The sequence below is a fragment of the Salvelinus alpinus genome, chromosome 3, assembly GCF_045679555.1.
Source record: "Salvelinus alpinus chromosome 3, SLU_Salpinus.1, whole genome shotgun sequence".
Taxonomy (NCBI): domain Eukaryota; kingdom Metazoa; phylum Chordata; class Actinopteri; order Salmoniformes; family Salmonidae; genus Salvelinus; species Salvelinus alpinus.
This window is the reverse complement of record NC_092088.1, coordinates 27,241,335-27,313,423: the sequence shown is the minus strand read 5'-3', so window position 1 is coordinate 27,313,423 and position 72,089 is coordinate 27,241,335. Positions and strand designations below refer to the sequence as shown.

Sequence of the window (72,089 nt, the reverse complement as noted above, 5' to 3'; positions counted from 1 at the left end):
CGCCTCACGGTCCCTGCTCTCTCCTTCCTTTCCTCCGGGGAGACTGACCAGAGAAAGGGGACACCGTCTTCCACCTGATGGCGAAACTCGAGTCGCACCGCATCTGCCTCGTGCACAACTTAATGTTGTTCCAATGACCAGAGAAAGTTAAATATTCCTTCATATTAAAATCGACACGACGAGCTGCTAATAACAATAAAAAGCAGGGCTATCGATACTTGGCTACTCGTTCATTGCAGCTGCAGCCCGAGCGGAAGTACGGAGAAGCGCGTTTTGTAATAGTGTTGAATAGTGACCGTGCTGAATATAACCTTAACCATGAACTCACTCATAAAAACAGCAGCTCTTTGCCGTATTCGTTGACAGTCTCTCTGTGGTCATGGTTTTAAAAGTGATTAAATCTTACGTAGGCTAGTGGCCTATTCAACTTGGGAAGCAAAATAGGTGCACTCGATTTCAGTCACAGATTGGCCAGTCCGCCGAGTAGGCGAAGTTTCTCTCATGGGAACACTTTGCTCACCCGGTGCGCAGGAATTTTGAATCAAGTGCACCCACCGGCAACAGCTCAACACGATTTGAGGAGCACAAGCCTTTATCGTTCGTTGGCTTTTCGCGATCGACCGGTTGGCGACCACTGTTCTACATCGTAACTGGCACAATAAACCTCCTCCATAGAGTCCAGACCACATTCACTCAGCCACTCTATCCTGGTTTATATCATGCCTATAAAGGATCTGTGAAGATACTGACAGCTTTTCATTGATAAGCTATGAGTCTGCTGGTATCCATGTATTGTAAGCTTTACTGGTTTACTGTTGATTTAGGACAAAGATTGATTTGAGATTGCTGATGTCATTGAGTACTGTGTGATATATTTGCTTCATTTGCATGTACAGAGTTGTAAATCAAACCAAGTGTAACAGAACTGTTTGAATGGCTATTTTTACCCGGTAGCCATCTGCAACTTACCACAGGTTAGATAAGTTACACAGTTAACAATAATCACTTTCTGCCATCCCAATAAATTTTTCTTGGTCCTGTGAAGTAGTCAATCTAGCAAATACAAGTGTGAACGCCAAACGTTCTTTAAATTTCAATTTATTTTAGAAGAAATAGTGAATCATGCAAAGGTGCCAATATATTTGACCGCAACTACCATCTAAACACATTGGTCATAGGGACACATTGTAAAGTAATACCATTAATGTTATTATAGACCAATAAAACTGAGCCAATGATTTGTTGTGTTATATTATTAAGATTTCTATTGCACAGGATCTAATAGTAGGATTTAAATAGTATTTGTCTTTACTGTATGAGTCCTTGCCCTGTCAGGTGCTCCTGTTGACTAAAGCGTTTGCCACAGTTCTTCTCCAGTGTGAATTAGCTGATGACAGCTAAGTTTAGTCGATGTCATGAAGCACTTTCCACACAAAAGGCACAAGTGTGGTTCACACCAAGTGCATTTATGTGATTTTTCCTGTGTGCACCCTCACATGATTTCTAAGTGCTGACTTTACATTAAAACATGGGCCACACATTGTACACGTGTGATTTCTACCCTGTGTGAATTGTCAAATGGTCTGTGAGCCTTGCCTTCCTACCAAAGTACAGTGCATTCAGAAAGTATTCAGACCTCTTGACTTTTTCCACATTTTGTTACGTTACTGCTTATTCTAAAATAGATTTAATTTAAAAAAATCCTCAACATTCTACACATAAAACTCCATAATGACAAAGTGAAAAACAAGTTTATAAATGTTTGCACATTTATAAAAACAGAAATACCTTATTTACATAAGTATTCAGACCCTTTGCTATGAGACCCGAAATTAAGCTCAGGTGCATCCTGTTTCCATTGATCATCCTTGAGATGTTTCTACATCTTGATTGGAGTCCATCTGTGGTAAATTCAATTGATTGGACATTATTTGGAAAGTGACACACCTGTCTATAGAAGGTCCCACAGTTGACAGTGCATGTCAGAGCAAAAACCAAGCCATGAGGTCGAAGGGAATGTCCGTAGAGCTCCGAGACAGGATTGTTTCGAGATCTGGGGAAAGGTACCAAAAAATGTCTGCAGCATTGAAGGGCCTCCATCATTCTTAAATGGAAGAAGTTTGGAACCACCAAGACTCGTCCTAGAGCTGGCCACCCGGCCAAAGTGAGCAATTGGGGAAAAGGGCCTTGGTCAGGGAGGTGACCAAGAACCCGATGGTCAATCTGACAGATTTTCTGGTCTGATGAAACCAAGATTGAAAGCTTTGGCCTGAATGCCAAGCATCACATCTGGAGGAAACCTGGCACCATCCCTACGGTGAAGCATGGTGGAGGCAGCATCATGCTGTGGGGATGTTTTTCAGTGGCAGGGACTGGTCAGGATCGAGGGAAGATGAACCGAGAAAAGTAGAGAGAGATCCTTGATGAAAATCTACTCCAGAGCATTCAGGACCTCAGATTGGGGAAAAGATTCACCTTCCAACAGGACAACGACCCTAAACACACAGCCAAGATAATGCAGGAGTGGCTTCATGACAAGTCTCTGAATGTCCTTGAGTGGCCCAGCCAGAGCCAGGACTTGAACCCGATCGAACATCTCTTGAGAGACCTGAAAATAGCTGTGCAGCTACACTCCCCATCCAGCGTGACAGAGCTTGCGAGGATCTGCAGAGAAGAATGGGAGAAAGTCCCCAAATACAGGTGTGCCAAGCTTGACATGTCATACCAAAGAAGACTCGAGGCTGTAATCGCTGCCAAAGGTGCTTCAACAATGTACTGAGTAAAGGGCCTGAATACTTATGTAAATGTTATAGTTTATTTTTATAAATGTGCAAAAAAAAAAAAAAGACGGTTATTGCTTTGTCATTATGGGTTATTGTGTGTAGATTGATGAAGAAAAAAACGATACATTTTTAGAATAAGGCTGTAATGTAACAAAATGTGGAAAGAGTCAAAGGGTCTGAATACTTTTTGAATGCACTTTATTTGCCACATTCTGCGCAATAACATAATTTGTCCCCTGTGTGTATCCTTAAATGCATGTTCAGGGCGCTTTTGCAGCAGTAGTGCTTGCCGCAATCATTGCACCGAAATGTCTTCCCTCAACGTTTGAGTGCGCTGGTGTTTTTTTAAAGATAATTTGCCGATGGGTAACACTTCCACACAAAAGGCACTGAAATTATTTCTCCCTTGTGTGAATTCTCTGATGTATTTTTAAACCCGAATGCTGTGCTTATGCCTTTTCTGCATACAGGACAGGTATATTTTCTCTCTGATTTGTATCTCACCTCCCCAGTGTGAATCTTAACATGTTTCTTCAGTTTTCCCTTACTGCTGAAACATTTCCCACAGTCTTCGCATTGAAACGATTTCTCCTCTGTGTGAATAATTCCATTTGCTGTATGCTGTCCAAAAGTCTTTTTGGCAAACATAACACGTATGGTCTCTCCCGTGTGTTAGATCCTAATGGCACTTTCAGCTCACTGGTTTTCCTGCCATTGGTATACATTTAGAAGCTTTGATTCAAGTGGCTATAGTTTGGAGATAAGTCCTCCACTTGCCACCCCATCAACACAATCCCCGTTTTCACTCTTTACTGCAGAACAGTTTGGGTGTCCTGCAGAGGGGCTGAGAGTCACTGGTTGGTTCCTATACTCCGTAGTCCTCTCCATCAACTTCTGTTTTGATCTCTGCACTTGTGTTGTTGGGTAGACAGTCACTCTCTCGGTTTTCTTCACTTTGGGTTTGGTAAAGATGTGAAGCCTAAGATGGGTCCTGATCATTATCAGATTCACTTTTCACGCTGGGAGGCGTGAACAAGAACACTGAGGTTTCAGAGACCTGTTCCTCTTTAAACGGTGTGGGCTCTGGGTCCTCCTGCTTCATATTAGCGCTCCCCTTCTGCTCACAGTGCAGCTGATGGGGGGCTAGAGAGAAGGATGGAAAAGTTAATATCAATGAAGAAACAAAAACTGTGACACATCTAGGACAGAATAATGAGTAACCTGCGTGCTTGGTGCAACAGTTCATTCACAATACTCATATTGTGCTGGCAATAGCATGCATGCACTACTGGCAGGAACATGGACCACCCCAAGTCCATGTTCATAAGCAAGTTGCGATGTGAATATTAATGTTCCTTTACATTCCATGTCTTGCCATAATAAACAGAGAAACAATACTGTTTTATTGACCATAATCACATTATGAAATAGCCTACCTTTTGAGCGGTGTAGGTTCCATTTACACTGTGTTCCACGGTTCTTCAGCGTTGTTGATGGTGGTGATGAACTTGCAACCAACTCATCCTCGACTGCTGACGCTGATACAGGCACAACCAACTCATCCACAACTGCTGACGCTGATACAGGCACAACCATCTCATCCTCGACTGCTGACGCTGATACAGGCACAACCAACTCATCCTCGACTGCTGACGCTGATACAGGCACAACCAACTCATCCACAACTGCTGACGCTGATACAGGCACAACCATCTCATCCTCGACTGCTGACGCTGATACAGGCACAACCAACTCATCCTCGACTGCTGACGCTGATACAGGCACAACCAACTCATCCTCGACTGCTGACGCTGATACAGGCACAACCAACTCATCCTCAACTGCTGACACAGGCACAGCCAACTCATCCTCAACTGCTGACGCTGATACAGGCACAACCAACTCATCCACAACTGGTACAGGCACATCTATTTCAGCTCGTTGGTAATCTCTCAGGGTCTAAATAAAATGAGTTAGATATGTCAGATACCAGATCCTTCGCTACCGCCTGCTGAGGACCTGCCCTTGCCATAACATTAACAGAACTGCGGGAAAACAGTGCTCGGCAAGGGGGGTGAAGGACACTCTACCAGTGTCCTAACTAGCTTGCTACCGGTGTCGTAGGGTTGGGCGGTATACCGTATTTTACGATATACCGGTATTGATACACAGGCCGGTTTGGGTTTTTAACTTTACCTTCTATAACGGTATTTGAATGTTTGGTTTGTTAAATGTGATACGCCGTGTAGAATGTCTATTTTTATAGTTTACTTCGCTACTTGAGTCATCTCTCTCCGCACTCTCTCTCCATGCTGCTTTCCACACAGACCTAGCCCCGCCCCCGTCACTTGCGTTGAGTGTCTGCATGGTCAATGTTGACGACAACGATGCTGTTTTCACTTTGCTTCTTAATTAATATAAATCCAATAGCGTTCTATAATTTCATGATTAGTTTGTGTCTTACATCTTCAAATAGTTAGTCTTTTTTTTGTGTAAGTTGGGCCTACATATTTTTAGCTTCTAATCGTTATCTAGCTAATAAATGTACTGAGTCTGAGCAAACGTAACTAGCTATACAGCCTGATAATACCAGTGATGGTGTAAACCTACATCTGCATGTTATTTGTGCTACAGTATCTTCTAAATCAAAGAGGAATACACAAAGCAAGAATGTTAGCTACATGAAGTAGCTAAAAGAAAACATTGAACGTAGCATAAGATTACAGGGTCCCCTAGGAAACACATGTCAACACTTTGGTTCCAACAAGAACTCCTCCCTGACGTTTTCATTTATTGTCATGTCAAACACGATTCAAAGTGCCCCCTATTATATACTATAGAATTAGAATAATCATTCTATTTCCAGCAGTTCACCCAAGTGTTTTGCTCTAAATCACATCAAATCGCAACAATAAGATTAGGCCTAGATTGTTTGCCCATATTGTGCAGCCCTACGTGACAGTGTGGAAATTACCTCAAATGAGCACAGGACATTTTTGTTGTTGTTGTTGAATAAAACAGTATTTTTCTCTCCACACATAGTGGTGTGTGTTCCTTCCAAACAACTCAACTGTAGTTTCATCTGTCCACAAAATATTTTGCCAGTAGCGCTGTGGAACATCCAGGTGCACTTTTGTAAACTTCAGACGTGCAGCAATGCTTTTTTGGACAGAGGTGGCTTCATCCATGGTTATTGTTTAGTGTTTTATGTATCGTAGACTCGTCATCAGAGATGTTAGCATGTTCCAGAGATTTCTGTAAGTCTTTAGCTGACACTCTAGGATTCTTCTAAACATCATTAAGCATTCTGCATAGTGCTCTGGCAGTCATCTTTGCAGGATGGCCACTCATAGGGAGAGTAGCAACAGTGCTGAACTTTCTCCATTTATAGACAATTTGTCTTACCATGGACGGATGATCATCAAGGCTTTTAGAGATACTTTTGTAACCTTTTCCAGCTTTATGCAAGTCAACAATTCTTAATCTTAGGTCTTCTATGATCTCTTTTGTTCGAGGCATGGTTCACATCAGGCAATGCTTCTTGTGAAAAGCAAACTCAAATTTTATGAGTGTTTTTTTATAGGGCAAGGCAGCTCTAACCAACATCTCCAATCTCATCTTATTGATTGGACTCCAGGTTAGCTGACTCCTGACTCCAATTAGCTTTTGGAGAAGTCATTAGCCTAGGGGTTCACATACTTTTTTCAACCTACACTGTGAATGGTTAAATTATGTATTCAATATAGACAAGAAAAATACAATTTGTGTGTTATTAGTTCAAGCACACTATGTTTGTCTATTGTTGTGACTCAAATTTGCTGACAAATTTATACAGAAATCCAGGTAATTCCAAAGGGTTCACATACTTTTTCTTGCCACTGTATGTGTTGCCACCCTTGGGTCACGCACTACTCAAAGTAAGTTTAGAACTTTTATTATTCAAAAACATGAGAAAATATAAGGAACTCGCACACTGCTCTTTACTAAGCTTTTACATATCGGCCTCAAGGCCTTCGTCAGAGCTTTTGAGGCCGATACGTAAAAGCTTAATATAGCTCTTTACTAAGCTTTTACATATCGGCCTCAAGGCCTTCGTCAGAGCTTTTGAGGCCGATACGTAAAAGCTTAATAAAGAGCAGTGTGCAGGTTTCTTATTCTTTCTCATCTTACTCAACTGTTACCATGCACCTGCAACAAAGATAGCTCAGATGTGCGATATTTGGCCATATTTCCCAGGCCTACGGCGTCGCCCTCGCCTAGCTAGATAGTTCAAATGAAGCTTTATTTATACAGCACATTTCAGTCACATTTCAGAATGCAACGCAATGTCCTTCACAGAAAAAATTCATAACAACTTAAATATTTACTACACAAAAAACACGTGGATAAAAAAAAAAAGAATAACTAAATGAATAAAATAAACCCTAAGGAAAAGCAAAGCTAAAAAAATGTGTGTTTTAAGATCTCTTTTAAGTATGTCTACAGTTTCATCCCCCCTCAGGATCTCTGGCAGGCTATTCCAGAGGCTGTGGGCATAATAACTAAAGGCTGCCTCTACATGCCTCTTGCTTCTAGGGTTTGGGATAGTTAAAAGGCCTGTGCCAGAGCACCTGAGGGATCTACTTGGTACATAACTTAAAAGCACATCTGACATGTATTGGGGTGCACAATCGTGGATTGAAAAAAAAAAAAAAAAAGAAGAATCTTGAAATGTATTCTAAAACTCACAGGCAGCCAGTGCAGAGACCTTAAAACCGGTGTGATGTGTGCTCTCTGCATGGTCTTGGTCAGTACCCGTGCTGCTGTATATGTATGTTTTGCAGTTGACAAATGGATGTCTTTGGTAGACCAGATAGGAGAGCATTACAGTAGTCAAGCCTGCTTGGATGAGTCTCTCTGTATCAGCCTAAGAGAGAAACGGACACACCGTGGCAACGTTCCTCAGGTGCTAAAAAGCTATTTTGGTCACACTCCTAACGTGTACTTCGAAATTGAGTTCAGAATCTAAAATAACACCTCGATTTTTTTAACCTAGTGTTATCTTTATTGCCCGTGAAAATCAATGCTGGGCTTTCTGATAACGCTGCCAAGGGGTAACATACAGTGCTGTGAAAAAGTATTTGCCCCCTTTTTGATGTTCTCTATTTTAGCAGAATTAATGGTTCCTTCTATTAAGGCAAGACGTCTAGGTCCTGAGGCAGTAAAGCATCCCCAAACCACCACACTACCACCACCATGCTTGACCGTTGGTATGAGGTTCTTACTGTGGAAAGCAGTGTTGGGTTTTCGTCAGACATAAATTGGACCCATCTCATCGTCACCGATAGAACAATGAGACGGATATTTCACCGGATGTATCAATGTGAAGCATCCGCTTGGCGTTTCCAGTAAACTGCCAAACATGTTAGTGAGAGGAAACCCACTGGCCGGCAGTGGGAGAAGATGGAACGAAAGTATTTTGACCAACATTCTGCAAATGTTCTCATCAATGAAACATTTGATCTCAATACAGTTATTTTCCCAAAACTAGAATGTGTTATGAACAGAATGGACTAAGTTTTGTAGACTTTACCCATTGCAAAAGTTTTTTTTAAATCGCGTTGTTTAGGAGTGCAAAGGCGAGTTGAGTTACTGCACACGCACACTTTACAGAAGAGGAGTTCCAACAGAAATATGCAGATGCACGCTAGAACGCTCCAATAGGATCTCGCTAGCTCGTGCTTGGCTCTACCCTCCTTGTTTGTTCTGCCCACTGACTAATTTGTTCTCATTGGAAACGACAGGCTGTGGTCTGTCTAGTAGCTAGCTAATCCAATATTCATATTGTAATCCAGAAGTGAATATATATTTTAAGAAAACAAACAAACATTGTAAATTTATCTTTTTACAGCTGCGAGCAGTTGAGCACAGACACAAGTGAAGTAACAAACCTGCAAAGCTTTTCTCAGGCTGAACAACGGAATTCCAGTGGTTAAACCAGTCTCTGAATGGGATGTCTTCTATGCCATTAAGATAAACTGTTTAGTTTTTGTACTTACATACTCACCTGTCACACAGATGAAAGCAGAAACCTGATAATAACCCTTGGCCATCATTCAAGTCGGTTCCTCTTCTGGTCTCCGAAGTAGGCTAAACCAGAGAGGATGAGGCGAAAGAAATCTGTCTTCTCCAGCAGGTGCAGGAGTTTTTGTATGGAGGTCAACAACATGCTGACCACACCGCTCGCGTCGCGTGCGCTGCAAAATGTACACATACATGTTATTCAATCATTGCCTGCGCCAACGAGCGTCTGCGTTGCCAAGCGCTACAATAGAAGTCGGTTCTATTTGTGACGCTGAGATCGCTGCAAGTCCTGCCTCTCCCATCTCCTCATTGGTTATACACACGTGGGTGATTGAAAGATGAACTGAGGTCGGTCAGTCGTGGTAATACTATGAAAGTTAGATGCCAATCGCCATATAAAGACCAAAGAAGAAAAGGAGGAGAGATGACTAGAAACGATTCGGTTGACCGTTTTATGTGTGGATTAATTGTCGGAGTAGAGGACCTTGTGCATTTCAGGTAAAATAACTCCTCAACATTTATGTCCCAGGACAAATGAGCTACTGTAGCAACAGCAAGCTAGCTAAATAGGACAAATTAGCTGGCAACTGCAAGCTAGCTTGCTAAATTGCCATAAATGTTTAATGCTTTTCGACCTGTCCCCAAATTAATATAATTGGTTCAGAGTTTGTTTTGATATTTCAACCTGCCTGTCATGATCGCATTTGGTGTGGGAGGACAAAATGAATTTGCGCACGTGCGTGTCCGGTCTGTGCATGGTGATAGGTTGTTACGAGTGTACTGTAATAAGTAGGACACGTGACATCCCTGCAACTTTGAGAAAAAAACACTATTGGAGTTGTGCGGGATGTTCACACGCGTATCTGCCATCTCATTGGCTAGAATGGTCCCACCTGATCGTGCCTCCTCCCAACTGTTTTCCATGTTTGAAGACGTTTCTTTTCATTGTTAGAGCGGCCAATTGGATAATATGTGAGTAAACAAACGATTGCATTCTCTGTTTCCCGCATTACTGCTGTCTGATTGGTGTCATCATTCCGTTGGACATTGCAATTGGAACAAAAAAATGCTCATAAATGTATGTAGGGTAGGCTATGTGCAACTGTCACACAGAATCATTGGTAGGCTTACTTAGCTTAATGACTGTATATGAAAAAAATCTATTTCGTTATATAAGGGTCTGATTACTGTCTTACATTACCATAACCGAAAACTAAGATCCTTGCTAATACCAATGATAGGAGCAATAATTAGGTAACTGGGATACCGAGATTTCCTGACAAAGCTCCTTCCCGTTTCCCGAGAAGAAAAGTGATGGGAACCTGAACCAATGACAGACCATTTCTATGCCGTACATGCAAATACACAAAATATGCACGTGCAAATAGCTGCTGGAAACAGTCATAACATTCATACATTTGACCAGCCATCACAACAATGGTAGCCTTCCATATTTAGGCCCACTCAACATAAAGTCCCCAATAGAAAACATCAGGACTTGCATGACTTCTAGGCCTATCAATTGCATTGATAACTATCATGTGTATGGCTACACGGGACCTCTCCATGCAGTTAGGTAATCTCCATCTCACAAATCTTTTAACTTTAGCTATGTGGCACTGGCAGAGGCTTCAAAATAACCTAGAAACTGCGGCACTAACTGAAACCTAAACTATATCGAAACAGATTTCACATATAATAGATATATAGCCTAAAGACAATGACATATTACATTGACAATAGTCTGATGGGTGACTATCAATTGTCAAATTGTGATTGAATACCAGCCTTATGAACAGCGCAGAATTTGTAGGCTAATTGTCACAGAGCAGTCTGGATCAGAGCCATAGGAAACATACTTCACGAATGTCTGAGCTCCTCAAAAACGTACGCTACCCGATGGTCTAGTTACTTGAGTAAGAAGGTTAGTCGGGGAAGGTGCGTGATCCGCGACAGTCGCAATCCAAAGGTTGCATGTTCAAGTCGTGTCGGGACAACGGTTTCATTGAAGATAACCTTTATTCCAAACTTTAAAAAGTTTAGGTGAATTGGGTTAAGTTTGGAATAAAGGTTATCTTCAATGAAACCGTTGTCCCGACACGACATGAACCTTTGGATTGCTACTGTCTCAGATTACGCGCACCCATGCACCCTCCCCGACGAACCTTCTTACTCAAGTAACTAGACCATCGGGTATCGTACCTTTTGGAGGAGCTCTATGGCTCTGATCCAGACTGCACTGTGTCAGTGTATGACATGCGAGGGTTAGGTTAGTAAACATGCTGGAGCTAGAACCTCGTTGTTGTGCGTCCTTATTTTAGATAATACTACATGGTGTCAGAAGTGTTTTTAAAATTCACATAAGCGTGAAGGACGTACCAAGTAAATCATACATTCAGGCTGTTTCAAAGCAGGGAGGGCACAGTGTTGGAGATAAAACAGCGCATATCATTATTTTGCTAGCTAACTAGCAAGGACTAAATTACTGCTAAGCAACATGTTGCAAGAGGAAGAAACTGGCGGAATGTCAGTGTTCGCGACTCCAAGTTCAATGGGCTCTGGCGCAAACACGGACAGGACAGTGGCTAGTGCTGACGGATTTCGCATGAGTCCCCCGGAGAATTGTGATTGTATGGACATTCAAAACTGGCCGAAATGGATCAGGCTTAAACGTGAATAATGAGGCATTTCAAGTTAATACACTGATCTACTCTATGGGTGATGAAGCCGAGGATATATTAAATGCTTTATTATTGACTGAGGAAGAGAAACTTAACTACAGTGCCGTTAAATACTGTTTTGAAACGCATTTTGTAGGGAGACAACATTTGAGAGAGCTAGGTTTAATATGCGCAAACAGGTGCAGGGTGAAACCACCGACAGTTTTATCACAGCTGTTCACAAACTAGCAGAACATTGTCAGTTTGGCGCGCTCAGCGAAGAGCTGACCCGAGATCGGATTGTAGTGGGAATAAGAACTATCACTTTCTGAAAAGTTACAGTTGGATTCCCAGCTTACCTTGTTCAATTGTGTTAGTCACTCATTCAGATATCATAAAAAAGCACATTTCTCTACACCCCATGGCAAAATGTGTAGAATAACTTAAAATGTTCTTTGCTGTCAAGAGGGGGGTCCCCAAAAAAATCATTATCGCATGGTGAGGCCCCCCGAGGACTGGCATTGCCCATCCCTGATCTAAGCCAACCCTGTATCTGTTCGTTGCCAAATAACCAACCGGTCTATAGAGATGGCTTGAATGGTGCTGCCTGTGCTCTGACGCCCTAATAGGACAGATACAAAAGGAGAAGTCGTCTAAGTGTATGGTTCCCATGGTCTAACTTCTAGCGAGATCGTGTCAGGAGGACCCTTGCTGAGTTTCGAAACTATTGTATTCTTTCTAGTGCAGTGAGTCCAAAGAGTACTGCATTACAGTCCAGGAGTGATAGAACAAATCAAGCAGTGAGAGGGTCTGATCAGGAAATGTTTGAGGTGGAAAAATTGGTTTATTACTCATCTGTTGATTAACATCATATAGTTCTGGAGAAATCCAAATGTTACATTGTCATTTTCAAGCGACTTCCCCCTCATATCAAAATAAAAGGTTTGGCACGTGTGTGAGCATTGTCTTCATCTCTTCACCTCACAAAAGGATCTCATTAAAGGACTTTGCCCACACAGCAATGTAAACGGATTACAAATGTTATGGACAAAAGGCAATTTTTCTTTTCAAAACGCAGAGGCATGAATGTATCACCACAATTTGTGATTGATCATCATTCCTTTCAAAAACGACAAGACAAAGCTGCATTGTTAATCATTCATTTATTTAAAAACAAAAAAAATGCGCTGACAACTGTGCTTGAATATTGTTTTTGTTCTATGGAAGCAGGAACATAAAGAGTGACATTTGATTTTTAGTAGCTGGTGACTATGGTAAACTTGTGTTCTTGTAAGAAAATAATGACTTTCTTTTTTAAAAACGAGTTACTACTCTTACAGAGAGTTCTTTTAGTGGCCATGCTACATGGGCCTCAGCTAACATGCACAACATACACCAACAACAACAAAAAACACAAAGAAAACTCTACAGTGTATTAAAAGGCATCATGCTCAAAGAATACAATTAAGGTTTAGTGTCTACAACAGGTTAACGTCATTTTGTATGCATCCTTTTGGCATCAACATGTTGTCCACATTAGTGACATGATTCAACCACCATCCAGATGTGCCAAAACTAAACATGTTTGTGCGCTGATTGAGCGAGAGTCTTACAATTAACACATCAACTATTTGGGGGGGGGGGGGGGGGGGTAAGATACAGAAGTAACAAGCCCAACTTGGTTTCCTACTCAAACTACTATCATTCTCTTCAAATAAAGTATTCACACACACACACACTAGTCTACATTTCTCAGGTTAAGTATAGAGTTCACATTTAGGTACCTATGAAATTGATGGCGACCAGCGGATACATGCACAAAGCCTCGTCTCGACTTGGGCGTGCCACAGGGGTGTGTTTGAGTAACTTACAGAATCTGGGTTTATTATTGCTTTAAATACTGGGCTCTCGGAGCGACAGTCTGTACCAAGAGAGTAGATCGTTAGCTGTGATTGTGTTCTTATAGTGTGCACTTGCACACCGGTGTCCCCATTCAATACACATACCATATTTGTTCAACATACCATAGGTACCGTGTGGCACCTAGCAAACAAGTTGCTACAAAAGTGTATTTCCCCATGTGTGGTTCCCAGAAGAAACATCCAGGCCCTGGCAACACCAAGTTTCAAAATGAGGATCTGATACTCTGTGTTCATTTAAGTCCCCTTGCGAGCTGTTCAATGGTGTCAACTCTATCCTAATGAATACTAAAGACGTGCAATTCAAATGGAAAAATGACAGTCCATATCATAATGCAGAGTTGCATTCAGATTCAGCTCCAACATTTTTAAACAACCGACACCAACGCAGAGTTCCAGTGTTTAATCTAAACAGTTTAACACAACTACACTATAAATACAGGGAAATTTAATCTTCTACATTTGACATTGACTCAAGCTAAGCTTAATGCATTGAAACTCATTTTGATGCGTTACATATCAATGTGCCTTTGCAGACCATGATTGCCAAATGAATAAACAATACCACAATAGGGATTATACACAAACCCATATTTCTCCACCTTAACACCCTACAACACCAAATTAGTATATTTCTTCAAATCAAAATTGGTAGCAATAGTGTAAACTAGACTGGTCTTGAGACGTTCTGTTTTGTCATCTCTGTAGTTCATCTTTTTCAACATTTGTGTCGTCACAGCCATCCCTTGCACTTTCATTGGCTTTCCCTCTGCTCCCATTACCTCAAACCTTCATTTTCAAACTAGCTTGTGCTGCACATCGGCATGAACGACCCCAACGCCTCAGAGACCCAATATTACCAGACAGGGAGTTGGGCCCTGTTCATATACATCTAGAACTTGAATCATTCCTTCTTTCCTTCCTTGGCAAGGATGGATCAGACAGAGTAATATAGTACAGTAGAAACCTTGCTTTCACAGATCAGAGATGTTAAAGACAGGAGGGATGCATTTCTAAAAGTCTTAAAACAGGGCCCTATTACCCAGCCAGAGGGGCTAGTCCACAACGAGAAGGGTCAACACACACTTGTAAAAGGACAAGCCGTGCAGCTGATGGATTTTTAGGGTCACACTCCATACCAGAGACAACCAGGAGAAATGGAGTTGGTGCATCAATAGTCCCTCTATCCTAACTAGCTAAAGCTTTGCGGCTTTACATGAGGCTAAAAAGCAAAAAAGGGAGACAGATCTTTTCCTCGAAGTGACTAAAAATAACCTATTCCAGCGTGCAAAGCTAGCTATAGGGCACACACACATCTAAGCCAATACCTCCCATCTAACTTGCTAGCTTCAGGAGGACCAGTTAGCTTGTTTGATGAACCGAATTACACATTCAGCAGGTATTTACTGTTCATAACCAAAAGGTCCTCCTGTGACTATGCTAACGACAGAACCGTGTCTGGAAGTTGTGTGTGGAGGCAACCATGTCGCCCTAAGTAAAGTTAATATACAGTACGGTCTTTACGAGTAAGAACAAGTAAAATTGACAGAGTAGTTTCCCATCCCACCCACTACAAGGAAGATAGAACGGGAGACCATAGATAAGTTCATGGAAAATAAAAGGCTTGCTATGCTGATCTTATGCAACTCGTATGACAGGTTTGAGGAAGTTTATGTGCTCTGATGCGTAACATTCATGTAAATGTTGGGGTAAACGCACAAATCGGATCCCCCACCCCCGTACCCAAAAATGATTCACGACAAAGTCAAAGTATACATTGCAAGAGCCTTGTATGCTATTTAAGGCTTCCAAGTACAGTTAGTAATATACAACGCGTGTTGTTTTAGCAACACTAAAATCAGTTATTACATTTGAATCATTTTGTAAAAAGGGTGCCAGCATTGCAATGACCTACTTGGCTGTACTGTAACCTTTGCAGGACAACAGTTTTAATACCTAAACTATACTACATACTCTCGTGCATGAAGAGGAAGTGCTGGATTTTGCAAGGTATCGTAATGCTTTATGACTCTCGGGAAGAGTATTTATTTTTATTAAATATTGTGCAGCAATTAATATTTGTTCATATCAGCTCTCTGCTTTAGTTACACATTGAGAAATTCTAATTCCATTTCGGCAGATGTAAAACACTAACAAAATGTTTTACATGGTCGCTACATTGCTGTTCCAAATGGCTATGGAAATCATACTAGGTTTTAACACCAGGAATTCATGTTGAACAGCGGCAAGTGCCTTGGAATCTGAGCCACGTTTGCCAATTCAGTCAGAAAAGGCGGCGCGACGAGTCTGCCGATCGTCAGACATCAAAGCGAGTGGCCCACGTTCAAGGTAACACAAAGGGCAAGTTTCATGTGGTGGTTGCACCAGAATGCCCTTTCATTCATACAACATAGAAAAATAACAACACATGAGGTTAATGTCTTTAGAGGTCTACAGAACCATGGGCTGCCTGCTCACTGTAGATATGCCCATGGACTAAACTTGAGATGAGTAACACTTGTATATAGTGAGATCTTCGACTTGCATGCTTTTTTTTTTCTTTCTAATATATAGTCTTCATTATGTTCATTTCTAATATGTGGTTTCAGTTTCTAACGTATGGATAGGGGCCTAGCAATTAGCAAATTTTCTACATGCATTCTGGTGCAAAAAAATGCCCTCAACCTCTTTATTATTTTTTTTACACCAAAGGCATTGTTTTTTGTGTTTGTAAAGATGACATTCATTTACTGGACTGAGAGAAAAACAATATGATTAGTCCAACGAAGATGAATAAGTATTCCTACAGTTAAAGAATCCGTATTCCTATAGTTAAAAGACCAATCCAATTAAAAACTGACTTTCACTGAAGGACGATTATAGAGTCAGATGAGGGACAGTTTTGTTTAGTTTTTTTTCCTTTCAATCTAGCTGCACAGTTCTACAGGTGGAAGGGTCTCAACTGAAGGAGGAAGACTGACTTCAAGTCTCTTCTGGCTAATAGTGGTTTCACGAAAGGCACTTCCTGGTAAAGCTTTCCATAGAGTAGCACCTCTGATTGGTTAGAACTAGCCAGTAAAAGCCCTTGTGGAGGGGAGACAGGGTGGGTGGAGCTCGGTGGGAAGGTTGTAGGTCACAGGAGGGTGAAGCCCAGGATGTAATGCAGGAGCTTGTTCCGATTCGCCTGAGGTAGGAAGGTGCTGCTCAGCTCCACCAATGACACACGGTTCTCCCGCCTCTCCTTCAGGACCTGCAGCCATTTAAATTAGAGAACACCAGAGATGGACATTAAAAAATATATATAATTTGAAAAGCTTTTTGGAATTTAGATTAGAATATCAGCAGAGTTTGTTCTGCAGTGAGCCACCACTGAGTTGTGCATAGATCTTTTCAGAAGTTGACTAACAAGACAGTCTTCAGAACTACCAAAACAGAGAGGGAGGATGGATGCTACATGCTAGAACTTAGCGGTCTCTCACCCCAAGTTCCTTAAACGTTCTCACGGTGTTCTTCACGAGGTAGTGTGTCGCACTTTCACCTAAGAGAAGAGAACAGAAGACAAAGGGTAGAAAGACGAGAGAGGATCTTACGTCGGGTTGTTTGTCCTGACGAAGATGATCAACCTCTGGGGCTGTATGTAGTAGTCTCAGAATAGTGCCGATTTGGGATCAGTTTAGCCTTTTAGATGACAATGAATTAGAGTACATGGACGTTGGGAGCTGACCCTAGATCAGCACTCCTACTCTGAGAAGCTTCATACTTATGGCCCCAGATTAGAATAACAAAGGTGATATTAGGCAGCGTTACAGTGTACGATTTTCAGAGCTCCGAGGTCTTTATCTGGTAAAAGCCGCAGTACAGAAAATAAAATGTCTAACAACGGTTCGTACCGTAGGCGGCCACTCCCTTCTCGGTGCGTGTGAGCAGGTATCGGAAGAGCTGCTGCGTGTACTCTGATTCGGCCATGGGCTGGCTCAGGCTGTGGACAAAGATGGCCGCCCCGCTGTAGGCCTCCAGTACGGGGCTGAGGAGACGCTGCAGGAAGACAAAGAACTCCTGGTGCTCGGGGGACAGGCTCACCTGTGGACACACACAGCAAATGGTCAGAGATGTCTTTTTTAAAGTTTGACACAGCTCAGGAATGCTGTGGAAAAAACAGCAGCACAAACACTGGACCTGGTACATAAAGGTGTAGGCAATATCAGTGTGTGTAAAGGTGTATGTAGTATGAGTTTGTAATGTAAGGGTGTATGAGTCAGGGTATAATTGCAGAACAAAAGGGCTGCATCCTATTCGATATGGATATAAAGTAATAGCACAATAAATTGACATATTTTGCTTGATAACGATACAGCAGTTACTTCCTATTATCGCCAGGGCTGTAGACTAACTTCTTCCAGTGCCATTTAGTAGTAAGACAAAAAAGAAGTTAGCTATTTGAGCTAACATGATCAGGGAAAGCATGATTGATGTGTAACATGTCAAAATAGGATCCAGAAGGATCCGATTTCTTTTTGGATCTTTAGAGATTAATTTGCCTGCATCTTTTTTTGTGCACATTGGCCTAGGCTATTTACCTCCTGAAGAAGTGGGATCTAAAAACACATTAGAAAAATAGAGTGAGTGAGAGCCGACAGCTCAGTGGCGACACGTCCTTCAGGGCAAGTGGGTCTCAGCCGCACCACCATTCAGCAGATACATCGGTTTTGCATGTAATTCTGGCATACATTCAGGCCACAACATATTATATCAGTTAGCAAACATGTTTTTGTATTTTTAATTGTTTGAGTTAATAAATCATACGCTTCCCAGTTGTACTGACGTTTTGGTACTTTTTCTTTGAGTAAGGCAGCTCCCGTATTCAGCTATTTCAGCCTCTTTTGGTGCTGTTACAGAGGGGCTAGCCCTCAATTTTCTCCAGTTGTGTGTGATAGGATGAGCGTAATTGGAGCATGCGCAAGGGCTTCAGGTGGGTGAGTGAAGGACAGTGTGCAACTGCAGCACATACTGGGAGGTCCTGGCAGCTTTAGCCCCCTTGGGTGCTGCCATAGAGTCACATAAGTACTGCCCCACCCAAGAAGCCTCAAGGTCATTGGCCACAGATAAAATGCACATCTTCTCTCCGGTAGCTTTGATTGAACTGAACTTCAGATTTGTTTATCACCTCTTATTCAGCTACCTGAAAAGTCATCATACATTTTTATATTTGAATGTAAAAATATATTAAAAAATATAACAATAATAAATAAATAAAATATTAGCCACTGCGCAGATACTTTTTGTCGGCAGCAGATTAATGCACAATTGTCCACGTGTATGGTGTCATGTGGGCGAGCGGTTTGCCTATGTCAGTGTTGTGAACAGAGTGCCCCATGGTGGCAGTTTTGATTATGGTATGGGCAGGTATAAGCTACGGACAACAAACACAATTGCATTTTATCTATATCAATTTGAACACGCAAAAATACCGTGACGAGATCCTGAGGGCCATTTTTCTTTAAGGTATCTGTGACCAACAGATGCATATCCATTTCCAGTCATGTGAAATCCATATATTAAGGCCTAGTGATCCTGTGTAGCTCAGTTGGTAGCGCGTGGCGCTTGCAGCGGCAGGGTTGTGGGCTCAATTCCCACGGGAGACCAGTACGAAAAAAGTATTGTGTATGTACTCACTACTGTTAGCCGCTCTGGATAAGTGTGTCTGCTAAATGACTAAAATGTAAAGAGTTTATTTCATAGACTAATTTCCTCATATGAACTGTAACTCAGAATCAAATTAAATTTGCTATATCTATCAAAAATGCAGCACATGGACATAAGTATGTGGACACCTGCTCATCGAACATCTTATTCCAAAATCATTAATATGGAGTTGGTCCGCCTTTGCTGCTATAACAGCCTCTGTTCTGGGAAGGCTTTCCACTAGATGTAACATTGCTGCAGAGACTTGCATCCATTTAGTCACAAGAGCATTAGTGAGCTTGGGCACTGATGTTGGGCGATTAGGCCCGGCTCGCAGCCGGTCTTCCTAATCATCCCAGAGGTGTTCGATGGAGTTGAGGTCAGGGCTCTGTGCAGGCCAGTCAAGTTCTTCCACACTGATCTCGACAATTCATTTCTGTATGGACCTCGCTTTGTGCACCGGGGTGCACCATTGTCATGCTGAAACAGGAAAGGGCCTTCTCCAAACTGTTGAAGCACAGAATCGTCTAGAATGTCATTGTATGCTGTAGCATTAAGATTTCCCTTCACTGGAACTAAGGGGCCCAGCCCGAACCATGAAAAACAGCCCCAGACCATTATTCCTCCTCCACCAAACTTTACAGTTGGTACTATGCATTGGGGCATGTAGTGTTCTCCTGGTATCCGCCGAACACATATTTGTCTGTCGGACTGCCAGATGAAGCATGATTCGTCACACCAGAGAATGCGTTTCTACTGCTCCAGAGTCCAATGGCGGCGAGCTTTACACCACTCCAGCCGACGCTTGGCATTGCGCATGGTGATCTTAGGCTTGTGTGCGGCTGCTCAGCCATGGAAACCCATTTCATGAAGCTCCCGACGAATAGTTCTTGTTCGAGTGTTGCTCCCTTAGGCAATTTGGAACTCTGTAGCGAGTGTTGTAAACAAGGACAGATTATTTTTATGCAATACGTGCTTCAGCACGCGGTCCCGTTCTGTGAGCTTGTGTGGCAAAATCACTTCGCGGCTGAGCCATTGTTGCTCCTAGACATTTCCACTTCACAATAACAGTTGACCGGGGGTGCTCTAGCAGGGCAGAAATTTGACAAACTGACTTGTTGGCATTTTCTGACGGTGCTAGGTTGAAAGTCACTGAGCTCTTCAGTAAGGCCATTCTGCCAATATTTGTCTATGGAGACTGCATGGTTGTGTGCTTGATTTTATACATCTGTCAGCAACGGGTGTGGCTGAAATAGCCGATTACATTCATTTGAATGGGTGTCCAGGTTAAGTGGCAACACTTGAATAAATGAGGTATATAAAGTATATTGAAATCAGGTGCTTTCACACAGGTTTGATTATGAGTTAATTAAGCAATTAGCAACCCATCATGCTTAGTGGTCATGTATAGAAAAAGCCCAGTTGCCCATTATTTTGGATACCATGGCTAGAAGATCTCAGTGGGTTTGAAATATGCTCTCATAGGAGCATATTGTGTGTGTGTGTGTGTGTGTCTCAGTCACCAGATCTCAACCCAATTGAAGACGTGAGATCCTGCAGCGGTGCCTGAGACAACGTTTTCCACCACCATCAATAATGTGTGCCATTTTGGACACCCAAGCTAACTGACAGTGGTGATCGTTTTCCAAGGTCAGTGCGGCTGGCTTACCTTGAGGTAGCGGTCCCTCTGCTCCTCTGCAAAGTCGCTGTCCTCGTCCTCCTCATCACTCCTCCACGACAGGGGCTCAGGGAACTTCTTAGGCCATGGCTCCTCGGTGGGGCTGGGGGTCAGCTCCTCCTGGTCCTCCTGGATGAATACACGGACACACACAATTACACAAAACGTGCGTGCGCACACACACGGTTCAGAACATTTGCTAGAAAATTCTGTTAAATATAAGCATTTTCGATCAAGATTTCATTTGAGCCTGAAGACCTTGTTTTGGCATTTTGCAGCCGGACAGCATTCCTCGTCATGTAAAACTCACCTCCGCCACATACAGAACTCCATACTGGATCAAACGGCTGACAGCATCGTGGAACACCTGATAGATAGTCTGACAGGGCTGGAGATGGAGAGGAGACAAAAGGTCACTATCGAGAGAGACGCACAATACAGATAGTGTTAAATAAAGTGTAGCCCCCACATTGATACAGCTTTCACCCTGGGTGAACATGTGATATATTGTGGACCATTAAGCAACATTTTCTCTTTCCGCTCTAGTGACTAGGGTGTATCCAGATTTTCATATCGTCCTCATTCCGGGAATTACGGTATTACCGTCTTAGTACACAAGGGGAGCTAAAAATTGAGGGGAAAAAAGCCCATTGAACACATTTTACTCACGAATTTCTAGACTGCTAGCTAAATATGCTAATGAGCACAAACTAAGATAATGGCAAAGACAGGCAATCCAGCTCAAAGTCATACAAGAACGTATTCATACCCCTCAACTTATTCCAGTGTTTTATAGCCCGTTTTCAAAATTGATTAATGACATTCTTATTCCCCTCACCAAACTACACACAAAACCCTATAATGACCAAGTGAAAACATGTTTTTAGAATTTTTTTGCAAATGTATTGAACATAAAATACAGAAATCTCATTTACATAAGTAATCACACCCCTGAGTCAACACTTTGTAGAAGCACCTTTGGCAGCAATTACAGCTGTGAGTCTTTTGACTAAATCTTTAAGCGCTTTCCACACCTGGATTGTGCCACATTTGCCAATCATTATTTTAAAATAACAACCAATTTGACAAGCGCTGTCAAATTGGTTGTTGATCATTGTTAGTCAACCATTTAGGTCTTGCCATCAATTTAAGTAGATTGAAGTCAAAAGTGTAACTCAGCAACATTCACTGTCTTCTTGGTAACACTCATGTCAAAAACTATATTCTAAGTGCCCACTATTATATTTTAACTACAGAATTAAAATAGTCATTCTATTTCCATGACTCCAACAGCTCACCCAAGTGTTGCGATCTAAATTGCAAGTGCAATATTTTGTTAAAAATAAGGCTAAGATGTTTTGCCCATATGTGCAGCCCTATGTGGCCCTCAAATGAGTGCTGTAAATTCAGAAATCTATGAAAATTATTTTTGTTTGAAGTTTGATTGAACAATATAAAACAAAATCAGAGAGAACAGTATGACGTGTGGCTGGAGTCTGACTTTTTTTTTTCATCCTTCCTCTGACACCGTCTGGTATAGAGGTCCTGGAAGGCACGGAGCACAGCCCCAGTGATATACTGAGCTGTATGCACTAGCCTCTGTAGCGACTTGTGGCCGGCTGCCAAACAGTTGCCATACCAAGCGGTGATGCAGTCAGTCAAGATGCTCTCAATGATGGCCCCATGCAGAATATTTTCAGCCTCCTGAGGGGGAGCCTTTCAAAGCATTTCATGGTTACAGATGTGAGTGCTAACCGAGCAATAGTCATATAGACAGGTTACCTTGGCGTTCTTGGGCACAGGGACACATTTTTGTTGAGTTTGGACATTTACAAGTGAACGTGAACGAGAGACATTGTGCAAATTAACAAAGTTGACGTATGCTTGTCTGACAGAAAAACAAAAGCAGCATGTGTTTACGCTGTCTGTGCAGAGACTGAGTCGCTAGGGCAATGGGCCTACCTGCTCTGCTTGGAGAAGGGCCGAGAACGGAGATGAGAGAGAGAAAATGCAAGGAAATCAAAATAGCAGTGGCAGCTGTACAGATAACTCACCCAAAGAGCTTTGAATTCTCAAACACAGCAGAAAGCTAACACTAATTGGATGTGCCGTCTCCTTATTAATTCAGCCACTTACTTAGCTTACAAGAAAGTTCAACCAAATAGCAGCTCCCTCTTTCTTCCGTTGTGCCATTTACAAACAAACACTTGACTGGCTCAACTGTCCTGGGGAACTATGTTAAGCTTCATAACGTGAACTAATGTGACAGGTGAAATGAAGAATGCAATCTGCTTGATCTTCTAAGGTATTACACAAGTTGACTACAGGTATTAACTTAAAAAGTAGCTAAAAATATTCACTTTTTTAAATTTTTATAATAATTCAAAAATAAATTGTTGTTTTGATGGTATTGAAAAACCATCCTGTGGCCATTTCCAAATACCCAGGTATACCACCAAAGCCTACTCCTGGCTCAAGGAAAGTGCTTTATCTTCCCCGCTAGGGGGTGCAGTTAGATCATAGTTCTATTAAAATGGTAGAAAACACCGGTTTGGCAGAACAAAAATACTGCACAAGCAGTCTCATCTCTTCCATTTAGCACTTAAAGGAAAACTTGGTATTTGTTTCGATAGTCCATTGTTGATATAGTCCCAAAATGTTTTGCATGTCAGCAATCAAGACATACAAGTTATATTTCTTTATAAGTTGATCGCTGAAATGCAAAACATTTTTGGACTACATCAACAGCGGACTAATGAAAGAAATACCAAAATAGTTTTGGGGTGTAATTTTACTATGTACACATTTTGAACAAGATTGCGAGAGAATAACTAAAACGGAGTGGCTGTTCAAGAAGTTGTGTGTGTAAACTAACACATGCACAGAATGTTACAAGGTTGTTAAGTGCACGGGATAGGTGTACTGGGGGGGTGGAAAATGTGACTGACCGGTGCAACCGCCACTTCGTTGGTGAGGAAGTGGGAGAGACCAGCGGCCTTCCGGATCAGTCTCTCCTGACTGAGGAGGATGCTGGGCCCGCCCTGCTCCCCCTCCACCTCAGATGCCGCCTGTTCCCGTAGCAATGCCAGAGCACTGCATGCTGAGAGGGCAACATTTAAAAAAAATTACAACAAAAAAAGGGGACACAGAATGGATGGTGAGACAACAAAATTAAACCGGTGTTGAGACATTGATGAAAATAAATGTACATTAGTGGAGGCAATTCAATATATTAAGTCATGTCTGCAAAACTTTCTACAAAAAAAAATAAGAAATCTGAACAGAACCCAAAAGGGACTGGCCGCAAAACACACAATTAGGAAACACGGATGAATTGGTGTACTTTATTTCACTCAACACGTTTCCCTATGTCAAAACACAGCGGCGGAGTACAATGTGCGGTGTCAGTACCTATGATGGCGTCCGAGATAAAGACATGGAAGAGGCCGTTGCTGTAGAAGTTGAGCTCGAACAGCGCCGGCACCGTTTTGCTCGGGGCGATGGTGAACTCTGTGTTGCGGTTGGTGCTGGTCACGTTGACACAGTTGTCCAGGAGGTGGAGAGCGTGCATGACCACGTCCTCGGAGTTGCCGGAGAAGCCCAGGTCAAAGTCGCGCGACAGGATCTCCTCCTTCATGTTGAAGAAGTCCTCCACCAGCTTAGACAGCGCAACCCCCTGGAGAAAAGGGGAGACACAGACGTGGTGAAAAAAATAATACTTCCACAAAGTTCATTCAAACTGAGGATAATTAAGCACTAATACCAATTATACTTTGAGTAGCAATGTGTAATTTTATCGACAACTTAAAAGGGTAAAATCCACATTATGACATCATCATACCCAGCTAGGAGTAATTCCTTTTTTACATAAAATCAACAAAGACAAAATTCAAATCTGAAACGATGGGCTCATCTCGATGTGGGTTATGACTCAGGGGCCTCAAATTGGGAAGAGCCAATAAACAGTCAAGGCAGATTCAAATTATTGTCGTTAACGTCTGTTAACAGGGAGTTAAGCGTTAAGCGCATCAAACCGTGAATGGGGATCAATTACTTTAATGCAAGGCCTTGAATCAAAAAGTGATCGTTGGATCTTGTGAAAAGTAGGCCTGCTTACCTGTCTGTGTCTGTAAAGGAGCAGACAGGCTACAATGTGGGTGGACATGACCGCTGAGGACTTGTTAGCCGCTGTGGGAGGGGAAACAGAGATGACATGTTATCTGACCAGGGTCACAGTCAGGAAGCCCAGATGGATGACCGAGAGAAAGAAAGGACAGTAAACAGTGAGCGACTGTCTCTAAATAACATGACAGTGTCAGCTGGCGCTAAGACGGGTCAGGGCCTGTATTCCTAAAGCGTCTCAGAGTAGGGGTGTTAAGCTAGGATCAGCCTGGCCTTTTAGATCATAATGAATACAATTTCATGGACATGGGGACCTGATCTTAGAACAGTACTCCTACGCTGAGACACTGGATACGGGCCCTTGTGAAATGAGTCCTTTTGAACTCTCAACTAAGTAGATGAGATGTCACTTCTTGAAGTGAGATGGAGCTCTATAAAAAGGTGAAAAATGTGTTCTATTTGCCTAGGGTTTGTGATTTCTATATTGTTCTAAGAAAAAAAGGGACAAAAAAAGGGTACAAGATAAGAGGACTGGTAATAGGCTGAACATGATAAAGAGGGTGAGAGCGAAAGCGACAGAGATAATTAGACGTGAGGGAGAGAACTAGACGCAAGAGGGAAAGAGCAAGAGAGTGTGTGGGTTTACAAAAAACATAATTTAAATAATACAGTACAATCTGACCGCAAAGAGGGTGTCTTTCGTGCCTAATCTTGGGTTGAATGTCAGCTTGGGTGTAAAACATTTACAACTGCAGCCACTGATACTGCAATTCCACCTCTGACCAGATCCTCTATCCTCCCCTCGCTGGGATTGGCTGAAAACAACATGCCATATGGCTCCGTAGCAGCTGATTGGCTGACACGAATAGGACTAGCTGAGGAGAATGCCCCTGAATGAAGCTAGGGAGAACCGGTTTGTTTTCAGACCACAGCACAAAGCAGATTGTTGTCGGGGGATCATGAAAAATGAAGTTCTAAGGTCATATCCTTCAGTATAGATTCTAAGTATAAGGATTTGTTTAGTAAAAAAGGGGGTGCTCTTGGAGAGAGGAGTGATAAGGAAAGTCAAAGTGCAGTAAGCAGATAACAAGAGAACAAATGTGAGGGGGACTAGATAAGTGGAGATCATATGAATAACACAGGAAATATACTTTTTACAAATGCACACATTTTACAGGTACATAAGTACACGTGTTATATTAATAAAATAAAATAAATTGGATGAAGAAAATGCCCTTACTCTAGACAAAGTCGTGGGCTGAAGAGTGCGCTACTCTAAACCAATTATCTGTATCTGAAAGTGTCATGGGATGCAATTGAACCATCATTTGCTTACGCTTTTCGTTGGTGGCCCCACTGACGGTGCACGTGGAGAGTAGCTTCAATAAATGACTACGCTCAGACTATAATAAAGTGCATACATTCTTTTGTATGCGTTTGTGATCCCTGCAGGAACTGAAACTGCCACTGTGGTGTTGCTAGCCTCGTGCTCTTACCGACTCAGCCACACAAGACCAACATAGGACTGAGGCCTATAAGAGGGGGTGTTATTGTTACTTACTGAAGAGCACGTGCTTGGCCAGGTTGGCGATGACCTGTCTTCTCCAGGGTTCGTCCGACAGGTCCCTGGAGTTGGGCTGCTCCTCCTGCTCGCCCTCAAACTGGGCCTGATCCGGCCTGAACCAACACACAAAGGGAGGGGGTGGGAAAAAAATAAAAAATATCAGAACACACACACACAAATCAATTCTAAAAGCTTTGACAAGAGCAAGGTATTGAGTTTCACTTGAAAACAGAATAACATTTAGTAAAAATACATGGAATCAGCACTATGTCCGTAATGTGAATGTTAAATGTTTTATGATGTGGTGGTATGTACGCCTTTGAACATATTTACTTCCCACTTGGGAATAAAGTTCAATTAAATCCAATGGAATCACGTAGGCCTGGTCCAAAAGACAGTGTGTGTGTACATACTGTGCATCGATGATGGTGGGCACCAAGGTCTGTTCCAGGGAGAGGGTGGGAGGAATATGTCGACTCCTTTGCGTGTCCAGGTACTCCTTAAGGACACACACAAATAAAAATAGGGTGACATCTTGCATGAGTAATTGGCAGTGAACAAAATAAACATATTTAAAATCGACTAAAAGATGAAGGCATGGCGTCACGCCGACCCTTGAACAACAGTTGACTAAACTCCTTGTTAAATATTAATCTGTTTGTAACACACATCATTAACGTTTCCTATTCTAACATTTCCTATGAAATTGTGCTATAGATTGAGTTATACAGTATTTTTTGCACAGATCAAGCCTGGGTTTCCCGATAGCGATGGAACTTAGGCTAACGAGTGTTTTGACGATGCATCATTCATACAACGGTTGAAGATGTAACGTGCATTTCCCAAAACCCCCCGGAGAGAACGTTCCCTAACTACTGACGAGAGAAATCACCTACAGTGCCTTCAGAACCTATTCATACCCCTCGACTTAATCCATTTTGTTATGTTACAGCATGAATACAAAATTAAATACTTTTCCCCATTCATCCATCTACACACAATACCCCATAATGACAAAGTGAAAACATGTTTTTCACATTTTTTGCACATTTATTGAAAATGAGACATCTCTGTTTTTCATTTACATACACTACCGTTCAAAAGTTTGGGGTCAATTTCCTGTTTTTTGAAAGATTTTGTTGCTTTTGTCCATTAAAATAACATCAAATTGATCAGAAATACAGTGTAGACATTTTTTATATTGTAAATTACTATTGTAGCTGGAAACGGCTAATTTTTAATGGAATATCTACATAGGTGTACAGACGACCATTATCAGCAACCATCACTCCTGTGTTCCAATGGCACGTTGTGTTAGCTAATCCAAGTTTATCATTTTAAAAAGGCGAATTGATCATTAGAAAACCCTTTTGCAATTATGTTAGCACAGCTGAAAACGGTTGCCTGATTAAAGAAGCAATAAAACTGGCTTTCTTTAGACTAGTTGAGTATCTGGAGCATCAGCATTTGTGGGTTCGATTACAGGCTCAAAATGGCCAGAAACAAAGAACTTTCTTCTGAAGCTCGTCAGTCTATTCTTGTTCTGAGAAATTAAGGCTATTCCATGTGAGAAATTGCCAACAAACTGAAGATCTGGGACAATACTGTGTCCTACTCCCGTCACAGAACAGCGCAAACTGTCTCTAACCAAAGTAGAAAGAGTGGGAGCCCCCGGTGCACAATTGAGCAAGAGGACAAACACATTAGTGTCTAGTTTGAGAAACAGACGCCTCACAAGTGCTCAACTGGCAACTTCATTAAATAGTACCCGCAAAACACCCGTCTCAACGTCAATAGTGAAGAGATGACTCCAGGATGTCCCGGAGATGTCCCCAAAACATTTTCACTGTCATTATGGGGAATTGTATATAGATGGGTGAGGAAAAATACATTTTGAATTCAGACTAACAAAATGTGGAATAAATCAAGCGGTATGAATACTTTCTGAAGGCACTGTATATGGCTGCAAATATTAAGGCAGCTAATTCTAACGCTTACCCTAGGCTATAATAATGCACTAAAATCACAGATGTGGCACATCATTGCACACAAATCTATTGAAGGAAAAATTACACCGTAGCCTACAATTAGCAAAATACACTGTTACAGTACCATTCTGTATCAAGAATGGGTGGTGGCCGATTCTTGATACACAGGAAAATGTTGAGCGTGATAAACCCGCCAGCGTTGCAGTTCTTGACACATTCAAACCTGTGCGCCTGGCACCTACTACATTACCCAGTTCAAATGCACTTTAATCTTTTGTTTTGCCCATTCACCCTCTGAATGACACAAACAATCCATGTCTCAGTCCATCCATGTCTGTCTTAACAAGTGATATCAATAAGGGATCACAGCTTTCACCTGGTCAGTCTCATGGAAATAGCAGTTGTTCCTAATGTTTTGTACACCGTGTAGACCATGAACTGTATTATTTCAATATGATTTAAATATATAGGTCTAAGTAGCCGATACTGTATTTATCTATTAAATGCAGTCACCTCGGTTTGCACTTGAAGCATCTTTCAACCCTTCCCTCGTTTGTATCAATTTCAAGTTATCAGCGTTCAGAGACAGATAAACATCTTGATTCCATGTTTAGCGGAGATCTTCTGTGTAAAGTGCCATGGAAAGGGGGAGCATCTAATGCTGTACTTAGACCACTCGTAGAACGGCTGAGGAAGTCGGTAAATAAGCGTTTCAGTGCAACTTAAGTAGCAATGGTTTTGAGCAACAGCTTAGAGATTTATCAACGCTCCTATGAAGGTTCTAAAAATGAATTTAGCCTTAAGATGCTTTTGGAAACCGGGTCTAGTACTCGTGACAAATTTCACCCACAGTGTTTCAACAACCTTTCCACAAGTCTGCCCCACTTACACAATAACTTTCTTTAGGAAGTATTTAAGATTAATTTCATCTCCTCTGTGAGCGGATAAGACTGGGACGTGTTCATTAGGCACCACACGAAAGACGACGGACTGAAACAGGTAGGGACTACCTGGACTTATCCAGTAACAAACGCTAATTATTGTTTTCTATATCTTGCCCTTAGCACGACTCTGGTGTACTTAACAATGGGAATTAGTTGACTTTTGGTAGGTTAAAAGAGGAAGTAGGCTAGTTGACATTTTCAAAGGTCCAGTTAACATAGGAGCTTCACGGAGGGGGCTTGTGTTAAGGTCTCGCTCTCAGTCCTCACTTTCAGAGAGAACGGCTGGGTGAAGTCCACTCGCACACAGCCGTAGTTCTTCCGCAGCATCCGTAACACTCCGCACGCGACACCCCACAGACTCTCATTCTTCTTCGGCTTCCCCTGAGGGTTGTAGACAGAGATATAATTCACACATAGCTCTATGGTTATATACTTATAGCAAATACATACACATTTAGGGTGGTATTCAGAGATATTCCCCCAACTACAAAACATACGCCAACACACAGAACCCATCACACACACTCCTTTGCCTGCCCCGCCCACAAACACACGTCCGTACCAGCTGCTCACTGTTGTAGTTGCCCTCGAGGATGCGGTCATAGGAGATGCCCACGGGCACCACCATCACTTCGGGGATGACGCCGTTGCACAGGGCGTCCACGACGATGGAGAGCATGCCGGCGCGTGCCGGGGAGGGCTTGCCGCTGCGGGAGCGCGTGCCCTCCAGGAAGACCTCCAGGAACTGCTGCTGCCTCAGCAACTCCTCTGTGTACTAGAGGGAGGGGAGAAAAATATATTAGCAATATGATAAATTAGCTGTTTTTGAGACATGCTTACAATGGTTTAATCTACTCATCTAGAACTAAATTGCACATTTCTACTCCCGGGCGCACAACACACACCAGAACAATGGACAGCCAAGCGCAACCTAGTGCATCGAACCAGAATACCAGCTGACATTTGTTAATTCTGACGATTCTGTGTGTTGAATTGGTGCAAGTAGCCACCACTCGTCTGCACCCAGCAGGTGGTCCCTATAACACACAGCGGCGAAAGCAAGAGATGCAACAGCCCCCTACTGCGGTCAACCGACCACAGTTATGGTGTGCGTGAGCTTTTGTCCCCATTCTGTAATAAATGCAGTGTGTTCCAACTGGTCTACAGCTTTAGGGAAGCGATGCTTTGGCTTTAAATAGTCCTGTGACATTTGACAGAGCTGGGAAATAGACCCATCACGGAACAAGAGATGCGATGATGCCAGTGGCCCTTGTATTTAGTCAGTTATTTTCCCTGCACAATTGCTTCCTCCCGGTTCATTAGATAAACAACCAAGCCCTCAGACTACCCTACTATAACAAAGTCTGATTCAAGAGCAATGTGTTGGTGTGTCTTTTAAAAATTCTGGCCATGCATTAGCCAAGTAGCCTATGGAGGTTTTTGCCCTCATGCTTTTGCATTAATCACATACAGTACCAGTCAAATTTGGACACGCCTGCTCATTCAATGTTTTTTTTTTTTTTTTTACTATATTGTAGAATAATAGTAAAGACAAAACTATGAAAAAACACATTTGGAATCATATAGTAACCCCCCAAAAAAGTTTAAACAAATACAAATTAATTTTATATTTGAGATTCTTCAAAGTAGCCACCCTTTGCCTTGACAGCTTTCCACACTCTCAACCAGCTTCATGAAGAATGCTTTTTCAATAGTCTTGAAGGAGTTCCCACACATGCTGAGCACTTGTTGGCTGCTTTTCCTTCACTCTGCAGTCCAACTCATCCCAAACCATCTCAATTGGGTTGAGGTCGGGTGATTGTGGAGGCCAGGTCATCTGATGCAGCACTCCATCACTCTCCTTCTTTGTCAAATAGCCCTTACACATCCTGGAGGTGTGTTTTGGGTCATTGTCCTGTTGAAAAAAACAAATTATATCCCCACTAAGCGCAAACCAGATGGGATGGCGTATCATTGCAGAATGCTAGCCATGCTGGTTAAGTGGGCCTTGAACTCAAAATCAGACAGTGTCACCAGCAAAGCAGCCCCACACCATCTCCTCCAAGCTTCACGGTGGGAACCACACATGCAGAGATCATCCATTCACCTAATCTGCGTCTCACAAAGACACAGCGGTTGGAACCAAAAATCTCACATTTGGATTCATCAGACCAAAGGACAGATTTCCACCGGTCTAATGTCCATTGCTCGTCTTTCTTTGGCCCAAGCAAGTCTCTTCTTATTGGTATCCTTTATTAGTGGTTTCTTTTCAGCAATTCGACCATGAAGGCCTGATTCACGCAGTCTCCTCTGAACAGTTGATTTTGAGATGTGTCTGTTACTTGAACTCTGTGAAACGTTTATTTGAGCTGCAATTTCTGAGGCTGGCAACTCTAATGAACCTCTGCAGCAGAGGTAACTCTGGGTCTTCCTTTCCTGTGGCGGTCCTCATGAGTCAGTTTCATTATAGCCCTTGATGGTTTTTGCAACTGCACATGTAGAAACTTTAAAAGTTCTTGACATTTTCCACATTGACTGACTTTCATGTCTTAAAGTAATGGACTGTCATTTCTCTTTGCTTAGTTGAGCTGTTCTAGCCATAATATGGATTTGGTGTTTTACCAAACAGGGTTATCTTCTGTATATCACCCCTACCTTGTCACAACACAACTGATTGGCTCTAACGCATTAAGGAAAGAAATTCCACAAATTAACTTAAGGCACACCTGTTAATTGAAACGCATTCCAGGTGACTACCTCATGAAGCTGGTTGAGAGAATGCCAAGAGTGTGCAAAGCTGTCAAGGCAAAGGGTGGCTACTTTGAAGAATCTCAAATATATATACACTGCTCAAAAAAATAAAGGGAACACTTAAACAACACAATGTAACTCCAAGTCAATCACACTTCTGTGAAATCAAACTGTCCACTTAGGAAGCAACACTGATTGCCAATAAATTTCACATGCTGTTGTGCAAATGGAATAGACAACAGGTGGAAATTATAGGCAATTAGCAAGACACCCCCAATAAAGGAGTGGTTCTGCAGGTGGTAACCACAGACCACTTCTCAGTTCCTATGCTTCCTGGCTGATGTTTTGGTCACTTTTGAATGCTGGCGGTGCTTTCACTCTAGTGGTAGCATGAGACGGAGTCTACAACCCACACAAGTGGCTCAGGTAGTGCAGCTCATCCAGGATGGCACATCAATGCGAGCTGTGACAAGAAGGTTTGCTGTGTCTGTCAGCGTAGTGTCCAGAGCATGGAGGCGCTACCAGGAGACAGGCCAGTACATCAGGAGACGTGGAGGAGGCCGTAGGAGGGCAACAACCCAGCAGCAGGACCGCTGCCTCCGCCTTTGTGCAAGGAGGATTAGGCGGGGCACTGCCAGTGCCCTGCAAAATTACCTCCAGCAGGCCACAAATATGCATGTGTCAGCATATGGTCTCACAAGGGGTCTGAGGATCTCATCTCGGTACCTAATGGCAGTCAGGCTACCTCTGGCGAGTACATGGAGGGCTGTGCGGCCCCACAAAGAAATGCCACCCCACACCATGACTGACCCACCGCCAAACCGGTCATGCTGGAGGATGTTGCAGGCAGCAGAACGTTCTCCACGGCGTCTCCAGACTCTGTCACGTGCTCAGTGTGAACCTGCTTTCATCTGTGAAGAGCACAGGGCGCCAGTGGCGAATTTGCCAATCTTGGTGTTCTCTGGCAATTGCCAAACGTCCTACACGGTGTTGGGCTGTAAGCACAACCCCCACCTGTGGACGTCGGGCCCTCATACCACCCTCATGGAGTCTGTTTCTGACCGTTTGAGCAGACACATGCACATTTGTGGCAGGGCTCTGGCAGTGCTCCGCCTGCTCCTCCTTGCACAAAGGCGGAGGTAGCGGTCCTGCTGCTGGGTTGTTGCCCTCCTACGGCCTCCTCCACGTCTCCTGATGTACTGGCCTGTCTCCTGGTAGCGCCTCCATGCTCTGGACACTACGCTGACAGACACAGCAAACCTTCTTGTCTCAGCTCGCATTGATGTGCCATCCTGGATGAGCTGCACTACCTGAGCCACTTGTGTGGGTTGTAGACTCCGTCTCATGCTACCACTAGAGTGAAAGCACCGCCAGCATTCAAAAGTGACCAAAACATCAGCCAGGAAGCATAGGAACTGAGAAGTGGTCTGTGGTCACCACCTGCAGAACCACTCCTTTATTGGGGGTGTCTTGCTAATTGCCTATAATTTCCACCTTTTGTCTATTCCATTTGCACAACAGCATGTGAAATGTATTGTCAATCAGTGTTGCTTCCTAAGTGGACAGTTTGATTTTACAAAAGTGTGATTGACTTGGAGTTACAAAGTGTTCCCTTTATTTTTTTAAGCAGTGTATATATAATTTTTAAACACTTTTGGTTACTACATGATTCCATGTGTATTATTTCATAGTTTTGATGTCTTCACTATTATTCTACGATGTAGAAAATAGTAAAAATAAAGAAAAACCCTGGAATGAGTATGTGTCCAAACTTGACTGGTACAGTACCTCCATACTTCGTTTCACGTGTTCAAGTATCCATCCCCATTTTTAAAGAGCATGTCTCTTCCAATTAACAAATACAAGGTCCGCCAACATATTTACAATTATTCAGTCCCATATAGCCATATCAATGGCAAATTTATCTTGTGACTCGCACATACAATTTATAGGAGCCTAATAAAAATAAAAAAATAGCTCTGGAGAAATGTCAATGTGATACGTAAAGCTATTTAGGCTTACACGTTAGGGCTGGGCGATGTATTGAATTAATTCAATACATTTGAATGTATATTTTAGCTCGATGTTCCAAATACCCGTATCGCAAAAATCAAGATTTTAGCCACAGACTTGTGCTAGCTGTCTAGTCTGGTTTACAAAAATGTGCAATGAGCATAAAAATACACACTCATAAGGATTTTGTAAATCATTATCATTCTGAGAAATATGTATCTCCTTATCCAGGTAGGCCACTTGATTACAATATCTAAATAAGTTAACAGGTTGTGTTGTCCAACAGTTGGAGATGGACAGGAGGGTGTATTCATAACAGTTCAACTGTTCTACCTTGTTAGCAAAGCAAATAAATCCAAATTGGTGGGACTTAAAATATAAAGATCAGCTGGCTACTCACTAGCACGTGGGGCTTGTGCTTGAGAGACCCGTGTTCATTTTCTATAATACCTGCTACAAGAAGTTAGTCATTATTGGTGGAGGTGCATTGTGCATGGTTCTGGTTAAATTTGTAACAGAAATTGCCTTTTCATAGACTTGAAAGCCAAATCAATGACTATTGCAAAAAAGCAGGTTACACTAAAAAATAAAATTATTAGTGGGTCTTATGGTTGTGGAAGGCTTAAAATAAATTGTAAAAGTATACCTAGGCTAATTATATCATTCCTGGCTCTTTGGAATACAGTGTATTGATCTTTAAATTGTGCAACAATGCTTATTTTTTTTAAACGATACACAGCCTAAGTTAAAGACAATGGAGATGATTTTTAGGCCATATGGCCCAGCCCTACTACATGTTGAAGCCAACTAGAACATTGTGGACTGCAAACACGCCAACCATATTAAGCAAATCTGGATGCATTTCACTGTTATTATTATTCGTTACTGTATGCCATTTAATAAACAGTATCAATCCATGTCCTAGGTCGAGAACATTCCGTGCCCTCCAGTCGAATTAGAGTTGATGATAACAAAGACCCTCAATAACCTACACAACTTGAGACAAATCGCATGCAGTATTTAGCCTCGGAAAACATTTATTGTCCAGTGAGTGGTCAAGCCCTTCACACCTACAATTTATTTATTCATTCATCAAAATCGACCTTTCGCGTCACTGCCAGCTATTGCGCCCATGATTCCCGCTGTGATAATAGCAGAAATATTTCCGACAACCATTTGACAGCGCTGTACGGCTGCGCTACGATTGCGTTAGGTTTGTTAAAATAAATCCCTCAAATGTCACAAGGGAGACACAGCTAGTGCCAGTTTAGCCAGCATATCCACATTTCACCAAACATGGTGTAAGACTAAAGCCATTAGCAGAGCCCCAGAGGCACTTTACACTAAGGCAGATGGACACACACGCACAGATTCCTTTTACCTCATGGACAGACACACATAGTGCGCTGTCAGGCTAATAAGTACCGTAAAGGGGATACCATTATCCTCTGTAGACTTACTACATATAATAGAGATCTGTACAAGACATCCTTCTTTCCGTCTGGCGTCTCGTCAAGTTTTCGCCGAATGAAGAATCCTCCCAGTTTACGTATCAATGTGCTGAAAAAAACAAGCAAGCCCAGTCGTTCACTGAAACAATACAGTCTAATAAGAAAACTAAACCAATCCCGTATCTGGATGGCATATTTCAAAACAACTCTAATGGCTAGGCTAGCTCAATAACTCCCACATTGCACAGGTGACTTGAAATACATTTTCTTCCAAGTGCAGATCTAGGTTCAGTTTCTCCTACCTTGATTTTAACCTCATTCATTATCAGACCTGAGATCAGCTTTCACCAGGTAGTGCTAGACAGTTAGGCACAGATCTAGGATCAGTTTACCCGTCCCAAATCATTAGGCGAAGGGGACTGGGACGGGGCGGACCAAGCTCAGCAAAACCGATCTAGATCAGCATCTAGATGGGTCTTCTTCCAGTTGGCTCACCTGAATATGGGGATGTTGAGGTTGTTGCCGGCAGCGATGTGGGGAGCCTTGATGTTGTGGCAGAAGAGGATAAAGGTGATGAGCAGGTAGTCGATGTGAGACTTGTGCACGGGCAGGAAGACAAGGGGAGCGTTGTACTGCAAAACACAGAAGGAAAAACCCCCACACAATTTAGGCCATGGTTAAAGAGCATGGTGTTCACCCATAAAATTGATTATTTTATTCAATAGAGAACTGCATCTGAAAAACAGTAGTCCAGACCCTGGGTCTCTACCATATATACAGTGTACTCAGAACCCTTTCCTTTCCCCCACATTTTGTTATGTTACAGCCTTATTCTAAAATTTATTAAATACATTTCTCAATCTACAGACAATACCCTATAATGACAAAACGAAAAGAAAAAAAAAAGTTTATAGAAATGTTTGCTAATTTATTAAAAACAAAAATACCTTATTTACAAAAGTATTCAGACCCTTTACTATGAGACAAGAAATTGAACTCAGGTACATCCTGTATCCATCTATCATCCTTGAGATGTTTCTACTTGGAGTCCACCTGTGGTCAATTCAATTGATTGGATATGATTTGGAAAGGCACACACCTGTCTATATAAGGTCCCACAGTTGACAGTGCATGTCAGAGCAAAAACCAAGTCATGACAAAGGAATTGTCCGTAGAGCTCATAGACAGGATTGTGTCGAGGCAGAGATCTGGGGAAGGGTACCAACACATTCTGCAGCATTGAAGGTCCCCAAGAACACAGTGGCCTCCATCATTCTTAAATGGAAGAAATTTGGCACCACCAAGACTTCCTAGAGCTGGCCGCCCAGCCAAACTGAGCAATCAGGGGAGAAGGGCCTTGGTCAGGGAGGTGACCAAGAACCTATGGATCACTGACAGAGCTCCTCTGTGGAGACAGGATAACCTTCCAGAAGGACAACCATCTCTGCAGCACTCCACCAATCAGGCCTTTATGGTAGAGTGGCCAGACAGAAGCCAACAGGCAGCTGTAGACTCAGACTATGAGAAACAAAATTCTCTGGTCTGATGAAACCAAGAGTCACGCCTGGAGGAAACCTGGCACCATCCCTACAGTGAAGCATGATGGTGGCAGCATCTTGCTGTGGGGATATTTTTCAGCAGCAGGGACTGGGAGACTAGTCAGGGAAAGATGGGAAAGATGGATGGAGCAAAGTACAGAACGATACTTGATGAATATCTGCTCCAGAGCAGTCAGAACCTCAGTCTTGGGCGAAGGTTCACCTTCCAACAGAACAACCCTAAGCACACAGCCAAGACAACGCAGGAGTGGCTTCGGGACAAGTCTCTGAATGTCCTTGTGGCCCAGCCAGAGCCCGGACTTGAGCCAGATCTAACATCTCTGGAGAGACCTGAAAATAGCTGTGCAGCGACGCTCTCCATCCAACCTGACAGAGCTTGAGAGGATCTGCACAGAAGACAGGGATAAACTCCCCAAATACAGGTGTGCCAAGTTTTTAGTGTCATACCCAAGAAGACTCGAGGCGGTAATCGCTGCCAAAGATGCTTCAACAAAGTACTGAGTAAAGGGTCTGAATACCTATGTAAACGTGATACCTGTTTTTGTTGTTTCATAAATTTGCAAACATTTCTAAAAACCTGTTTTTGCTTTGTCATTACGGGGCTTTGTGTGTAGATTTACAAGGGAAAAAAACAACTTAATACATTTTAGAACGGCTGTAATGTAACAAAATGTGGAAAAAGTCAAGGGTTTTGAATACTTTCCTTATGCATTGTTCATACACACAAAAATATAAACTTAATGAGCTGAAATAAAAGATCCCAGACATTTTCCATCTGCAAAGAAAGCATATTTTTTCAAATTTTGTGCAAAAATGTATTTAGATCCCTATTAGTGGGGATTTTTGCATTTGTCGAGATAATCCATCCACCTGACAGGTGTGGCATATCAAGAAGCTGATAAAACTGCATTATCATTACACAGGTGTGCTGGGGGTAATAAAAGGCCACTAAAATGTGCAGTTTTATCACAATGCCACATCTCAAGTTTTGCAAGAGAATTCAGGGTTCATTTCTCTACCATAAGCCACCTCTGTCATTTTAGAGAATTTGGCAGTACGCCCAACCGGCCTCACAACGTGTAACCACGCCAGCCCAGGACCTCCACATGCGGCTTCTTCACCTGTGGGATCGTCTGAGGCGAGGGGGGGGGGGGGGGGGTTGATGAGGAGTATTACTGTCTGTAATAAAGCCCTTGTGGGGCAAAACTCATTCTGATTGGCTGGGCCTAGCTCCCAAGTGGGTGGGCCTATGCCCAGTCATTTGGGCCTTCATTAATTAATTTATATTGGCTGATTTCCTTATATGAACTGTAACTCAGCAAAATCTTGCGTTTATATTTTTGTTCAGTATAAAGCGAACAGACTGAATTTCCATATATACCCTCCCCGAAAAAAATAAAATAAATCTGTTCCAGTTTGCATTTTGAATTTTGTGAGGCCTCCCCTTTAAAATTGCCATAGAAACAGCCCCTCAACATTGATTGACTGGGGTTAAAGGAATAGAAATCCACGGGTCTGGAGATTATAACGACAAGGGTGTCAAGATAACATTGATTGACCCAAAGCGTGGAAACGCCTAATGTTACCACCTCCCAATGCTGAAATATGGAAGAAATACAACCAAGAGTAGGGCGATCTCAACGAGCAACGGTCACAACAAACTGACATTATTATTTAATCAACACTATTAAGTACAAGCACATTAAAGGTTGTACTATTGTAGAGAACAATCTATTGATTATTTGTATGCGATTCATAATGACAAAGGCTGAAGAAAACTAGGTTTAGACATTAATTTAGTAGCACCCTCTTGAATTTACCCATATTTCACTACATGCTAGAGCAGTGAGTGAACGCCCTATAAAAAAGGGTAAGTTCAGGATGTTAGACGTTTCCTAACCCTGGAAGTAGTCAACAGTATTGGCCAGGAGACATTATAATCCATGGTTTGGTTCTTTAAAAACAGCCACAACAAACCTCAGCTAACTCTAGCCATCAATAGAAGTGATATGGGCAACCAATGATGGCTCAAGGTGGTAAAGGTTGTGTAAACGTCATCGTAAGTTTAGCTGTCTTGACATAAGGCTTTATCAACAATCAACAAGGTAACATTGCAGAAGCTCTGTCCCCGGGGTAGACAGTCCTGGTCAATCATGAGACCCTTTCTAAGGTTTATATGGTTTAATGAAGCAAGACATTTATATAATTCCATGAACCATACAGTCAACACACGCCAACATTTGAGGTAAACAACTCAATGACAAAACCTTTAATGACAAATGTTACAGATTATGCATAAAATGTTAAACTATCATAAAGTTATTTACATATTCTAAAACATGAAGACATTCTTCACGCTGGCGCAACAGTATCATGCCAGCAGTATAAAGTGTTAGCGGTGATTCTAACCTCCGTAGCAGCTTTCTTCACCATCTCCAGCTGGCCTTTGTGGATCTGGATGCTCCAGAAGAAGCCATTGAAGAGCTTGAGAAGCGCCCATCCCGTCAACCTGAAAGACAAAAATGTACAGGTATGGCTCCTTCAGTGGCATTGTCACTGCCAGTGGTGTTTTTTGTTTTGTTTTTTTAGTTGAGCAACTTTCGTTGTAACGGGGACAAAACGGCATGCTTTGGTCTTCCTCATTTGAGCACTGCTTACATTGATTAGAACTAGCATTTGAGGATTGATACAAATCTGTGTTATCTGATTGGCAGCAATATCTATAGACAAAACCATACATTTGTTTGAAAATAACCACACATTTTCACAGACTTATCAAGGACATTGTGATTCCTCAACATCGCCCATTTTCAATTATTTCAAAAGGCCGGTGGGAACCCTGCCAGCGCCAAAGAACATTACATTAAGTGATTTGAGAGTAGAGGACTCGCTGAAAGGTGCTGTACCTGATGAAGGCTGGTGAGATGTTGGCCACCATCTCTTGCAGGAACCCTCTGGCTTTCCGCCTCACCTTGCTGACCGCTTTATGTTCCACCCCAGCCTCGGTGGCCGCAGGATCCAACTCAGTGGCCACCTCCACAATTGCACTCTCCACCCTGGGACAGACAAGTACTGTCAGAGACAAGCATTCTTCTGATTCTTCTTCTACTGGAAAATCAAAAGCTAATGGAGGTTTGAAAGGCATTATACTTAGAGTTTCAAGGGAGCAATGCTCAGGATATGACAGTTTCAAGGGTACTGTTCATGGGAAATTACTGTTACAAACGCACTGCTAAACTCATGAGAGTTGTCTGCTTTGTTTCTTTGGCTGTGAACCAATACATGATCTCCTTTCCGTCACTTCACGACCTCTGATATAAATACATTAGAGATGAAACCAAGGGCTGGTTTGTCTTCAAGTCTATGAAGTCAGTTCAAAAGGAGATGAAGTAATTTACTGAATAATCATGGTACATCATTGTCTCTTCTTCCAAATCCCTGCTGGTTCCCTTCAGCCTTCCCTCCCTCTGTGTCTCTCTGTGATACCTGCTGTTGTTGAGTACATTGTCCACCACGTTGCGGGCGAACATGTCCTTCTGGACGTCCCTCTCCAGAACAAACAGCACATAGCTGAGCCTGCGGGCCAGCCAGCCCCGATGTCTGCAAGACCACAGGGAATACTCGTCACATACAAGGTAACCACAACAGTCAGAGTGCACCCAATCACAAGTATATACTATTAACATAGTTACCGTGGCCTTACAGAAACAAATGTAAAAAATTATTACATTGTTACAGCTGTAGTCCACCAAAGCACAGGATCAACTTGGGTGGAATTTAAATGTTTATATTAGCTTGTACAGTAATATGGTTAGTGAAACACTTGTCATTATTTTTTAAAAAGAGCAATTTCTACTTAGTCATTTTACAACAATGACAAAGTCATTCTACCACCACCAAAATCCACCTGTCACAAGACTCATCTTGTTAAATGTACAAGTTAGTGTTTTGTTGACATGAACATATATGCATTTGTCCTGTTGTTTTGTAAGGCACAAGGCAGCCATCGCCGACTTTGGGACCACTGAGCTCAATCACCGGATAGTGGCTGGTGTCCGTTGACAGTCAATTATTCATCCTTTAGGTTTCCACTGTTTCACAGGGACACCCTGAGCTTCATAGACAAGTGGTGAGTACATGTCGTTTGAAGTACAGTACGGGGCCAGCATATCTACTACACTGTACCAGGTTTCAAACCTGCGCCCTTGAAATACGTTGAATGTCGGCACAACATGTTGAACAGCGTTTGAACACAGCCACGTGAAAAAGGTCTATTAAAGAGAGAAGATCACTATGGGCTCTCCGACCAATGACTTAAGTGCTGTGGTGGGCTTACCTGGTGTGTGTCTCATTGATGTAAATCACGTTGCGCAGTCCTAGAGAAGGAATGCTCGAGTTGAAGAGTCTCGCCTGGAAGAAAACAGAGGAGCTCTGTCAGGTAAATCTATTGCAAGTTGGGACACAGAAACGTATGCATAAGTTAATGCTCTGGGGTTCTAAGAAATCAAATATCACCAACAGTGGTTCTACCTAAAATGGAGGATGGAGCAGATAGGGGAGAATCATCCATAGAATCTATTCAGTGGAATACTTTTTCCGTCCTCCAGGTGGAATTAATTAGTCCCTTCCTGTTTCAGTCTTTTTCTTCTGTTTGGTGTAATGAATATGTAGGCACCAAACAGAAGAAAACCTGAAATGACTCTTTTCCCGTCACAAAACATCCTGCCCTAATGAACACAACCAAGCAATACTTGGGATCACCAGGCTGGGGTTTGAGTAACCCAACGGCTAGACTGGAGTAAACTAGACCACGGCTCGGCTCACCTGACTTTGCGGCGTGCAAGAATGGCAGCAGCGGCCCACGAATGGCCTCTTTCTGTTCAGCAAGCCCTCCTTCCACGTGCTGGTCACACAGCGCAGGACAGACGGACTGGAACTGCGGTCCTGGACACAGACACTTCAGTTTGCGCCATTGTTCAAAACACAAAAGAATCCCATATAGGAAATAGATAGATTTTTGCACCGTGTTGGTCTTTCACACCCACACTAAAATTCTCAACCAACACCAATTCTCCTCACTATCAGTGGTCAAGTCTTTCTTAGTGTTTCCTCTACCATTACTGAGCAAGACAGTCCTCCCTAAATTAGCGCCAACCCACCTAAAATAAAAATCCCAGCAACTAAAAAAAACAAAACAAGGGGAACGGCTGTAATGTAACAAAATGTGGAAAAAGTCAAGGGTTTTGAATACTTTCCTTATGCATTGTTCATACACACAAAAATATAAACTTAATGAGCTGAAATAAAAGATCCCAGACATTTTCCATCTGCAAAGAAAGCATATTTTTTCAAATTTTGTGCAAAAATGTATTTAGATCCCTATTAGTGGGGATTTTTGCATTTGTCGAGATAATCCATCCACCTGACAGGTGTGGCATATCAAGAAGCTGATAAAACTGCATTATCATTACACAGGTGTGCTGGGGGTAATAAAAGGCCACTAAAATGTGCAGTTTTATCACAATGCCACATCAAGTTTTGCAAGAGAATTCAGGGTTCATTTCTCTACCATAAGCCACCTCTGTCATTTTAGAGAATTTGGCAGTACGCCCAACCGGCCTCACAACGTGTAACCACGCCAGCCCAGGACCTCCACATGCGGCTTCTTCACCTGTGGGATCGTCTGAGGCGAGGGGGGGGGGGGGGGGTTGATGAGGAGTATTACTGTCTGTAATAAAGCCCTTGTGGGGCAAAACTCATTCTGATTGGCTGGGCCTAGCTCCCAAGTGGGTGGGCCTATGCCCAGTCATTTGGGCCTTCATTAATTAATTTATATTGGCTGATTTCCTTATATGAACTGTAACTCAGCAAAATCTTGCGTTTATATTTTTGTTCAGTATAAAGCGAACAGACTGAATTTCCATATATACCCTCCCCGAAAAAAATAAAATAAATCTGTTCCAGTTTGCATTTTGAATTTTGTGAGGCCTCCCCTTTAAAATTGCCATAGAAACAGCCCCTCAACATTGATTGACTGGGGTTAAAGGAATAGAAATCCACGGGTCTGGAGATTATAACGACAAGGGTGTCAAGATAACATTGATTGACCCAAAGCGTGGAAACGCCTAATGTTACCACCTCCCAATGCTGAAATATGGAAGAAATACAACCAAGAGTAGGGCGATCTCAACGAGCAACGGTCACAACAAACTGACATTATTATTTAATCAACACTATTAAGTACAAGCACATTAAAGGTTGTACTATTGTAGAGAACAATCTATTGATTATTTGTATGCGATTCATAATGACAAAGGCTGAAGAAAACTAGGTTTAGACATTAATTTAGTAGCACCCTCTTGAATTTACCCATATTTCACTACATGCTAGAGCAGTGAGTGAACGCCCTATAAAAAAGGGTAAGTTCAGGATGTTAGACGTTTCCTAACCCTGGAAGTAGTCAACAGTATTGGCCAGGAGACATTATAATCCATGGTTTGGTTCTTTAAAAACAGCCACAACAAACCTCAGCTAACTCTAGCCATCAATAGAAGTGATATGGGCAACCAATGATGGCTCAAGGTGGTAAAGGTTGTGTAAACGTCATCGTAAGTTTAGCTGTCTTGACATAAGGCTTTATCAACAATCAACAAGGTAACATTGCAGAAGCTCTGTCCCCGGGGTAGACAGTCCTGGTCAATCATGAGACCCTTTCTAAGGTTTATATGGTTTAATGAAGCAAGACATTTATATAATTCCATGAACCATACAGTCAACACACGCCAACATTTGAGGTAAACAACTCAATGACAAAACCTTTAATGACAAATGACTCCTCACTATCAGTGGTCAAGTCTTTCTTAGTGTTTCCTCTACCATTACTGAGCAAGACAGTCCTCCCTAAATTAGCGCCAACCCACCTAAAATAAAAATCCCAGCAACTAAAAAAAACAAAACAAGGGGAACCACATCACTACGTCATCGTTCAATCCCATCTTACTGAGTCATCGTTAGGCTGCTTCCAGCGGCTGCCTCCCTGGTCGGCTCCATTGACCTGGAGCAGGCTGTCTGGCCCAATCGTGACGGCCACTTCCATCTCCTCCCTTTATATCACACACCAGCTAGGAATCTGCGGGATCGAGAGAGACAATCACAGATCAACACAAATGCCATCAATAGAGGTCCCCACAGCCATGACCGAGCTCCAAGCCATACGGCGCTTACATACCTAACAGAGCAGGCCAAACAATTGAGGGGGTTTGGACTGGGGTGACAGATGATAGAATTTGGGTTGTGTCAAATTAAAAATTTCAATTTCAGAGTGTAGCACACTGTATGTGTGCGTTGCGCGATGATAATGGTAGATGGAAAGGCTGTCCCAAAAACCTCCTCAATTCAATGTTGACTTATGCCCCCCCTGGCAGAATTATATCATTACATTTTGTCTCAATCCAGTGGGGATTTGTTTCAAACTCTGCCATGATCATGTGTGGTCCAGAAAACCGTCCCCTGCTAGCTGCGCAATTTAATGACGGACGTTCCTGTGTCATTGCCTCTTCAGAAAGTTGCAGGAAATACAAGTCACTGATGCATTCTGTTCATGTCGTATGATAAACTTGGGCAAATAAATGCAAATAAGTTGAATACATTTAATTGATTTCCTGCTAAGTTTTTTAAATATAATTGTTGAATTCCGTTTTATTGTCCGATTTCTGCGATTCCGTCTGCGTCGTAGATTTTATAGGGCCCTACAGTTGGGACTGGGAATGACAGAATTGGGGGTGTGAGTGACCTCTCCAGCTACTCAAAATAGATCATGGGGCATCACCACTGGCACGTGGCAAAAAGAGTGGAGATATTTTTTTCCCAGCCCGAGTTCTTTCCTTCACGTCCTTCATGACCTACGTATGTATTACCACCAGAAACCAATTTGCTGACCTGTGGGCGAGAGCCTTTTTCCCCTTCGGTGTCAGGTTATAGGCTACCCAGGCTCTGGCCACACACCCCCCCCCCCACCCCAAATGACGCAGACACAAATACACGTAAAAATACACACAGATAAACTAATAAGTTAACCTCTATAGATTCATACATTCACATAACCGCGCACGTTGCCTTGAGTCAAATTTACTTTCCAAGCTATAGCATACAATATTTTACATACAGCAGAATTTTAAAGGACCAAAGAGTTTAGGTTTGCTTTGTTCTTTTTTGCCATGTGAAAAAAAAAATTATGATACTGGTATCGTCCCAGCCCTAGTAAGCACAACCGAGCTGGCTGGTTGAGTCGAGGGGAAAACAGGGCATTTGGAGTGTTCACACCATCTCAGAGGGATATTTGAGGCAGAAGTGTGCCACCAGACCGAACCGCCCCGTCCACCCAAGACACCTCAAATTAAAAACTGCAAAGAATTCCAGTATACCTAGCCCATCCTTAAAGTTTAAGTGAAAGATGGAAAATGTATGGCATTTAAGGTAGCCGGGTTGAGCCTGCTCTGTGGTCGACCAGTTAAGGATTAAAAAAAAAAACATCTAATAGCCTTACATAGGTGCTACACTGTTTAAATGTTTTATTTTACCTGCTACGCTGAAGCACAACTTTGTCAGTGTGAGCAGAGCACTATCAACCAGGCCTAGGCATTCAAAGTATTCAGACACCTTCACTTTTTCCATCTTGTTACGTTACAGCCTTATTCTAAAAAGGATTTAAAAAATAATCCTCAAATCTACAGACAATACCCCATAAAGACAAAACGAAAACAGGTTAAGAAATGTATTCAATTAAAACAGAAATACTTTGACATAAATATTCAGACCCTTTGCTATAGGACTAGAAATTGAGATTGCACAAATTGGAGTCTACCTGTGGTTAAAATCAATTCATTGGACATGATTTGGAAAGGCACACACCTGTCTATACAAGGTCACAAACTTGACAGTGCATGTCAGAGAAACACCATGGCATGAGGTTGAAGGAATTGTCCGTAGAGCTCCAAGACAGGATTGTGTCGAAGCACATCTGGTGAAGGGTACCAAAACATTTCTTTAGCATTGAAGGTCCCCAAGAAGACAGTGGCCTCCATTCTTAAATGGAAGTTTGGAACCACCAAGACTCTTCCTAGAGCTGGCCGCCCAGCCAACCTGAGCAATCGGGGGAGAAGGGCCTTGGTCAGGAAGGTGCCCAAGAACTCGATGGTCAGTCTGACAGAGCTCCAGAGTTGTGTAGAGACGGGAGAACCTTCCAGAAGGACAACCATCTATACAGTACTCCACCAATCAGGCCTTTTATGGTAGAGTGGCCAGACGGAAGCCACTCTTCAGTAAAAGACACAACAGCCCGCTTGGAGTTTGCCAAAAGGCACCTAAAGGACTCTCAGGCGATGAGAAACAAGACTTTCTGGTCTGATGAAACCAAGACTAAAATCTTTGGCCTGAATGCAAAGCGTCACATCTAGAGGAAACCTGGTGGTGGCAGCATCTTTCTGTGGGGATGTTTTTTGGTGGCAGGGACTGGGAGACTAGCCAAGATAGAGAGATCCTTGATGAAAACCTGCTCCAGAGCACTCAGGACCTCAGACTCGGGCAAAGGTTCACCTTCCACAAGAACTAGAAACCTAAGCACACAGCCAAGACAGCGCAGGAGTCGCTTCGGGACAAGTCTTTGAATGTCCTTGAGTGGCCCAGCCAGAGCCCGGACTTGCACCCAATCAAACATCTCTGGAGAGACCTGAAAATAGCTGTGCAGCGACGCTCCCCATCTAACCTGACAGAGCTTGAGAGGATCTGCAGAGATGAATGGGAGAAACTCCCCAAATACAGGTGTGCCAAGCTTGTAGTGTCATACCCAAAAATATGCAAGGCTGTAATAGCTGCCAAAAGTGCTTCAACAAAGTACTGAGTAAAGGGTCTGAATACTTACGTAAATGAGAGTTTTAAAAATGTATTAAAACTGTTTTTACTTCGTTATTATGGGCTATTGTGTGTAGATTGAGGGGGATTTTTTCACCACATCCATTTTAGAATAAGGCTGTAACGTAACAAAATATAGAAAAAGTCAAGGGGTCTGAATACTTTCCAAATGCACTGTACATCCTTTTGATCACGGGAATGAGCTGTGTGTCGAAATGTTAAACAAACACCTGAAGGTAATTTTACGCTACAGCAGCGCAGGCCTCTCGCGGAGCCGGCATGCTCACGCCCAGGTTTCATTTAAATGAATAGGAGAGTCTCAAAACTGAAAACATTTTTCACATTTTCAGGCAAGTGACTTATCGCAACCCCCCCCCCAAAAAAAATACTGCTGACTTGTCTGATGGGCAAGTGCCTTTCAGACTAATGCCAATCCCTGGATAGCTGAACACGTTTTACCGGTTAAACGTCCATAAAGCATCTGCACGCCAATTACCAACCACCATGTTTTGTTTCAATCAAAGCATATATTTGGCCTAATGGCACGAGCTGCTGAGTTTGGGCCACGAGAGAAAAATGCAAGCAGACATTGATTCAGTTTGGATCTGATGAAAATACAACAGAACAGACCATGTCTCACACCAGACAAAGACCTCCAATCACCACGGGGTGTGTGAGAACAGGAATGGAGAAGCAGCGACGGGGGCCAGAGCCTGGGTGTGTGTGTGTGTGTGTAAAGTAGCACCTGCGCCTGATTGTTTAGCTATCGGGAATAGGGTCCCGATACTCCGTATTTATGGAGGGGCATGGCAGAGGCAGGGTCCACCAAAGCCACAGGGCTGTGTGTGTTGTGCTTGTGTGCACGCATGTGGAGCTGCTGCTCTGTGTTCTTGAACAACACTGACTAAGATAGACTATCTAGGCTAGGCCCATCATCAAGTTATTATAATGTTCGAGCCCTGAATGCGAATTAGCTGAAAGCTGTGGTATCAGACCATATACCACGAGTACGACAATACATTTATTTTTACTGTTCTAATTATGTTGTTAACCAGATTATAATATCAATAAAGGCACCTCAGGGGTTTGTGATATATGGCCAATATATCACGATTAAGGGCTGTAACCAGGCACTCTGCAGTGCACTGTACATAGTAACAGCCTTGGTATATTGGCCATGTACCACACCCCTGCATGCCTTATTGCTAAATATAGCCTAGCCATTAGTGATGAAAAAATAAAAACACAGTTACATATATCGATACTTTGACTCCAAGTATTGATTTGCAAAAATCGATACTTGGTAGCATTAGCTAGTGCTAGTCGACTGTATCCGCACCAAAAAGCCACTATTTTTCATCGTATAGCTTGTTCTCCAAATTCTAGTGCTGAGCGAGTCACTAACTTTTATAAATGTTTTGGTTATTAAACAACGTTGGTTCCATTTAGGTCGTTTTTTTGGGAGCCCAACATGCCATTCCTGTAGAGAAATCAAATAATTCACGAGAGAAATTAAGTCAAGGACTATGTGGGACGCTGGGCTAAAGGGAGTTGTTTTCATTAAGCAAATATTCAACCCGGTCAGCGCAGAAACGTAGTAATTAACTACTAAGACCCTAATCCATAGTGCCCGTTCTTTCCGGCTCGGATAGAGAAGTATACACTTTTACGCACGCCCTTAGCGGTGGAAACCCACATCACCATAAAAGCACCATCTCAAAACTAGTTCCACTACGTGAACAGAAAAGGCTTCCACTCTTAATGTACAGGTGATGGGTTATGTGAAGGGCAAAAAACACACAACTCGTTCATTCTGCAGAACAGCAATAATGGCCTATACACCTACAGGAGGGAGCTGTTGACAATTGATGGCTTATTGGAGAGTGTTGTCTACTCATTTGAAGTATATTTGCCATTGTAAAAGCAACTTGAATTGTCCTAATGGGCCTCTCTTTGTAGCCATGTTTTTACTGGTCAAACCACAACTGAGCAAGCCAAATAAAACCTTTTGATTGTACCTAATCTGACACTAGCACCTGTATTTCACGGTATACCGTTGTATATTCCCACAGATTTTAAAGGAATGATGGACCATTTATGGTTATTTAGGGGCGTTTCACAATGCAAATAGTCAAGGCCGCACAGGTATTGGTATTTATCAATGGTTATCTCCTACCAGTGTGCGTATGACAATCGTAGGATTGTTTGATATATCACACTTTTTCTATGCGTACGAACACTGAACTCCATTCATCAGTAGTAATTTAGAATACTTTGTTGGCAATATTAATTCATGAGGTCCCTAGTTTTTTGTATGGGCTAGGTCTCAAGCCACCACATCCACCTATGTCGGCCTTCCGCATCAGCAGTGTAAAGCGGCAGAGTTCCAGCGGTTTGTCAGACTAGGAAACATTCCAAAAATTGGTCTTCTTACGAAAACGTCTGCAGCCTCCGAACGGTTTGGGCCACTCTGTGGAAAGATAAGACTGTCAAACACAACGCTGTCCCGTTTTGTTCTACGACCCCCACAAGTGTTTCTCGACTCATCTGAAGGTAACCCTGTACCAGTTTAGAAAATGGAAGTAGGTCAGCAGTTTTGTACCATAAAAAAAAGGGGGATAAATGTATATATTTGCTAAGCTGTCTAAGAAAGCTAATATCCTCTCTAGGCTAGGGGGCAGTATTTTCACATCCGGATGAAAAGAGTGCCCAAAGTAAACTGCCTGCTACTCAGGCCCAGAAGCTAGGATATGCATATTATTAGTAGATTTGGATAGAAAACTCTGAAGTATCTAAAACCGTTTGAATGATGTCTGAGTATAACAGAACTTATTTGGCAGGCGAAACCCCAAGGACAAACCATCCAGGATTTTGTTTTGTTTATGAGGTCACTCTTTTCAATGGGTTTTCTATGGGGATCCAGATATCTAAGGCACTTGCTTGCAGTTCCTATCACTTCCACTGGATGTCAACAGTCTTTAGAAATTGGTTGATGTTTTTCCCTTTGTGTAATGAAGAAGTAGGGCTGTTCAGAACGTGTACTGTTTGTTAGGGGCGCGCGACCTGAAAGCTCGCTCCACTTTGTTTTTATCCGCTATTGAACGCAGTTTGTCTTAAATTTTATCGATTATTTATGTTAAAAAATACCTAAAGTTGTATTAGGAAAGTTGTTTGAAATGTTTGGACAAAGATTACAGGTAACTTATTAGATATTTTGTAGTCATGTTGCGCGAGTTGGTACCGGTGTTTTTCTGGATCAAACTCGTCAAATAAATGGACATTTTGGATATATAACGATGGAATTAATCAAACAAAAGGACCATTTGTGATGTTTATGGGACATATTGGAGTGCCAACAGAAGAAGCTCGTCAAAGGTAAGGCATGAATTATATCATTATTTCTGAGTTGTGTAGCGCCTGGCGGGATGAAATATGATTGTCTGTGTTTGTTTGATGGGGTGCTGTCCTCAGATAATAGCATGGTTTGCGTTCGCCGCAAAGCCTTTTTGAAATCTGACACGGTGGCTGGATTAACAAGAATTAAAGCTTTAATTTGGTGTATTGCACTTGTGATTGTATGAAAGTAAAAATTTTATAAAATTTTATTTGAATTTGGCGCTCTGCCATATCACCAGATGTTGTTAAATCGATCCCGTTCACGGGATTTGATCCCTAAGAAGTTTTAAATCAATTCCATACATTAACTTGGTAGAATCTCCCCACAGCTTAGATTTTTAGGGGTTAAAGGAATGGAAAATAAAGTCAAATAAAAACTATGCAAAATATACCCAATGTGGACCTGACAGAGACAATAGAATATTTTGTGAAATTAATGTTCACCATTTTGGGCTTTGGAACTTCCATTAAAAAGCTAACAAATAATTTAATGTCATTATTTCATCATGTTTATTAAAACGTTAAATGTTTTATCTAAACCAAAAGCTGTGATAATTTTTATAGAATCGAACCGATCTAAAAAGAAAAAAAAGCACTAAGCATCTTTTAAAATGGTGAACTAACATGTTTTTTTAGAACTTTTATCTCCATGACTCGTCTCTCTGCAGTGAGCAAATTGCAATATCTATAGAACCGTGAGAATGTTTTATAATGGCGCAAACAGAGAGGGCTGCCTCACTTCTAGCTCTTGGGAAACTATGCAGTATTTTGTTTTTATGTATTATTGTATCACATACACACACACAAACACATTTGTAATAATGACAATTACAACAACACTGAATGAACACTAACTTAATAGATCAATAAAATCAATTTAGTCTCAAATAAATAATGAAACATGTTAAATTTGGTTTAAATAATGCAAAGACAGTGTTGGAGAAGAAAGTAAAAGTGCAATATGTGCCATGTAACAAAGCTAACGTTTAAGTTCCTTGCTCAGAACATATGAAAGCTGGTGGTTCCTTTTAACATGAATCTTCAATATTCCCAGGTAAGATGTTTTAGGTTGTAGGTATTATAGGACTATTTCTCTCTATACCATTTGTATTTCATATACCTTTGACTATTGGATGTTCTAATAGGTACTTTAATATTGCCAACCTAATCTCGGGAGTTGATAGGCTTGAAGTCATAAACAGCGCAATGCTTGAAGCACAGCGAAGAGCTGCTGGCAAATGCAGGAAACTGCTGTTTGAATGAATGCTTACGAGCATGCTGCTGCCTACCACCGCTTAGTCAGACTGCTCTATCAAACCATAGACTTAATTATAAATAACACAGAAATACAAGCCTTAGGTCATCAATATGGTAAAATCCGGAAACAAAACGTTTATTCTTTCAGTGAAATACAGAACCGTTCCATATTTTATCTAACAGGTGGCATCCCTAAGTCTAAATATTGCTGTTACATTGCACAACCTTCAATGTTGTCATAATTATGTACAATTCTGGCAAATTAATTACGGTCTTTGTTAGGAAGAAATGGTCTTCACACAGCTCGCAACGAGCCAGGCAGCCCAAACTGCTGCATATACCCTGACTCTGCTTGCACAGAACACAAGAGAGGCGACACAATTTCCCCTAGTTAAAATGATATTCATATTAGCAGGCAATATTAACTAAATATGCAGGTTTAAAAATATATACTTGTGTATTGATTTTAAGAAAGGCATTGATGTTTATGGTTAGGTACACATTGGTGAAACGACAGTGCTTTTTTCGCGAATGCGCTTGTTAAATCACCCGTTTGGCGAAGTAGGCTGTGATTCAATGATAAATTAACAGGCACCGCATCGATTATATGCAACGCAGGACAAGCTAGATAAACTAGTAATATCATCAACCATGTGTAGTTAACTAGTGATTATGTCAACATTGATTGTTTTTTTATAAGATAAGTTTAATGCTAGCTAGCAACTTACATTGGCTCACATAACAGGTAGTCAGCCTGCCACACAGTCTCCTCGTGGAGTGCAATGTAATCGGCCATAATCGGTGTTCAAAAATGCTGATTGCCAATTGTTATGAAAACTTGAAATCGGCCCTAATTAATTTTGCATTCTGATTAAAATCGGTCGATCTCTAGACTGTAGTACACTCGACCATTGCTACTCCAACTGAAAGATGCCTACAAGGCCCTCCCACACCCTCCTTTCGGCAAATATGACCAGAAACTCAAACAGGAAGTACCCATGCTAAGGACTATTCAATGCTGGTCTGACCAATCGGAATTCACGCTTCAAGATTGTTTTGATCACGCGGACTGGGATATGTTCAGGGTAGCTTCAAAGAATAATATCGACGATTACACTGATACGGTTTACCAGGAAGTGTATAGGAGATGTTGTAACAACTGACTATTAAAACCTACCCTAACCAGAAACCATGGATAGATGGTAGCATTCGCGCAAAACTGAAAGTGCGAACCACTGCATTTACCATGGTAAAGTGACTGGGATCATGGCCGAATACAAACAGTGTTTTTATTCCCTCCGTACGGCAATCTCAGGCAAAACGGCAGTATAGAGACAAAGGAGTTTCAAATCAACGGCTCAGACATGAGACGTATGTGGCAGGGTCTACAGACAATTACGGACGTCTTGCTTCCGGACAAGCTAAATAACTTCTTCACCCGCTTTGAGGATAGCAGTGCCACTGACACGGCCCACTACCAAGGATTGTGGGCTCTCCTTCTCCGTGGCCGGCGTGAGTAAGACATTTAAGTGTGTTAACCATCGCAATGATGCTGGTCCCACAAGGGTGAGTGCTCAGCCCCCTCCTGTACTGCCTGTTCACCCATGACTGCGTGGCCATGCACGCCTCCAACGCAATCATCAAGTCTGCAGACGACAACAGTAGTAGGCTTGATTACCAACAATGATGAGACAGCCTACAGGGAGGTGAGGGCTAGGAGTGTGGTGCCAGGAAAACAACTTCTCACTCAACATCAGCAAAAGGAGATGATCGTGGACTTCAGGAAACCCCCTATCCACATTGACAGGACCGCAGTGGAGAAGGTGGAAAGCTTAAAGTTCTTTGGCATACAAGTCACTAACAAACTGAAATGGTCCACCCACACAGATAGTGTGGTGAAAGCTCCTCTTCAACCTCAGGAGGCTGAAGAAATTTGGCGTGGCACCTAAAATCCTAAAACTTTTACAGGCGCACAAGTGAGAGCATCCTGTCGGGCTGCATCACCGCTTGGTACGGCAACTGCACCGCCAGCGACAGCAACTAAATAAGGCAGTTCTAGTTCTGTTTTGCATTTTTAATACATTTGCAAACATTTTTAAAAACCTGCTTTCACTTTGCCATTATGGGGTATTGTGTATAGATTGATAACATTTATTTTTCCCTTATCAATTTTAGACTAAGGCTGTAACAAAACATGGAAAAAGGGGTCTGAATACTTTCCAAATGCACTATCGGCACCTAAGTATCGTGAGGTCCCTGGCAATTCCATGCCCTACTAGCCATAATAAGAATATCCTTTGTTGACCCTTGAACTATCCCCTTCCAAATCTCTACAATACTGGGATGATGACTTGGCAGTCTACTGCTGTTGGGCAAGGTCTTCCCTATGACTCGACATTACATTATCTAATCAATAAATACACATGGCAGGTGCAGAAATCACATTCTAACTATTTCTCTAACGGGTAAACATAAGACTTTTTTAAATTTCACTCTGCTTTGAGTTCAAATTCAGCTGGATGTCTCATCTGATCCAAGGTCATAAATAGGGGAGAACAGGCGATTGCTTCGATATGGAATCGCCTAACCCTAGGTTAACACCAAAACACAATTGCTCTTGCAGCTGCGTTGCAATAAATGTGTTTTCTTGCTGCACAAAAAATGTTATTTACTTAACCCAAACCCTGGGAACCATGTTGTGTTTACTTTGAAAATGGCTCTTTGTTTAACAGAAAATATGGACAGAAAATCTAGCTTGTCTTTTCCTCTAAAATTGAGCAAAAAAGGGAGTTTGTCTATTCCAAGTGAGCTCAGTGAAAATACAACAGCGCACAATGAGAATACAATTTCCTCCAATCTGATACGCATCTGTAGCCGAAGTTCTTGTTATCACATTGCCCAGGCAGTCTGGAAAGAGGAACTTTGCACTAAACAAAGAGCAACATATTCTGTACTATTGCCTTTCCCTGTAGTCCTGCAGTCAAATGAACCCACTCACTGTAACATAGCAGCAAGCCAACCTTGGGGTGACATGAGATGCAGTATCATAAAAGCCCATCGTCAGTACTTTTAGCTTGAGTCATCAACGGAACAGTGTTTGTCCTCACAAAAGCCCTTACTGCTGTACGTAAGCCGGAAGCTTAACTTTATGGAAGGAAAGCATTCGTATAAAAAGCATTAGGTTAGTTGCTACCAACCTATTTACAATGATTTATCCTTATTCAGAAACGTAGGTCTGGCACAAAGCTATGGGACCAGGTGGAATTGAAGTCAAGTGAACCTTCCTTCGCTTTTCCTTTCCCTCCGTCAGTCCCTTTGTCCCTCTGTTTTTGATGTAGGTCAAATGCAAGTCTCAGTCGGGCTGAGTGACATGTAGACTATTCTTCTGATCATTCCATTTCTTATGTTTGGCAGTTCATGCCAAGTCTATATAAAAACGGTTTCAATGAGGCTGATTCATTGGCTTGAAATACGTTTCTGATCCTGAAGCAGAAAGGCTACTACAGTTCATCAAGCCTATTACTAAAATGAACCTGGCTACAGTATAAATCCATGGGCAATATAATAGCTCAACATTCACTGTGGTAGGCTTATGCTAATCACTGTGCATTGACAAACAAGAAAACGAGTATACACACAAAACTTAATTTGTGGACAGATAGCTTGGGGAGGAATTCCTAATGTAATTAAATCGGAAAATCACGCCATGGGTAGTGCCTTCCAGTTTAGAACTAGGTCACCATCAGACGCTGAGAGAATCTCTTTATAAATGGATAGCTACACCAACAAGCGTGCATGTTTGTAAGTGTGAGTATGTATGTATGTGTGTGTGTGGGGGGGGGGGGGGGGCTAATCACTGAATAGGACATAAACTAAGCCAAAATGCTCCTGCCCAGCTCAAGCAAGCAATGAATGACATACTGAGCTTTGCTGCATTGTCCCTTTGTGTTCTTGTAGTAGGTGACCCGCACATTGATGACAGAAGTGTGACTAGAATTCTGCTGGGTTTGCAAAGGTCAATGGCCTGCCATGTTCAAACAGGGGTGGTGAGGAAATTATTGATGGTAGGACTACCATCATAACACCAAACACAGGCTTCATAACATTTTTGAAGGTGTTTTGTTTTTGTTAAAATATATACTAATCTGGTTTCACTTACGCCTGCCCCAAAAAAGCAGGGCAAACAGGGGTTTGGGACTTTGCTCATAGAAATCTTAACACGTATGGACGCTTCACTGATCCTGGTATAGGCATATGAATTGCCTGTGGCCATCAATATTTACAAAACAATCTAAGAGAGCTATTATCATTAATCCTATTAATGCTTCAATTGAAAGGACGTATGGGGCGGCAGGTAGCCTAGTGGTTAGAGCGTTGGACTAGTAACCGAAAGGTTGCAAGATCAAATCCCTGAGCTGACATGGTACAAATCTGTCGTTCTGCCCTGAACAAGGCAGTCATTGAAAATAATAATTTGTTCTAAATTGACTTGCCAAGTTAAATAAAAGGTCAAATAAAAAATTATAGATGTTGTACATTGACCTTTCACACATCTTGCAAGCTAGGCATACATATGAAAGGTACTGCACACATCGCTTATTGGACTCATGAACATACATTAATGTTTTCTTCCTAGAAAGGGAACGCTGAGTAGGTCGTTTGCATGCCAAAACATCTTATCCATGCGTGGGTGGCTACTAACTAGGTTAATCCGACTCACAAACTGCCTGTTAATCTTCACTAAACAGGTCAAATGAAGCCGGACAAGACAGATGCCATGGTGGGGGATGATAATGAAATCTTAACAAAAATGATTTCGCAAGTTGTTATAGTGAACATAAAAGTGACGTGTGAAGTAGCTTCATGGCTGAGTAAATTGCATAGGCAAGGACAGGTGCAGTGTTTAGCTATACAGCACAGGCTAGCTCACATTGTTGCCTGGTCATCAAATCACAGTTGGCTCGGTTGTTTAGATGGGATAGAGCTTTTGTCAAATTACGTCGAAAATAGTTTTTGCATTTGAGCTAACTTAACCCTCTTCCTGACCTTGTTATCCTAATGATCCTAACATAATACGTTAATAATTATAACCTGCTGCGTAAAATAGAAGTTGCCTAGGCAGCCGATAGTGCATGGAAATCCTCCTAAACCGGTTATTAAAGTAAATTTTGACAAAATCTGTAACCTTCTAGACAAAACCAGTTGACGTTAAGCTAACATAAGCTAGTACTATGACGCTATTTCATTCAATGGTCAACCTAATTCACACCATTCACTCAGGCTAGCTAGCTACCGTTAGTTTAGCTAGCTAGCATAATGGCTAGAACGACTATACAGAAACCCGCAGGCAACCGCACCGAACCGTTTAATCAACGTCGTGGTACAAGCCAACACAATATTAGCTAGCGTTAATATTTAAATAAAAAAGTTTCTCAGTCTTACCTTGTATACGACCTCTAGCTGCACCACCATGTCTTGTGAATATACCCCCGTTGGCGCAATGTTCTTCTTCGAGAGTTAATGGCAGACTATCATCAAAGATTTTTTTAAAGATAGACCAGAGCCTGTCGTTTCCAATGGCAGAAAATTAATCCTAGTTGGCCGAATAAGCAAGAAGGTGGGCAGAGACAAACACGAGAGGTGAGATCCTATTGGCGTGTTCTAGCATTTATTTGCATATTTCCATTAGGGAACGCCTACTATGTAAAGTGCACGTGTACAACAACTCAATTCGCCCATGCACTCCTTAACGCCTTTTTTACTTTGGCAAACTCTTCCAAACTCAGTCCACTCGGTTTGTTACAGATTCTAGTTTCGGAATCAGAAAACTGTAAGGAGATCAAATGTTTAATATATGCGAAAATATGCAGAATGGCAGACAAAATCCATCTCGCTCCATCTTCTCCCACTGCCGGCCACTGGGCTTCCGCTCATCACCATATTTGGTAGTGAGTGGAAACGGGAACCGGTCGCTTCACATTTTTACATCCGGTGAAATATCTGGCTCATTGTTTTTTCTGTGCTACAATCTATTGAACAAAGTAGGTTAGTTAGAAATCTATTTCATACTGGTGTATTGCCGCCACCTACTGTACCGGGTGAACAACAAGAAAAAAAAATCCATTGCAGGAAAGATGGCTCCCGCGAGAGTTTGAAAATGTTCCCTTTGGGGTGGCAAAGGTTTGACGGTGCTAAATTGTTCCCTACAAGCCCCTGATCAAATTGATATATGATAGCCTCTACGGAAGCGTTCTATGTTTTTCACACCTTTATATAACTTGTTGAATAGGAGTCAATGGTCACAGGCTGATAAAGGCATATAATTAGGAATTAGAATACTTAATAGTAATTTATTAGGATCTCTATGGATAAAGGAGAAAAGTTGGAACGTTCACATGCTCATTGAAAATTATTGTATCAAACAACAATGGAACATTCTATTGAGTGGAGTGGATTTGGTAAATGTTTGCCATCAGATCTAATGATTTACCTAGACTGACTCATCATTGAAACAACAGTGTTACAAATAGCAGAACTACATATTTGTTTTATGGAAATTGGTCATACTGGGAAATAATAGTCCATGAGATGTAAATACAGTAGCATCTTGTGTTTTCTACAGTAGTTGCCACCTGTAATAGTCTGTTGTATAGCAATACTCATCATGCTAAAATGAAAGGTGTGCTCTGTCATTTGTTGAGTTGTCCCCAGAAAGATTTAGGTAAACACAAATGATCTCTAAAAAGGAACATTGGTGATTATAATCTATTCTGTCCCTGACCATCATGATCTTAATATTATGCTCTCTAACCTTACATGTTACAGTGAGCTCCAAAAGTATTGGGACGGTGACAATTTTGTTGTTGTTTTGGCTCTGTACTTCAGCACTTTGGATTTGAAATGATACAATGACTATGATGTTAAAGTGCCGACTGTCAGCTTTAATTTAAGGGTATTTTCATCCATATCGGGTGAACCGTTTAGAAATCTACAGCACTTTTTGTACATAGTCCCCCCATTTTAGGGGACAAATTCACTTATATTTTTTATTTAACCTTTATTTAACCAGGTAGGCTAGTTGAGAACAAGTTCTCATTTACAACTGTGACCTGGCCAAGATAAAGCATAGCAGTTTGACACATACAACAACACAGAGTTACACATGGAATAAACAAAACATACAGTCAATAATACAGTAGAAAAAAAGAAAACAAAAAGTATATATACAGTGAGTGCAAATGAGGTAAGATAAGGGAGGTAAGGCAATAAATAGGCCATGGTGGCGAAAGTAAATTACAATATAGCAATTAAACACTGGAATGGCAGATGTGCAGAAGATGAATGGGCATGTAGATACTGGGGTACAAAGGAGAAAGATAAATAAATACAGTATGGGGATGAGGTAGTTGGATGGGCTGTTTACAGATGGGCTATGTACAGGTGCAGTGATCTGTGAGCTGCTCTGACAGCTGGTGCTTAAAGCTAGTGAGGGAGATATGAGTCTCCAGCTTCAGGGAATTTTTCAGTTCGTTCCAGTCATTGGCAGCAGAGAACTGGAAAGAAAGGCGGCCAAAGGAGGAATTGGCTTTGGGAGTGACCAGTGAGATATACCTGCTGGAGTGTGTGCTACAAGTGGGTGCTGCTATGGTGACCAGTGAGCTGAGATAAGGTGGGGCTTTACCTAGCAGAGACTTGTAGATGACCTGGAGCCAGTGGGTTTGGCGACGAGTATGAAGCGAGGTTCAACCAACGAGAGCGTACAGGTCGCAGTGGTGGGTAGTATATGGGGCTTTGGTGACAAAACGGATGGCACTGTGATAGACTGCATCCAATTTGTTGAGTAGAGTGTTGGAGGCTATTTTATAAATTACATTGCCGAAGTCGAGGATCGGTAGGATGGTCAGTTTTACGAGGGTATGTTTGGCAGCATGAGTGAAGGATGCTTTGTAGGCGAAATAGGAAGTCGATTCTCAATTTAATTTTGGATTGGCGATGCTTAATGTGAGTTTGGAAGGAGAGTTTACAGTCTAGCCAGACACCTAGGTATTTGTAGTTGTCCACGTATTCTAAGTCAGAACCGTCCAGAGTAGTGATGCTGGACGGGCGGGCAGGTGCGGGCATCGGTTGAAGAGCATGCATTTAGTTTTACTTGCATTTAAGAGCAGTTGGAGGCCACGGAAGGAGAGTTGTATGGCATTGAAACTCGTCTGGAAGTTAGTTAACACAGTGTCCAAAGAAGGGCCAGAAGTATACAGAATGGTGTCGTATGTGTATTAAAGTAGTCAAAAGTTAAGTATTTGGTCCCCTATTCATAGCACGCAATGACTACATCAAAGTTGTAACTCTACAAATTAGTTGGATGCATTTTCTATTTGTTTTGGTTGTGTTTGAGATAATTTTTTACAATTAAATTCATTTTAATCCCACCTTGTAACACAACAAAATGTGGAAAAAGTCAATAGGTGTGAATACATTCTGACATACTTTGGCCATCATTTTGGTTTATCTTCGTTGTAACACACATTTTAATCCATTATTGGTCTTTTACACCAATTATAAATTCAGTTATGGCCATGCAAAATCAATGCAGTTCCTCCCCATTGAAATGAATCGTCTAGGGCAGGAGTTCCCAAAATTGTGCCGTTTTAATGCAAATTTTCTTGCAATGTTATGCATTTTTCCATGTCTAATGTTTATTCATGTGATATTTGAGTGACTCAAACATTACAACAAAATCTATGGGCTAAAAAACCTAGCTAAAAAACGTTAGCTGACATGGGCAAGTTGATCTGAACATTTGATCTGGACATCCCTCGTGCCCAACAGTTTGGGAAACACTGATCTAGGGTACCATGTGATAATAGAACACATCCCAAAACTGTCCATTCTGGCTCAATATAACCCAAAATGCATACATGTATGACCTTTGACCTCCCCCAAAGTGGGCCCATAGACATTCCCATTCCTATTTCTTCATACCTTAATATGTGTTGTACTATTTTCTTCTTCTTGAACTGCACTGTTGGTTAAAGGCTTGTAAGTAAGCATTTCACGGTAAGGTCTACACTTGTTGTATTTGGTGCATGTGACAAATAAAGTTTGATTTGATTTATTATGAAATTAATAACATATCAAATTACCTTAGTTTGAGAAGATTGTTCCCTGATAATACAAAATTACATGAAATACCCTCAATCCTGTTGGCCCAACTAACCGCATAGGGGTCATAACATATAATGCAGTGATAACCACATTTAGCTACCTTCAATACGTGGCTGTCATACTAAAATGTGTTAAATTTGTCCTTCTGGCCCATGCACTATTGGGAGACTGTTCAGAATCATTCATTTTTCTTTTGATCAAAGTGATTGTTCATTTTTTCCCCACAAAAATGTTGACGTTAATGTCCGAGTTGTACATTTTCGGTGAAGATCCCTATAATCATGGCGCTTTAGCTGTCACCCATATTGGCTACACTAGCTAATGTTAGCTAGCCTAGTGGTTAGAGCGTTGGGCCAGTAACCGAAAGGTTGCTGGATCGAATCCCTGAGCTAACAAGGTAAAAATCTGTCGTTCTGCCTCTGAGCAAGGCAATTAACCCACTGTTCCCTGGGTGCCGAAGACGTGGATGTCGATTATGGCAGCCCCCCGCACCTCTCTGATTCAGAGAGGTTGGGTTAAATGCGGAAGATACATTTCAGTTGAATGCATTCAGTTGTACAACTGACAAGGTATTTCCCTTGCTGTACAGCAGTGCTCGGCAAATGGGAGCAAAGGATAGTGCATGCTCCCCTCTCCACATTGATTGAGTAAACTGTATCACGGTCACAGGAGGTTGGGGGGCACCTTAATTGAGGAGGATGTGCTCATAGTAATGGCCGGAACAGAATAAATGGAATGGTATTGAACTCATGGAAACCATGTGTTTGATACCATTCCATTTACTCCATTCCAGCCATTATTATTATCGTACCAATATTACAATATATTTCCCATGTAGGCTGCCATCCTACTCTAAATAAATACATATTGGGAGGAAAAAAGTTGGCCATGTTAGCTACCGCCGGCGACATAATGATACAGTAGGAAGCAACTCATGTCGGCAAGTGCACCTCCCCCATAGAAATAAGCATAACTTTATTTTACAATTTTTCATTAACGCCAGCCAGCATAAGTAGATGACTTGTTCAATGTCTGAGTTCAGAGCATGAGGGTGACTTCACTTTGACATAAGCCGTAACCCTTCTAGCCATGACCGGGAAAGCTTGAAAAAAACATGACATCATAAAAATAAATCAATTAATCAAAACCCATCGCACTCGCAGTCCAAATCACATCCCTACACAGGCTCAAGGGGCCTGTGAGGGCGAAACATTAATCGACGGGATTCCTTGTGATGTCGCTGCTGTACAATCCCCCCAAAACTTTCAGCTGCACTCACAATGACACCTATTTTCTCTGATTTTCTCTCTGTTTGCGCTGTGCAGTTTATAACCATTGCAATAAACGTTACAAAGTCCACATTTTTAACATGCAACATGTCAGGATCCTTCTGTTGGCAAGGAACATTTACTTCTCTCTCAAATCCAACTACCATTGTTTTTTCAACGTCACTTCCTCCTTTCCCTCTTCTCAACTCCTCCAGATAGGAGACACACTGGACAGCCCTTATTCTTGCCACCTTGCCACCTCTTCACCCTAACAGGGCAGTTCAGGACTTCGGGCACATGTTTCCCCACCACAATTTCAGCATTTAACCTCAGCTGGCATACGATACTCCTCCCGTCTACATACACTTGACACATGTCCAAATATCCTGCATTTGTCACACTGCATGGGTTTTGGCACAAAGTCTTACAGGGTATATCACATAACCCAAAAATATGACTCAAAACTAATCTCCCAGGTAACTCCATCGTTCCAAAAGCCTCACTCCAACAAAAAAAAGTCAGAACTAGCCTTGGATTTACTAGATTTACTAGACTTTACTTCTCGTCTCATTTTTGTTCGCACTGTAATCCATTTCTTCTCACTCGCATCGCCACTCGATGTGCCATCAGTTTTGAACAGAATATTAACTTCTGCTATCTTTCTTTCTTGGCACAATGTTTGACTTCCAAGCTAGCAAAAATGCTCACCTTTCTTCTTCTTCTCTTAGGTTTTATGGCGTACTACAATCAAAAAGGTGCATTGCCGCTACCTACTAGGTAGGGCAAAAACTGTAAACTGTTCAAAAAAATTCAAATAAAAACACGTTTTCTCCTTCAGTCAGATTCAAATGTCTACTCAAAACCCTACACAAGCTCTGGGGCCTGCAAAGTGGGAACATCTTCAGACAGTATTCCCCGCAAAGTCCTGTAGATCCCAAAACCTTTTAGTCGCATTCACAATGATGTCTAACTACTTTGATTTCTCGTTGGTTTTTCCTGTACAATTTATCGCCTGCACAATTAACACAATAAAATCCGCCTTTTTTTTAACTATCAAAGTTTCAGGATCCTTCAATTGATAAACTAAATTCTCTGCAGGCTGCAAAACATCTATTGACATTTCTTCCTCATTTCAACTTGCTCCTTCAGCAATTTCCAATGCCTTTGCACAGGAGACCTGCTGGACAGCCTAGAATCTTCCTACTTTGACCTCCTTCACTCTTACACAGCACTAATGGAACTCAGGAATGTGGTTCCCACCACAATTGCAGCACCGTGCATCCAGCAATATGCAGTATTTATTACCGTCTGACACACGGCCAAACTTTCTTACAATTAGGACATTGCAACGGCCTGTTCAGAAAAGCTCTCACCGCGTATCTCATATACCCCAGCTATACATGTGTGGGAGAAACTCTTCATCAGATAGTAATAATACTGATAGGCTTCCCTTCTTCCTCCATCCACCATAACATATGGTTCAGGCGAAGTGCCTGTACTACTCGTATGTGGTGTATAAGACATTGAGCCTCAATTTCCACGAGACGCCAAAGACGACACCTTTTACCGCTGCCCTGCTCAGAAAGTCAAAGCTTTTCACTTCATGCTCCCATCCTTTTCCGAGCCACAATACACGTTCCTTTTGTTCTTCCGACACAATAAATCATCACCATACCACTCCTGGTGACTCTAGCTGACTCCATTTCTTTCAGTTTTAAAGCTAATTTCCTGCAATTCTACCCATTTTGACATGACTTACAGTACCAGTCAAAAGTTTGGACACACCTACTCATTCAAGGGTTTTTCTTTATTTTTTTACTATTTTCTACATTGTAGAATAATACTGAAGACATCAAAACTATGAAATAACACATTTTGAATCATATAGTAACCAAAAAAGTGTTAAACAAATCAAAGTAGCCACCCTTTCCAATGATGTCAGCTTTGCACACTCTTGGCATTCGTAAATACGGTTTTGAAAGTTTTAGAAATGCATTTGTTAATGTCTACATTCCTTTTTGCCAAGTATATTCTATTACAGACACCTTAAAGCATACTTTTAAACTAACCTACATTATGTGAATTAAAAATATATATACAACAAAGAAATACTTAAATACATGTAATTTTGTCCTTGAAACATTACATTGAAATACTGCAGAATGTCATTAATTCCTATGCAGGACTGCTCCGTTTGAGTCATACCAATATGGCGGACAGTGGTTTCAAAGCCTCACATTGGTCAATACATACAGTAGCATAACCAATCTAGTGTTTGTATACATCATTGACCAGAACAGCACCTGAGTAGACTGTCATGAGTCATGGTCAATTATGAATTTGGTCATGGTACAGTCGGAGTGAGAGAGGTAGCAGCAGCATGCCATGTGTATGATGCTGCGGATGTGATAGCATAGACGGGTTGGTTGTTTAGCAACAAAACCAGTGGTGTAAAGAACTTAAGTAAAAATACTTTAAAGTAGCTCTACTTTACTATTTATATTTTTGACAACTTTTACCTTTTATTCCTAAAGAAAATAATGTACTTTTTACTCCATGCATTTTTCCCTGACACCCAAAAATACTCCTTACATTTCGAATGCTTAGCAGGACAGGAAATTGGTCCAATTCGCAGACTTATCAAGAGAACGTCCCTGGTCATCCCTACTGCTTTTGATCTGGAGGACTCACTAAACACAAATGTTTGTAAATTATGTCTGAGTGTTGGAGTGTGCCGCTTGCTATCCGTAACAAAAATACAGATTTCTTAACATAAGGAATGTGAAATTATTTATATTTTTACTTTTGATACTTGAGTATATTTGAGCAATTACATGTACTTTTGATACTTATGTACAGTTGAAATCAGAAGTTTACATACACCTTAGCCAAACACATTTAAAACACAGTTTTTCACAATTCCTGACATTTAATCCCAGTACAAATTCCCTGTCTTAGGTCAGTTAGGATCACCACTTTATTTTAAGAATGTGAAATGTCAGAATAATAGTAGAGAGAATTATTTATTTCATATTTTATTTATTTCATCACATTCCCATTGGGTCAGAAGATTACATACACTCAATTAGTATTTGGTAGCATTGCCATTAAATTGTTTAACTTGGGTCAAACGTGTCGGGTAGGCTTTCACAAGCTTCCCACAATAAGTTGGGTGAATTTTGGTCCAGTCCTCCTGACAGAGCTGGTGTAACTGAGTCAGGTTTGTAGGCCTCCTTGCTCATCATTGTCCATTTGGAAGACCAATTTGCAACTAAGCTTTAACTTCCTGACTGATGTCTTGAGATGTTGCTTTAATATATCCACGTAATTTTCCTACCTCATGGTGCCGTCTATTTTGTAAAGTGCACCAATCCCTCCTGCAGCAAAGCACCCCCACAACATGATGCTGCCACCCCCGCGCTTCACGGTTGGGATGGTGTTCTTCGGCTTGCAAGCGTCCCCCTTTTTCCTCCAAACATAACGATGGTCATTATGGCCAAACAGTTCTATTTTTGTTTCATCAGACCAGAGGACATTTCTCCAGAAAGTACGATCTTTGTCCCACGTTCAGTTACAATCCGTAGTCTGGCTTTTTTTATGGCTGTTTTGGAGCAGTGGCTTCTTTCTTGCTGAGCGGCCTTTCAGGTTATGTCGATATAGGACTCGTTTTACTGTGGATATAGATACTTTTGTACCTGTTTCCTCCAGCATCTTCACAAGGTCTGTGCTGTTGTTCTGGGATTGATTTGCACTTTTCGCACCAAAGTACGTTCATCTCTAGGAGACAGAACACCTCTCCTTCCTGAGCGGTATGACGGCTGCGTGGTCCCATGGTGTTTATACTTATATATTGCTTGTACAGATGAACGTGGTACCTTCAGGCGTTTGGAATTTTCTCCCAAGGATTAACCAGACTTGTGGAGGTCTACAATTATTTTTCTGAGGTCTTGGCTGATTTCTTTTCATTTACCCATGTCAAGCAAAGAGGCACTGAGTTTGAAGGTAGGCCTTAAAATACATCCACAGGTGCACCTCCAATTGACTGAAATGATGTCAATTAGCCTATCAGAAGCTTCTAAAGCCATGACATAATTTTCTGAAATTTTCCAAGCTGTTTAAAGGCACAGTCAACTTAGTGTATGTAAACTTCTGACCCACTGGAATTGTGATACAGTGAATTATAAGTGAAATAATCTGTCTGTAAACAATTGTTGGAAAAATTACTTGTGTCATGCACAAAGTATATGTCCTAACCGACTTGCCAAAACTATAGTTTGTGGAGTGGTTGAAAAACAAGTTTTAATGACTCCAACCTAAGTGCATGTAAACTTCCGACTTCAACTGTATATTTAAAACCAAGTGCTTTTAGACTTTTACTCAAGTAGTATTTTACTGGGTGCCTTCACTTTTACTTGAGTCATTTTCTATTCATATTTTGACTTTTACTCAAGGATGAATGTTGTGTACTTTTTCCAACACTGAACAAAACCGATGTGTGCACAACTATGGGGCAAAGAAGATGGGGTTGCCTTAGATTGTTGACAACGTGTCAATTATATTTTGTATCCTAATGTTTATTGAAAACATATTTACATTTGCACAGTGAGCACTTGTTGTCTCTCAAATACATCTTTACAGTTGTTGGTTAGCTTGTTAATATTTTTTTTCTTCTAAATTAGCATAGACATGACATGAGTGAAACACCTCAAAACAAGACATGGTGTCAACAACAATATACAATAAAAACCTACGATTGCCCACATGGCAGCTTATTGCTATTATTGTTAGCAATCTGACCGTTCAAAATCATAACACAACAAGGCCTTCTGCTTCATCGATGCCCATACTTTTCGTGATGTTGTTGGCCAACCCGTCTACAGCATCATTGGATAAGTGATAATGCCCTGGAAGCCGGTGTTTGGAGGATATATTGGCGCAGGTGTTGTTTGGCCCGATACGAAGTCGAGGGCCGGCAAACTGTGCCAATATATCCTCCTAACACCGGCTTTGAGGGCATTATCACTTTTATACAACGGGTTACCAACATATTCAAATAATGATTGACATATTTTCAATAAAAACGTTATTTTAATTTATTTATTCTAACTATTTCATCCTTCCACAAGATATAGTCCCAACACAAATCTAGGGTTGCTACCTGTAGTATCTGGGATCTACATCTGTTTAAATTAGTTACTATGCTGTTACTAAGCGGTGATGTATTACGACAGTGTTACGTTACTACACCTAATAGGAAATGCACATGTGCACTAGTGTGCCCGGGAACTGTAGAGCACGAGAGGTTTTGACTAAACGAAAACTAACTGTACTCCCGTCTCCTGCCTGGTCATTTCTCCACAACACAAATATTACAGTGGCGACGAGGTGATTAAACTTCTTTAACGGACATTGCTTGAAGGGAAGAATGTTGCGTGAGTAATGAAACTCAAAATAATTACTTAATTCGTCAGTTATTTTTTATTTTCTTTCGCCAGTAAAAAAAGGCTAAGCACTGCTAGCAGGTACAGTGTTCAGGAGCTGCCAAGTAGCAAGACTATTGGAGTCCAGAATAGCGACACTGCCCTCTGGTGGTTAAATAAAAAAATACTGTCTTTGAACCCATTGAAATTAGGCGATCTCGGTGGAGAAATATTGTCAAGAAAAAAAGAAAAAAAAAGGAAGAAGGAACGTAAAACGGTGTGTACATTATTACAAATGAGTGCAGTGAATGAAGTAATTGCAGAAACTTCTGAAGTGAAGAATTAGATGAAAATTAAGGAATACAAGGAATAAGGAAACTGAACAATTAACTGTGAAAATGGCAATCATTGGTCGAGTACCAGAGTTTGAGGCTACAAAAGAGGATTTTGATTCCTATTTGGAGCGTTTCAGTTGTACCTTCCTCTTCTTGTGCTGCGTCTGACACTTTGTGCGCTCTTGCTGTGCGTTTTGAGGCTTTACACACTTTCTGTAAATGTCCAACCTTTCAACAATTGTGGCACTTTACATTTTGGAATCGACATTCACTGTGCTGATGATTATCTCCCCCACATCTGTAGCAACTTGGCTTAGACCTTTGAGATGTGGGCTGCTTTGTTCTTGTGTAACCTTGAGGACGGGACTGAGAAAAGTGTGACTTTTGTGAGCCTTTTTCACCACGTGCATCACTGACCTTGTGAACACCTTTCTGACGCTCTGCATATCCCGATAGCTCAATAGTATCCCTGTGGGCAAGCTCGAGTCCAAGTGCGATATCACAGGCTTTCCGAAAGGTCAGGTCCTTCTCTGACAGAAGCCTTCTGTGATATGCTTCACCTGTGAGACCACATACAAACTTGTCTCGAAGAGCATCATCAAGAAATTGTGCAAACTCACATGTACTTGCCAGCCTTTTCAAAGCAAGGATGTAGTCAGCCAAGGTTTCCCCTTGACTCTGGTGACGTTGGTAAAATCTGAAACGTTCTGCAATGAGAATTGGCTTAGGCTTGAAATGCCTTGAAAGAGTTTCAGTCAGTTCTGCATAGTTCAACTCCACTACCAAACGCTGAAGATCTGTTTGCCACTCTAGCTGGTGGGAAGGTTTTCAGTAAGCTGGACCTGGCATTCGCTTATCAGCAACTGAAGCTGGATCCGGAGTCAGAACAGTATCTGACCATCAATACACACAAGGGGCTATTCAGATTCAATCGCTTGGCCTATGGAATCTCGACAGCTCCAGCGATATTCCAACACACAATGGATCAGATCTTGGACGGTATAGACAACGTTGTGTGCTTCATGGACGACATCCTCGTGTCAGCACCAACCATTGGATAGCACCTTGTAGTGCTGAAGAGCAAGTGGCTTGCCCACTACAACACAGAGATGAAGCTGAGACTCGCGTGTGATGCATCTCCATACGGAGTAGGAGCCGTCATCTCACATGTTCTATCGTCAGGTGAAGAACACCCTATTGCATTTGCATCACGGACTCTGTCACCAAGTGAGAAAAATTATGCTCAAATTGAGAAGGAAGCCCTGAGCATAATATTCGGAGTGAAGAAGTTTCACAAATACCTGTACGGAAGGAAGTTCCAACTACTGACAGATCACAAGCCTCTGTTGGCCATCCTTGGACCAAAATCAGCTATACCAACCCTTGCTGCACTTCGAATGCAACGTTGGGCTCTGATATTGTTAGCCTACGACTACGAGATTGAGTACAGACGATCCAGTGATCACGCAAATGCAGATGCACTATCAAGACTACCATGCAATAGTGACTCCGACAGTGAAGATGATAGAGCAGTCTTCCAGATCTCTCTCATTGACGAACTGCCCATATCTGCTTCAGACATAGCAGAGGAAACAAGGAAAGATCCAGTGCTTTCCAAAGTCTTGGACTTAACATTAGGAGGTTGGCCAAACTTCGTAAATGACGATAACCTTCGTCCATTCATCGACAAGAAAGACCAGTTGTCCACTGATCAAGGATGTGTTCTGTGGGGATCAAGGGTGGTGGTACCTCACAAATTCCAGAGGAGACTGCTATCTGACCTGCATGAGGGACATCCAGGGATCACTCGAATGAAAGCACTCGCTCGCAGTTATCTGTGGTGGACTGGACTGGATCAGGACATTCAACAGCATGTAGGCCACTGCTCACCTTGTGAAGCTGTTCGCAACAAGCCTGCTGCTGCACCTCTTCATCCATGGTCCTGGGCTGCTACACCTTGGGAACGCATCCATGTGGATTACGCCGAGATTGACAAGCAACATTTCCTTGTTGTCGTCGATGTCCATTCCAAGTGGATGGAAGTGTTCCCTACTCAACTGACCACAGCTGAGAAGACCATCAATCTTCTCAGACACCTGTTCGCATCCTTTGGACTAGTCAAGGAGCTCGTATCGGACAATGGCCCTCCTTTCACGTCAAACGATTTTGAAATGTTTCTCAAGAACAATGGAGTAAGGCACATCCTCTCACCACCTTACCATCCGGCATCAAACGGAGCAGTGGAGAGAGCCGTGCAAACCTTTAAGAAGGCCTGGACTAGACTCGAGGTTCAGTCTGTGCCCACCCACCAAAGGCTTCCCCGGTTCCTGTTTACTTACCGCAACACACCACACACAGTAACGGAATGTACACCAGCTGAACTGTTTCTGAGACGCCAACCACGTACCCGCCTGACATTGTTGAAACCAGACTTGTCAAGCACTGTGGCAAAGCACCAGCTACAGCAGAAGAAAGCTCATGACAGACACTCAAAGACTGTCAGAGAATTCAAAGAGGGAGAGAGGGTGATGGTACGTGATTTCAGACACCCCAAGAGCCTGTGGAACTCAGGTGTGATCTTGCAACGCAAAGGACCTTTGACTTACCAAGTCCAAATTGGTCATCGCCAGGTCAACGTTCATGTGGATCATCTGCTACGGTCCAACGCCCCAGCAGAGAAACGCAGAGAGAACAAGAACAATAACGACCCCCAGGACTATTCTCCTGACTGTGGACGTACGGGAGAGACAGAGCCTGACCTTCCACCCGAACCTGGCCCACTACCGGAAGCCCAGGAGGAGCGGAGATATCCTATTCGACAGCGAAGGGCACCTCAAAAGCTTGACCTGTGAGTTGAGCTGTTTAAGGTAACAGACAGTAAAACAAACAAACACTTTAATATGTCCTAGATAAAAGGAAAGAAAACGAACATTACCTGGGTTAGTTATTAGGACACAAACTCCATCTTCGGGGCAGAATAATCCCCTGGATTTGTGCTGGGCTCTGAAAAGTCTGCTTCAACCCAGTAGTTGAAAAATGTTAAGAATGCATTGTTCAGATATTGCATTAGTAGTTCCCTAACATATTTCTATATATATATATATATATATATCTCACGTCACCCCGCTCCTCCGCTCTCTCCACTGGCTTCCAGTTGAAGCTCGCATCCGCTACAAGACCATGGTGCTTGCCTACGGAGCTGTGAGGGGAACGGCACCTCCGTACCTTCAGGCTCTGATCAGGCCCTACACCCAAACAAGGGCACTGCGTTCATCCACCTCTGGCCTGCTCGCCTCCCTACCTCTGAGGAAGTACAGTTCCCGCTCAGCCCAGTCAAAACTGTTCGCTGCTCTGGCACCCCAATGGTGGAACAAACTCCCTCACGACGCCAGGTCAGCGGAGTCAATCACCACCTTCCGGAGACACCTGAAACCCCACCTCTTTAAGGAATACCTAGGATAGGATAAAGTAATCCTTCTAACCCCCCCCCCCCCCCTTAAAAGAGTTAGATGCACTATTGTAAAGTGGTTGTTCCACTGGATATCATAAGGTGAATGCACCAATTTGTAAGTCGCTCTGGATAAGAGCGTCTGCTAAATGACTTAAATGTAAATGTAAATGTAATATTTACCTTGTTCTCTGGGAGTTAAAAACTATGGGGGAGGAGTGTAGTATCTGGGATCTACATCTGTTTATATTAGTTACTATGCTGTTACTAAGCGGTGATGTATTACGACAGTGTTACGTTACTACACCTATTTGGAAATGCACATGCGCACTAGTGTGCCCGGGAACTGTAGAGCACGAGAGGTTTTGACTAAACGAAAACTAACTGTACTCCCGTCTCCTGCCTGGTCATTTCTCCACAACACAAATATTACACTACCAAAGCCGGCTAGTCGTTCGTTCTATCAGTTTGGCTGCTAGAGACGCGACCCAGTTGTTCAGTCTTTTTTGTTCTGTATCTATTGACGTGACCCAGTCATTTGTCCTAAATGTTCCACTGCCATACTGGCTGGCAACGTTCTTATCCCTTGCTTGCTAACTAGCCAACTATGGCTAACTTACAGTCACGTCAAAAAAGTGCAGCCAGAATAACCGCAAAGTAGCAGCATTTGCATTTGTTTAAGCTGTTTTCTAGTGACATTTATTTGGATATATCCAT

The 72,089-nt window shown here is 42.1% G+C and overlaps 1 protein-coding gene across 1 annotated transcript; it reads right to left on the bottom strand.

Annotated features, from left to right (window-relative positions):
- Positions 1-12,652: 12,652 nt before the first annotated feature.
- Positions 12,653-57,362, bottom strand: gpam (glycerol-3-phosphate acyltransferase, mitochondrial). Its single transcript, XM_071392356.1, has 21 exons — positions 57,182-57,362; positions 44,178-44,306; positions 42,002-42,121; positions 41,514-41,587; positions 40,664-40,777; positions 40,084-40,233; positions 39,587-39,686; positions 36,114-36,250; positions 35,628-35,727; positions 29,966-30,178; positions 29,671-29,784; positions 26,885-26,970; positions 26,469-26,584; positions 24,903-24,973; positions 24,197-24,461; positions 23,734-23,885; positions 21,096-21,173; positions 20,777-20,914; positions 17,316-17,505; positions 16,905-16,963; positions 12,653-16,675 (listed from the first exon to the last, which is right to left on the bottom strand). The coding sequence occupies exons 2-21, from the start codon at positions 44,271-44,273 to the stop codon at positions 16,559-16,561; spliced, it is 2,490 nt and encodes an 829-aa protein (XP_071248457.1). The 5' UTR covers positions 44,274-44,306; positions 57,182-57,362; the 3' UTR covers positions 12,653-16,558.
- Positions 57,363-72,089: the final 14,727 nt, after the last annotated feature.

Coding starts and splice junctions, on each gene's coding strand:
- gpam (XM_071392356.1), bottom strand. CDS start 44,273: ATGGAAGTGGCCGTCACGATTGGGCCAGACAGCCTGCTCCAGGTCAAT. Junction 40,234..40,663: donor AATGTACTCAACAACAGCAG/GTATCACAGAGA, acceptor TGTCTGTCCCAG/GGTGGAGAGTGCAATTGTGG. Junction 39,687..40,083: donor ATCTCACCAGCCTTCATCAG/GTACAGCACCTT, acceptor TTTGTCTTTCAG/GTTGACGGGATGGGCGCTTC.